Source organism: Primulina tabacum, chromosome 2 (genome assembly GCF_025594145.1).
Source record: "Primulina tabacum isolate GXHZ01 chromosome 2, ASM2559414v2, whole genome shotgun sequence".
Lineage (NCBI taxonomy): Eukaryota > Viridiplantae > Streptophyta > Magnoliopsida > Lamiales > Gesneriaceae > Primulina > Primulina tabacum.
In genome coordinates this window covers 18,488,396-18,560,484 of record NC_134551.1, presented here as the reverse complement: position 1 = coordinate 18,560,484, position 72,089 = coordinate 18,488,396, and the positions used below count along the sequence as shown (strand labels likewise).

The window sequence follows — 72,089 nt, the reverse complement described above, 5'->3', positions numbered from 1 at the left end:
GGTTGTCTAGGGTTTGGCTTGAGGTGGCTTGGGCGTGGCTCGAGTAACTTGGGAGATGGCTCGGGTGGTTTGATTATGTGTCAATTTCAAAAATTAAAGAACAAAAATTGAATCCATGGGTCTACAGGTGTGGCTCATGACTTGAAAGGGTAGAATTAATAACAAAAATGTTATGTTTAAAATTTGGGATCAAAATATTGAGTTTTAGATTTATCCGGAATTTTATCGCCGCACAAAACGCTAAATAAAAAATTAATTGAAAAGCCTAGTTTTAAGCTTCATAAAATTATGAAAAATTATATTTAAGCTTAAATAATTATTTAAGGTAAGTCCATGTCATTAAAAGTGAGAAAACAATAAATTCGAGAATTTTTACGTTCAGGAGAAAAACAATCTTTTTACACTTAAGAAAATACGAAAATGTTTGGCAGCGTCCCGAAGGATCATAATTCTTGTCAAATGATATTTTATGATTTAAAATGATGATTTGGATGATAATATGTATCTGTATGATTTATGATAAAAATGTGCAATTTTTACTGTCTAAAATACTATTTTTGGAAAGTTATGATATTTTATGATTTGTAAAGAAAACTGAAAAATATTTTGAGAGATGTGAATTGACTGTGACAAAAGATATGATTTATGATATATGACTTTATGGGGATGTCGTGAGGGCAAAAGGGCCAAGAGGGAACCCATTTACGGGAAAATGCCCCAGAGAGAACCCATTTTGTGGGAAAAGTCCCCCGAGGGAACCTGTCAATGGGAAAAGACCCCTGAAGAAACTCCGACGATCGTATTTCCATGGTGGAGCCTAGTGCACACCCCCATGAGCCATGTGGAGCTGAAGACTGATCAGTCGACCGAGGATAAAAGTTAATCACTTTCAGGGATCAAACTTCACCCAAAATGATATATGATTGAAAGCTTATGATTAAAATGATTTTATGATATATGATTCATAATGATGATTAAACTATTTTTTTAAATGATTTATTTATGTTCAAAGCTTATTTTAAATGATTTTTAAAGGATTCGTTTAATGCTTAAAGTTATTTTAAAATGATTTTACGATTTATGATTTAATTATACTAAAATGATTTTAAATGGTTTATTTATGTTCAAAAGATATTTTAAATAAAAATATGATTTTAATGCATGTGATTGTATATGTATTATTTGCTATCCATGTTTAGAACGTGCTGAGTCATTAGACTCACTAGGTTTGTATGATACATGATTTGATGATTTATGGGAGTTGTTGACGCTTGAGTGGATCGAGTGCAGCAGTACACACCCGAGGGCCTTTAAGTTTCCGCACTAGATAGATAGATTAATGATTTAAAAATAATGTTAATGATTTTTATTAGAGATATTTAATATGCTTTATTGTTAGTTGATCTATTGAAAGGCCGATTCAGGAAGTTTTGGTTAGGGGATGATTTAAGGATTTATTTTATGCACTTGAGATTTAAATTGTTAATTTATTTTGATTGTAAGAAATGTTAAATTATTTTATTTAGTTTAGTATTTTAGAATTTATGATTTAAGATTAGAAAAAAAATCGAGGTCGTTTAAAGAGTCAACCAGTCAATAGGTATTCGTCTTTAGTTCAACTGACTTCACACGAGATGAACTTATTTTTACACTTCATGACATGGTCAATGAGTATTCATTCGGCTTTCGTTTCCCAACTGGAAACTAAGAAAACTGATGAAGCTCTTGCTGATCCTAACTGGAAAAATGCCATGCAAGAAGAGCTAAATCAGTTTATCCATAACAATGTCTAGAATTTAGTTCCAAGACCAGTTTCTAAAACCATTATAGGTACAAAGTGGGTATACAGAAACAAACTGAAGGAAAATGGTTCAGTTGTGCGCAACAAAACGAGGCTTGTGGCACAAGGATATAGGCAAGAAGACGGAATAGATTACAATGAAACTTATGCACCAGTTACAAAACTGGAAGCAACCAGAATGTTCCTTCACCAGTTGCAAGACTGGAAGCAACCAGAATGTTACTTGATTATGCCTCATTCAAGAACTTTAAAGTCTACATGATGGACGTAAAGAGTACATTTCTGAACGGTCAGTTTCAGAAAGAAGTATATGTGAACAACCACCAGGTTTTGTTAATCACTCTCTTTCTTATCATGTTTATCATTTGAACAAAGCCTTATATGGTGTTAAACAAGCTCCAAGAGCTTGGTATGAAACTTTTTCAAAATTCCTAACTGATCATGATTTTACTATTAGATCAGTTGATAAGACTCTGTTCAAATTTTCAAAGAATGATCACATTTTACTTGTGCAAATAAATGTTGATTATATTATTTTTGGGTCAACTAACCCCAAATTATATGAGAAATTCGTCAAGTTAATGCAGGAAAAATTTGAGATGAGTATGATGGATGAACTGACATTTTTCCTCGGTCTGCAAGTGAAACAACTGGAAACTGGTACTTTTATCAATCAGACCAAGTATACGAAAGAATTGCTTAAGAAATTTGGCATGGAAACATGTTCCGCCGCAAGTACTCCCATGAGTTCATCAATCAAATTAGACAATGATCAAGGGGGAATATCAGTTGAGACGACACTTTACAGAGGTTTAATAGGTTCATTATTGTACCTAACTGCTAGTCGTCCTGATATTGTATTTGCTGTTTGTATGTATGCTATATTTCAGGCAGATCCCAAGAAATCACATTTTTCAGCTGCCAAAATCATCTTAAAATATCTTAAAGGCACACAAAATGTGGGCTTATGGTACGCTAAGTATTCTTCTTTCAATTTAGTTGGATATTCAGATGCAGATTATGCATGATGTAAGCTAGATCGTAAAAGCACCAGTGGATCATGTCAGTTTCTAGGAGATAGACTGATTTCATGGTTCACCAAGAAGCAAACATCCATAGCAACTTCCACAACTGAAAAGGAATATCTTGCTGCTGGAAGCTGCTGTGCACAACTAATCTTGATTTAGCAACAACTGAAAGACTATAGTCTACTCGTTTTAAAAGTGCGGAAATATTTTTTTAAATCATACGTAAACATAAACGTATAAAAATCTTAAAATCATCAACATATGAAAATATTCATCTCCTCTCAATCTCATAAATCGTAATGCGGAAAACATGTGGTTCTCGGGTCGTGTCACCGCACATCCCGCCTGCCTACTCAGTCTTCGGCATCTCCGGTCTCCTGATAAAAATGCTCATCTGCATCACACACGCCTAGTGAGTCTAAAGACTCAACACACCTGTACCAAAGATAACGATTACATATACGTAGCACGCAGCAGTGAAAAATAGCATAATGAACATACATTTCATGAGCTTAAAAACGTGAACATGAGCGTGTCGTGTAAATCGTAACGTGTCAAAACATGTCTCATCATGTTATCATATCGTATGCGTAATCGTGACCTGTCAAAACGTGGTAATAACATGTATCATCGTATCAGCATATACGTGTTAAAATCTTAATTTGAATTCCGTTAATTAGCTGTGACTTTCGTATCATCATGTCATCATGTCAGTCGATGAATCCATCTACGTGCAACCGTGGTACCCGGCGGCGGGGGACATCAGCGACACTCTCACCCGTCAACTGAGCCCGAGCCTATCATATCATCATATCATGTCAATGGAAATACGGGCTCCCTCTGGGGTCTTCTCCCGTAAACGAGCTCCCTCTGGGACCTTTTCCCCCACGATATCTCCAATCATATCATCGTGTCATCGTGTCAGTCACAACTAAATCACTTCTTTCAAAACGTGTCATCATATTCATCACTTAATAAAAGCATGCATATACATAATTTTTCCTTTAAACCAAGCATGCATCATAATTATCATAGTAGCGTAAAACTCGTAAACATGATGCATAATCATTTAAAATATCATAATTTGTGCTCAGGGCGCTGCCAGACACCAATATCTCACCCCGAGTGCAAAATGACCATTTTGCCACTAGAACCCAAAAATTATCATTTCACTCCTGAACCTCTAAAATTGACCCGAAGTATACCAAACTCTTTAAAACATCCCAAAACATTTTTAAAAGTATTCCTAGACGTAAACCCGAGCCAAAGTCAGAACTTACTCGACTCGTTTTAAAACTTGGACAGAAGTCCCGGTTTTAACCCAAAACGATTCAAAACTCTATCAAATTCTCCCCAACTTTTTACCACCACTTACAAACTCTAAAAGGTCCCTAATACTATAATGCCGCCCCAAAAATCTTCGGCTGCCACATCCCAAAATGGGACAAAACTCTCGGCCAACACCTAATCCATATTCCTTGCAACACATGGCCTCAATCTCATACCCCTTTCGGTCCCCTCAAACCCCACCACCTGTCCAACCTTTAAATCTCTTCTTTATGACCTTAAGGGACCTCCTAACTAAGCCAATCCAAAGAGAAATGCTGTTGTACGAGATCATACGTAAATCCCGATTGGCTAACGCAATTTCTCCCTATCAAACTACATCTCTAAGATCCGAACTCCTCCCTCGTTCAGGTGCCTATGGTCCACTCCTAACATCATACCAGACATGACAAGGGCTGAGATATAGCTGGGTTCGAACCCATGCACAGCCAAAGCCTCCCTACCTCGATCCACCAATCACCGAACCAACATATATTTCTCACCCTCTCGTCCATCCACGCTTCCAGCAGGTACCACCCGAACCCTTGACAGAAATGACCCTGAAACACTACACCAGCAGCCCCTTTACAACACAGATCACAGAAAACGTGAGTAGTGAACCCATGATGCATGTATTTGAACAAAAAACTGAAAACTCCCCTGTGCAAGGCTGGATCGAAAAACTCCTCATACATATACATACACACGATAGTATAAGACATAGATGATGCAGAAATAATGGTACAAATGCGTGCCTTATGATGTTGATGATCAAAAACGAGAAGATGAAAGCTTCATTTGCAAGAACAAGATATCACCGAAGATTTTCCTTGAAGAACAGCACTGAACTCGAGAGAGAGAGAGCAGCTGGGGGAGGAGGGTGTCGGCTGACACTTAGTTTTAGGTTTAGGTTTAGCTTAATGGGTATTTAGGTGTTAATTAAATAGATAAATAATAGATAATGGGTTTTAAAATAACAATTAAAGGTTTAAAAGCTAATTAAGCCCAACAAGCTTAAAATTAAGGCCCATTAAGTCCAAACGCACTCCCGAAAAATATTTCGTGTTGGAAAAATTTTGAAAATATTGGCCGAACCCTTAAAAAGTCCCCCGATTCGATAGAATTTGCGTACCGTATAAAAATAAAATCTTGCGGGTAAAAATACCCAAAAATTCCCATTTTTGAAAAATATACTTAAAAATGCTTTAACTTAATTTATAAAAATAAATCGTGTAATAAAATAATTTTCTTGAAAATTCTCCGGTGTTCGTTCTTCGTTCGAGCGTGAAATGTATCTAGAAACCCTAATGCATGAACTTTTAAAATTCCATGAAATAAATTCTATTATGCAATAATTATGCATGAACTTTAAATAAAACATGAATTAAACACATACTTATGAAATAAACATGCATTTAATACATTAAAACAATTTAATAAAAATACAAAAGAAATTTAATAAATTGCATACACGTGGTACACGTGGACCTTCAAATTTTCGGGGCATTACATACATATCAACTGAACAACAAGCAGCTGACATCTTCACCAAACCATTACCAGAGACTAAATTTTCTCATTTTCATTATATTCTTGGTTTAATTGATCTATCTTAATTATATCAATGATAATGTTGTTATGTCAGTTGTTGTTAATTTTTATTCAGTTAGTCAAATATCAGTTAATAAATATTTAGTTAGCCATTATTAGTTAGTTAACTGTTTGTCAACTGATATCAGTTCATGTGCAGATAAGGAAATAGCAATGAATCAAAACAACAATTTTATTGATAAAATCTTTCACATAATACACGATTCAGTTCCTTTTTCTACAGGCATCTAGCCAAAGGAACATCCAACTAGACAATGCTTTATAGGAAATTCTTCTGTAGTCTTCCGAGAAGACAATCTTCTCCCGTGCTCTCTGCTCCTGCATCAGCATCAACTCCAACAGACCCTCATCAGTAGCAAGATCTGAAGTGTGGATCACATTAATACATTTCTTATACTTTATCTCGGTTGCCCTCTGTTTATCAGTAGCAACCAACCCATCTCGCTGAATAGTTTGAAGTTCTTGTACTTTAGTCTAGGTGGACATGACTTTCTCGAGGACATAACTCTCCATAGCTTCCTTCTGTCTCTCCAGACGGTGAAGCATTGCTGGAGAAGGAGGGTTGTTGGAACTGCTTGCTCTGTCCATCTGTGTTTAATTGTCGTTGTTATCATCTAATGACATTGGTCTTATTTATAGACAGTTCTTTTTATTGCAGAAATAAGAAGAAGATGAAGAGACATCAGTTAACAGAATTCACTTAACTGATCTAGACTAAGTTTCTTCTACCCTTTTATTTAAATGCATATTTTGAGGGGGAATATCGACTTAAATGGTTAACTGATAAGACAATAGTAAGTTGGTCTTCACCTGAAATGACTCAGCTTTCAACTGATCACTCAGTTGCTGACCTAACTGATCTTCTCCAATAAGTTAACTAATTAATCGATAAATATTCCATAATAAGTGATGTGACTGATAGTTACCCATTTAATTGATGTCTTTCAATTAATAGTGTTTTAAAATGTAGGCCCCACGTAGCCTATTTAAATTCTACACACATTTTCATCACACGTACACATGATTTTATTCAATTTATCTTGAACTAACACGTGTCCAAAAATTTAACAGTCACATACATATGTACTTGTCCCCGCCTCATTTCAGTTTTTTTTACGCGCATCTCAGTCTACAGAGCAAAACAATACATAGAACTTTCTCTCTCGCAGATAACCAATCTTTCAGCAATGGCAAATCAAGTTCCGGCATACATGTTGAATGCAATGGCAATTGATTTTGATTCAGTCTTGTCTGTCCAGGACGAGGATATCAAGAATGTGTTTCTCAAACTGGAGGCCGCTGGACTGAAGACATTTCTGGGACTATCTTCCTAAGAAATTTATCCAAAAGAGATTTAGGATCTCTATGCCAATAGATTTATCTCTGCTGACGGCAACATCACTACCACTGTCAACAATCAGTTGCTGATAATCAAGGAAGACTCCTTCAGCAACATCTTTCAGCTGCCTACTGATGGACTGGAAAATATCTCTGAGGTGAAAACATCTGATGTCGAGGAGATGCAGACTCTCCTATCAGCTGATGGACGGAAAATCAAAGTTTCCGATCCGAAGAAAGAACTGAAGCCAGAAATCCAGTTACTGACTGAGATCGTGGCCAAAGGGCTACTCGCCAAAGCAGGATCTTTTGCTGCTCTCACAATGGAAAAATTTCAAGTCATGACTGCTATCATGGATGGAAAAAGACTGCAATGGAAATGTATCATCTTCAACCTTCTCAAAAACATGTTTCAGTTATCGAAATAATCGAAGGGATTTGCAGTTCCGCTCAGCTATTTGATGAAAGCAAGGGTTTGGTGGGTTACTCCTCTGAGAGGTCATCCAAGTTCAAGATTTTCAATGTCAAGAGTGTTCAGCTACCGAAGCTCAAGCTGGACATCTCTCTTGAACACTTCATTAAGGTGAAAAAGGAGACTGGGATGCATAAGGCTCCCAAATCAGTCAAGAAAGCCAAGAATACAATTCAGAATAAGACAATCAAACGCAAACTGATTGTCAATGAAACTGATTCTGAGAAGACTCACTCTCCTAAAATCGCCAAGAAGCCCAGAACTATCAAGACGAAACAAGCAATTGTTCTGAGCACCATCCCAACTGACAGGTTGATACAATCTGGAACTAAACATCCGATCAAGGCTACTCTTTTGAGAGCAATACCAGTTAAATCTTCAACTGGAAGATCAGTTACTTCCTCCTGCTGCTCAACACAAGAAGACTATCACCGAATCTGGTGATAAGAAGAAACTTGCTGGAGTTAAAGCTCCACTGATCACTATCTCTGGCCAAAATACATTTCCATTTTCCAGACCCAAAGAGGTAGTGTAGAGAAAGAATTGATACAACTGAATCAATACTGAGTATTCCTCATGTTCTGACCGACTCAAACGGAAAGGACAAGATGACAGAAGAGCCCAGAACTACAAACGCAATTTAAACTCATATTGACCTAATCTGGAAAGAGGTCAATGAATTTTCTGAGACTAAGCTAAATGCTTATGATGAATGAGTCAGGTTCAGGATTGAAGTGTTTGCCAGGAAACTACATAAGAAATCAGTTTTAAAGAAATTTATTGACCTGGAATCTATAGTCTTGAAAATGGTCAAAGCAGCCTCAATTATTCAGCTACACCAAAATTATGATCCCACCAGTCCAACTGCCTTTAATGACAAAGCAGTTCATGATCAACTGGACTTGGATCTTCTATCACTGCAGATGGAGATTAAACATTGGGAACTTGATCAAGAACTGACTATTCCAGCAGATTACCACAATATTTCATCAGAAGAGGAAGCTGAACAATCAGTTCAACCGCAAGAGCCATCTCAGGAACCAGTTGCTGAATCTTCTAAGCAAGTAACTGCTTCTTCTTCAAAGGATGTGCAACCGTCATCTTCTGCTCCTCAATCCTCAACTGCAGAACTTCAACTTTATACGGATGTTGAATTATCATTAGCGAACATCAACGAAGTTATTAAATCAATTGCAACTAATATTCAGCTGATTACTACAAAAGAAATTGAATGAAGAACCAGCCTCACATGCTATTTTTCAACCAACTGAAGAGCCAGTTCAGTCGACTGCCACGACTGAACAGGCAGTTATCACAGAAACTAAAGAGCCAGTTCAGTCATCTGCCTTGACTAAACAAGTCGTTCTAACAATAACTGAAGAGGCTCAGCTGCACTTGATACAATCTGAAGAGTTGCCAGCTGAAAAGCCAACCACAGTTTCAGTTGTTCAAAAAACTGAAGAACCAATTTCTGAATCAGCTGAGCAACCAACTGAAGAACCAACTATTGTTTCAGCTTATCAACCAACTACAGAGCCTTCAAGTTCCACTGCTGTTCCGAATCTCTCTTCTCCTCCATAGCTTCAGCAGGAAGCTATACTAGACGATATTTCAGAAATGGTTAGTCTTGAAACTGAAATAACTGACAGGGCCTTGTTGATCTTTAATCAAGAAAAAAGGAAGCAGGAACCAGAAACCTCTGGAGCCATGTCTCCTGGTATATCAATATTGAATCAATGTTCGAAGAAATTCAGGCCATTCAGACCAACATTGTCAATGTAATGACTTCCATTTCTGACATCAAGTCAACCCAATTTCTGCATACTATGAAGCTCGACTCTGTAAAGGAGCACACTATTGGAAGAATACATCAAATCACAAAGGATGTAACGTCTCTATTTTTCCAAATGAAAGAACTTATAAAAGACAGCATCAGCTGAAGAACACTTCCAAACTCAAGCCTTGTTCACAAGACGCCTTGATTTTTTGGAAAACACTGTCTCAAAAAAATGGATTTGCTGCAAGAAATTATGATGAATGGAGTATCAAACCTCTCCTTAGATCTTCGTATGTTATCCAAAAAGGTTGATGCGTTTGACAAAAAAGGGGAAGAAGAAGGAAAAGATCAGCAGGAGCAATCTACAAAGAGACCCAAGAAATAAAAGATATTTGGTAGATTTTGAAGATTATTTTAGTTAGTTAGAAGATTCATTTATTCTTTCATTCTTTGTACGAATCTGTACATTGAAAGAGTTGTCAATAAAATGTTATTTTATCTACAATGAGTTCCGTTGATCAGTTCATTTTTTCTAAGTTTTGTCAAACACCAAAAAGGGAATATTGTTGGAAACTGAATTTCGAAAGTTTGACAAACTAGATTGAACTAACTGATCAAGAAGACTGTTAGAAATTGATCTAAAATACGTAAACTATCGGTTAACCATAACTAAAGATTAGTACGCGGATTTTCAAAGGCAACTGGACTAGCAAACTGAACTACGCAGACAACTAACTGATCAGTTGGAACTAATCAGTTACTACAATCATTTGTGAGCTTATCAGCTACATCATATCAGCTGATCTTTCAGTTGTACACATTATCAGTTAAGGAAAAGGACGTTCAACCGATAACTATACGAAAGCTGACTGCAACAAGTAGTGGGATCACCGCATTTCAGAAAAGCTGCAGTATATGACTATTAGAAGAATGTTGACATGGAAAACAACGGATATAAGTTTCAAATCATATTCAATATTACCGTTGGAGGCAACGCCTATAAGTAGCAGAGAAAAGCAGCTGAGAAACAAATTGAATCAACCCGATCGATATACTATTCTATCAACTGAGCTGTTACTCTGCTGAAATCTCTGCAAATTTCAAAGCTCACGCTTATTGTATACATTCATAGCATTCAAGGCTATACTTTGAGCTTACAAGCACAAACTGTTATTATTATAATACTTGATCTTGAAGAGATCAGTTAAGCTAAATTATTTCAGTCCAATTGAGTACTGTAAACCGGTTCGTAACTAAGAGTTTTGGTTTGGCATTGTTAAGTCCAAAACTGAAGTGGGTCTGTACAACTCTGTGTATTGATCAAAGTATTTTAGTGAATATCCTATCTTTGTGATAGAAGGGGTGACGTAGGAGTGTTTGAAATCTCCGAACATCCATAAAATCTTGTGTCTTCTTATTTCAGTTTTATTCTATCTATCAGTCAGTTTATTTCTGCACTTTTATTGTTAACTTATTGTTATTGACTTACAAGATTCTTGAGTATCAGTTTATCACTAAACTGACTCATAAAAAGAGAAAAGGTTGTGAAAATTGTTAGTGTTTATTCAACACCCCTTCTAAACATTCTTTCACCGTTACCCGATCTTATCGAACTGAACTAAACAAATCATATACTGACAGTTGCCCGAACTAAATATTAGTGTGTATTTAAGGCAACTGAACTGATATAATTGAACTGCGCCCAAAACAAGTTTATAAGCGTCGGTATAAAGAACATACTCTCCTTACCCTGATGGCATAAACAACACTGGCGCTGAAATAAAGGCTTGCTTTAACTTGTAAAAACTATCTTGGCACTCGGATTCCCATACAAACTTTGCATTTTTCTTTGTCAAGGCGGTCATGGGTACCGCGATAGATGAGAATCCCTGAATAAACTTTTGGTAATAGCCAGCTAGTCCTAAGAAACTACGAATCTCTGTTACACTATTCGATACTGGCCATTCTTTTACTTCCTCTACTCTACTTGGATCAATCTCAACTCCATCTCTAGAATTGATGTTGCTTAAGAACCCCACTCTATACAGCCAAAACTCACACTTGCTAAATATTGCGAACAACTTTCTATCTTGCAGTACTTGCAGTACTCACACACAAGACTTCTAGCACCCCTCAAACACACGGCACACATGATTTTTCTAGGGGAAAATCATCGGTTTTTCTTAAGGAAAAACTGAGACAAGGGTTCTCATCGTCGTTCTTCGCATCGTCAATGTATTTTCGTGCGTAATATATGCAAAGGCACGTCATAATTATTTCTTTTATCGTCTATCACACCCTAATATGTGTTTGATTATTGTTTGCATGAAAAACGTGAATCTCTTTTCATTATTTTCGTTTTCATGCATAACCATGTGATTATTTTATTATTTTTGTCCCAAAACTTGTTTGATATTTGCACGAAGGGGCTGCCATGGTTAAGGGTTCAAGGAGGAAGGTTTTTACACAAGTTTAAGGGTCCTAGATTTGTTTCGAAGAGTCCTAGTCTGTTGCTACTAGGTTCGCGCAACACTTGTCTTGTGCAGGGGGCTTCGGAACAAGTTAGGGCTAAGTCCTAGGGGTCCAGTGGACTCATTAGGGTCCAGGGAAGGTCTGGTCAGGAGTTGACTCAAGGTGGCTCGGGCTGGGCTCGATGAAACCGAGAGCTGGCTCAAGGGTTTTGGTTTAGGGTTCAGTTTATAGGTTATGTGTGGCTAAGGGTGGGGTCGAATCATGGTTCAAGAGGATAATTTAAATATAAAAATTCTATGTTCAAAAAAGAAAATTTTATATTAAAGTTTGAAATAATTCGGGAATTAAACGCTCCGCGAATTAATAATTAAAGAATAATTAGAAAGCCTAGAATTTAAGTTAATTAAAAATATAAGAAATTTAATTTAATCTTAAATAATTATTTGGGATGGTCTAGAGTTAATGAAAATAAGAAAAAGTCAAAATCGAGAAATTTTACGTCTAGGGGTAAAACGGTCATTTTACACCTGAAATATAGTAAACCTCATGGCAGTGCCCTGAATGCTGTAATATATGTTAAAATGTTTATTTTAAGTGTTTATATAATTATATGATAGAAAATTAATGTTAAAAGATATGTTGCATGCTAGGTTTAAAAGAAAAATGATTTATGCATGTTTAAATTTTATAAAGTGATGAAAATATGAAATATTGAAGGAAATAAAGTAATTGTGACTAATACGATGATACGAATATGATGACACGATATTTAAGGCCAATGCTCAGTTGACAGGTGAGAGTGTCGCTGATTTTCCCGCCGCCCAGTACTATGGTAATACGTGGATGTCCCGCCGCACAGTACTGTGGTAAAACGTAGATGGATCCATCGATCTTCAGCTAATACGAAAGTAACAATTAACGATCTGTATTCAACGAAAGGAAAACGTATACGTATATGATGAAAATGAATATGTTTACGATGATATAGAAAATGTTTAAGTTTATGCATGATTATGAAATGTTATTTTAAGTAAAATTATTTTCACTGTTGTATGTGATTGTATACGTTTTATTTGTTATCAAGATTATAGTTTGCTGAGTCATTAGACTCTCTAGGTGTGATTGATGTAGGTGAGCATGATATTGATGTTAGTGGAGGTCTTGATGGTTGATCTTACTGGACTGAAGGTACACATAACCCGAGGACCAGCGTTAGTTTTTTCGCATTTATGATTTAAAGTTTATGTTAAATATTTTTACGACTGTTATTATGCTTTTGAGGGGTTTTTGATAGGTTGTTACGATTTTATGTTTTGAACTATTTCCTTTAGATGTTCAAATATGGTTGGATTTTTTATTTTAAAATAGTGCAAAGTTATTTTAAAAATATTTTAAGTATATATATATATATCGGCCGAATCTAGTAAGATAGGAAAAAAATTCTAGTACTTTTTAAGTAAAACGAGTAGTGGACGTTTCACTGTCACAACACTCGCCAAAAATGCTTGGCAGCCTCTCCTCAGGAGCTTCTTCGCAAAGATGCAAGAAATGACGTGCGACATCTGCTAATGTCTAGCTGCTTCAAAAATAAATAGCTTACCGCTGGGCGGTCGAAAAGATACTGACCTCCGTCGAAACTATATGGCAACTCCATTCGAAGAAAGACAGTCCATGTAGTGCCCAAAAATCAATACACGTAAAACCCATGCATCTATTTAATTAATTTTAAATGAGTTTTAGCCATGCATAATTTATGAAAATGCATTATTTTAAATTATTCATGTTTATGGTGATGCACGTTAAAATGTTTTTCAAGTTTCATAGTTTCAGGCGATTATTCGATGCGGGACCGAAGAAAAGAGACCGGTGACGAGTTTGGCAAATTTTAAATGCAGTATTTTATTTTTAAGTTGAGGATGGGGTGTTTTAAATAATTTATTAAGTTGTTAGTATCTTTAAAGCCTAATTTATGTATTTAGTGATTTAAGAATTTAAAACTTTTAAAATTAGCATGTTGTGTGTGTTATTTCAATTAAAGGAGAACGTTATAAAAATTAATGTGTATTTTACTTTAATTAGAGGAGAGTTAGTGTTTTAATTGATGACTAATTATTTAATTAAGCATAATTTACTCTCTAATTACTAAAACACGCACACACACATACTTTTACACACACCTGTACACGACTAAACACACACACTCACTTCACATTGAGATTTTTATTATTTTTGTGAGAGAAACCTAGGGTCCCTCGAGCTAGAGCAGCCGCCCCTTCCCTCTTCGAAATCCAGCAACTTTTCATGTGTTTTCTTTGAGGATTTTAGTGCCCCGTTCGTCCCGGATCAAGCCTCGCTCCATTCCCGCGTCGGTATCGCTGTTTCGGTAAAGTTTATCATCAAAAGGCACGTATAATCTCTCCTTTGCTGCATCGATCATGTCATATTATGTGTTGCATTGTTTTTATGCGTAAAATCATGTGTATGATGTTCGTAGTTTGAGCGATTAATTGATTGGATCGACTTTGAAGGAAAATTTTTAGATCTAAATCACGTTTTTACTGTTCTTCTTAAAACTGCGAATTTTCGGTCGAGATTTTGAGAAATCTTTCAACGCAAAAAACGTAGAGCTTTTCGATACCTTCGATTTGATATATGATTCGAAATTTTTAGACAAAAATGGAGTGAGTTATGATATTTTTCGTGGGACTGCTCAAACTGCGTTTTCAGAAATTTTATGATATTGAGGTGTTCTTGAAGTTTTTGTGTTGCAGGCTTCGTTGGAGATCGACGGGTGATTGTTGCTGCGTATAGATATATTGGTAATGATGGTTGGAGTATTTTTGAGGTTACGTTTCATGTCGTTAGGCACTTGAACTAGTAGGAAGTCGTAGGAAATCGATTTGATGTCAATTGCCATATTTTGTGTTGCATTGGGTAGTAGATTGGACGTCGTGTTTGAGGCGTTTGTACGAGTTTCGGTGCAATGCTATGGTGTCCTAAGAAGAGTCTTAAGGTGTTGAATCACATCCTTTAAGTGTCAAATTGGGTGAATAGACATTGCATAAGTTTTCTCGCAGGTGCAGAAAAATCGAGGACACACGGACCTGCACACGGACCATGACACGGGGTCCGTTCCTTTGTTTCCTCCTTAGTGCCAAGAAACCGAGAGTACACGGACCTTGACACGGACCCGGACCCGGGGTCCGTGCCCTTCCTTTTCTACACGACACATTTTACAGTATGTATACGGACCTGTACACGGACCCAGGTACGGGGTCCGTGCCTTCCCTTTTTCCTTCGCACACATCTTACCGAACCTACCCGGACCCGTACACGGACCCAGGCACGGGGTCCGTGTACTGCTTATGTTGGCAAAATATTGAGTTATGCTTTGAGGTTTGATGTCTTGGTTTAGTGCACTGATTGACATGGTCGAGTCATGGGAATTTTAGCATGCCCTAAGTCAAGCGATTGAGCTTAGGTATAGGCATGATGATTACGTCTAAGTCACGCAAGTTAAACTTTCGAGCTCATGTTAGCATGTTGCAGCAACGGCCCCAAACGAGATCCAACGAATCCCTCAACGCCAAGTAAGTATGATGACGTGCAAAAGAAAACATTTTAAAGTTTTGAGGTATGCTAATTGCTTTGTGACCAAATGTATGAATGGGTTTGGAAGTCGGTGAACGTGGCTGAGGACCTCTCCGCCCCGTTAAACTTATGAACGGGTTCAGATCGGGATTGGAAAGCGTTAAACTTATGAACAGGGACCAATCCACCCGTTAAACTTATGAACGGGGATCTTATGTATGCGGCAGTGGATACGTCCTTGTCAGCCCAGTACTGTGGTGTGTCTGATCAGGCCTTATTATGTTATGGGTCACTTACTTTGAAACATGCCTCTACGCAAAATTATGCTTTATACGCTCAAGTTTATGTTACGAGAATGTTTAATAAAAGCTCATGTTGATGGCACGTCTAAGTTAAGCTCACGATGTTCAAGTTTCAAGCATGTTAAATTCAAGTTCAAGTATGTATGTTCTATTTTTAAAGTTGCATGCGGTTTTATTATGTAGTACTCGCTATTTCCCAGTTTATACGTGTTGAGTCTTTAGACTCACTAGACTTGATCGATGCAGGTGAGTATGTTGATGAGGAGACAGGAGATGGCGACCAAGGGGCAGGCTTGGACTGAGTGGGAGGCTAACCCGAGGACCGCAATGTTTATGTTTTTATGCAAATGTTAATTTACTCTGATTTCATGTTTTGAGGGAAACACTTTGAGCAAACCTTTTGTGAGCAAATTTTATTGAAGTTATTTTGAGCAATCATGTCTTATGGGGGACTTAGTTGAGATATTTTATGGCAAACTTTGAAGGTTATGTTATGTTTAAGAAAATTTTAAATTTTTCCGCAAATTTTGAACGATAAAAGTACGGTACCCTACAGTTGGTATCAGAGCGGTGTTCCTGTAAAGGGTTATGCCTACTGCCTAGTCGCAAGAAGCTCTCGAAGTCACACCTCAAGTCTGTAAGTTCTAATTTTTGCATTATGTATGTAGTAAGCATTGAATCATGAATGCAGCATATCCATGTTTTGAGTTTAGATTTCGTGCGTCCTATGTCATTGATATCATGTTCATGCATAGTGGGTTTACGTGTTGGGTAATTGATGGGACAGAATGCCTCCTAGATGTGTGGTTGACCGAGAAGCAAGGGATGAGGATCGAGAGACCCGAAATGAGGAGAGAGCCAATCCTCCACCGCCAGATATGCAAGCGTAGATGCTGGCAGGAATGACTCAATTCTTCGCACAATTTGCGAGGAACCAGACTGCTGTAGGCCCCAAGGAGAGGCCTAGACCAGAGGACAGTATATGAGAGGTTCAGGAAGATGAGTCCGAAGGAGTTTTCGGGTACTACTGACCCGATGGTAGCTGAGGGATGGATCAAGTCCATCGAGGTAATATTTGACTTTATGGAGCTGACTGACGCTGACAGGGTTAGATGTGCTACATTCTTGCCATCAGGGCATGCTAGATTATGGTGGGAGAGTGCATCAGTGGTAGTAAACTTGCAGACTCTGTCGTGGAACGGATTCAAAGAGGTGTTCTACGCCAAGTACTTCACTGAAGAAGTACGCTCTCGTCTGACCAGGGAATTTATGACGCTGAGACAGGGAGACAGTAGTGTGGCAGATTTTGTCAGAAGGTTTGAGAGGGGGTGTTACTTCGTACCCCTCATTGCGATTGATGCCCAAGCAAAGCTGAGGCATTTCATGGATGGACTGCGGCCGATCTTGCGCCGTGATGTGAGGGTAGCTAGCCCTACTACTTATGCAGTCGCCGTATCTAGAGCGCTGGCGGCAGAGCAAGACCAACGAGATATTGAGGCTGACAGGCAGGGCAAGAGGCTCTATAAGGCTCCGCAGTACCAGCAGCAGCAGCATCAGCGACCCCAGCATAGGAGGCCTCCCCAGAGGCCGCCAGGGAAGAAGCAGTATCATGGACCGCCGCAGGGCAAGGGTCCAATCTAGCAGCAGGGAGTTCCTCAGAAGCCAGAATACCCCGTGTGCCCAAAGTGCAATCGTCAGCATAGGGGCCAGTGTTTGTACGGATCAGGCAAATGCTTCAAATACAGATCCAGTGACCACATTGTGAAGGAGTGCTCGCAGTGGAAGCAGCCAACCCAGGGCAGGGTATTCGCCATGCACGCACAGGAGGCGGATCCAGACACCACTTTACTGACTGGAAACATTTTTATTAAGAGATTATCCACAACTGCACTGATAGACTCAGGAGCCACTCACTCCTTCATATCGGAGACTTTTGCTAATCATTTGGACCTCAAGTCCATTGACCTAGACGTGAACTTTTCAGTGACAGTCCCATCAGGGGAAGAGCTGTTAGCTACCAGTGTGGTCAGAGATATCGATCTAGAACTGCATGGCCACCTAGTATATGCAGATTTAATCCTATTGCCGATGCCAGAATTCGACATCATATTGGGAATGGACTGGCTGACTAAGAACAGAGTTCTTATCGACTTTCAGAAGAGATCAGTGTTAGTCAGACCATTGGGCATGGAGCAGTTTCTTTTTGAGCCAGCCAGATGGAGGAGTTTCCCGCGCGTGATCTCTTGCATGCAGGCATGGAGACTCATTTCGAAGAGGTGTCAGGCCTTCTTGGCCAGCATTATCTCAGCACCGGACGTGCCCACTCCTTCTGTATCAGGGGTGCCAGTAGTCAGAGATTTCCCAGACTGTCTTTCCAAACGACGTCGCAGGCCTTCCACCAGATAGAAAGGTGGAGTTTGCAATCGATCTCATGCCAGGCACAGTGCCAATCTCTAAGGCACCGTACAGATTAGCTCCGGCAGAGATGTTAGAACTTAAGCAACAGATTCAGGAGCTCTTAGACAAGGAGTTTATCCGCCCTAGTTTCTCACCGTGGGACGCACCAGTGCTCTTTGTGAAAAAGAAAGACGGAAGCATGAGACTGTGCATCGATTACCATGAGATGAACAAGGTAACGATCAAGAATAAGTACCAGTTGCCTAGAATCGAAGACTTGTTTGATCAGTTGCAGGGAGCTACCGTGTTCTCCAAGATAGATCTTCGATCAGGGTATGATCAGCTAAAGTGAAGGATGCAGATGTCCACAAGATAGCTTTCAGGACCAGATATGGGCATTGCGAGTTCTTGGTGATGCCATTTGGATTGACAAATGCTCCAGCAATTTTCATGGATCTCATGAACCGAGTATTTCAGCCGTTCCTCGATCAATTCGTCATAGTATTAATTGACGACATCCTTATATACTTGAAGAGCCATGAGGAGCACAGCCAGCACTTGAGGACAGTTTTACAGATTTTGCAGAGTCGCAAGTTATTTGCGAAGTTCAGTAAGTGCGAGTTTTGGTTGCAGAAAGTAGCATTTTTAGGGCATATAGTGTCTAGCAGTGGCATTGAAGTGGATCCAGCAAAAGTAGCAGCCGTTAAGGATTGGGTTGAACCGAAGAATGCATCAGAAATCCGCATTTTTTTGGGTTTAGCCGGTTACCTATCGTAAGTTCATTCGGGGATTTTCGTCCATAGCAGTGCCACTCACTTCACTAACAAAGAAAAATGCCAAATTTGTGTGGAGTGATGAATGTCAGAAGAGCTTCGATACGTTGAAGCAAGCTCTTATTTCTGTGCCGGTGCTAGCCATGCCATCAGGGCAAGGTGATTTCGTATTATATACCGATGCATCTAAGCTCGGGTTAGGCGTAGTATTGATGCAGTAGGGTCGGGTTATAGCTTATGCTTCCAGGCAGTTGAAAGTGCACGAGAAGAACTACCCGATGCATGATCTTGAGTTAGCCGCCGTTGTCTTCGCACTGAAAATTCGGAGACACTACCTATACGGCGAGAAATGTCAGATTTTCACCGATCATAAGAGTCTCAAATATTTCTTCACGCAGAAAGAGCTGAATATGAGACAGAGACGGTGCTTAGAGCTGGTGAAGGATTACGACTGCGAAATTAGCTACCATCCGGGAAAGGCTAATGTTGTCGCAGACGGATTGAGCAGGAAGGTGGCAGTTGTAGCGCAGTTGTCAGTGCAGAGACCTCTTCAGTCTGAGATTCAGAAGTTTGGTCTAGAGATTTATCGTGAGGGCAGAGCTCCTAGGCTGTCTAATCTGACAGTCAAATCTGATTTGCTAGACCGCATCCGGGCAGGACAATCTTCAGATGAGCAGCTACAGAAATGGAGACTGAAAGATGAGGCCAAGGGCAGTGTTCTTTATACAGTGTCAGATGGGATTGTGAGATACAGAGGTAGAATGTGGGTGCCTAGTGGTGAATCGATCAGACAGGATATTTTGATAGAGGCACACGCATCTCCATATTCTATCCATCCAGGAGGTACCAAGATGTATAAGGATCTCCAGATTTTGTATTGGTGGCCAGGGATGAAGAGAGACATCCGCCGAATTGTGTCAGAATGACTCACTTGTCAGCAGGTGAAGGCAGAGCATCAGAGGCCAGCAGGATGCTTAAGCCACTCCCGATCCCAGAGTGGAAATGGGAGAATATTACTATGGATTTTTTGGTTGGGTTGCCTAGATCAGTCAGAGGTTTTAATGCTATTTGGGTTATAGTGGACCGACTCACCAAGTCAGCGCATTTCTTGCCAGTGAAGACGACTTTCTCCATGACGCAGTATGCGGAGCTTTATATCAGGGAGATAGTCCAGTCTGCATGGATTCCCAGTTTCAATTGTGTCCGACAGAGACCCGAGATTCACATCGTCCTTCTGGAAGAGCTTACATGCAGCCATGGGGACAAAGTTGCTGTTCAGTACAGCTTTTCACCCGCAGACGATGGCCAGTCTGAGCGAGTGATTCAGATTTTAGAGGACTTGTTGCGAGCATGTATGATTGATTTTCAGGGAACTTGGGAGTCTAAGATACCTCTAGAGGAATTTACATACAACAACAGCTTCCAATCATCAATAGGTATGGCTCCTTACGAGGCCTTATATGGAAGAGAGTGCAGATCACCAGTTCATTGGGACGAGGTCGGAGAAAGAGCGGAACTTGGACCAGAAATAGTTCAGCAGACTCTAGACGTGGTGGTCAAGATTCGTGATAGAATGAAGACCGCCCAGAGTCGTCAGAAGAGTTATGCTGATAAGAGGAGGAGAGATCTCGAATTTGCCGTTGGTGATCACGTTTTCGTCAAGATAGAACCTATGAAGGGGGTGATGAGATTCGGGAAAAGAGGCAAGTTGAGTCCGAGGTTCATTGGACCGTTTGAAATTTTGGACAGAGTTGGGACACTAGCCTATCGTGTTGCCCTTCCGCCAAATCTGGCCGGGGTACACAATGTGTTCCATGTCTCTATGCTGAGGAAGTATCTAGCCAATCCTTCGCATATTCTGAGTTATGAGCCGTTGCAGCTTGCTCCAGACCTGTCGTATGAGGAGCGACCGATTCAAATTCTAGACAGGCAGGAGCGCAGACTCCGGAACAAGGTGACTAAGCTAGTCAAAATCCAGTAGCTAAACCAATCAGTGGAGGAGGCCACTTGGGAGACAGAATCGGATATGAGGAGTCGCTACCCGGAGTTGTTCGGTAAGATTTAATTTCGAGGACGAAATTTTTATAAGTGGGGGAGGAACTGTAGTGCCCAAGAATCAATACACGTAAAACCCATGCATCTATTTAATTAATTTTAAATGAGTTTTAGCCATGCATAATTTATGAAAATGCATTATTTTAAATTATTCATGTTTATGGTGATGCACGTTAAAATGTTTTTCAAGTTTCATGTTTCAGACGATTATTCGATGCGGGACCGAAGAAAAGAGACCGGTGACGAGTTTGGCAAATTTTAAATGCGGTATTTTATTTTTAAGTTGAGGATGGGGTGTTTTAAATAATTTATTAAGTTGTTAGTATCTTTAAAGCCTAATTTATGTATTTAGTGATTTAAGAATTTAAAACTTTTAAAATTAGCATGTTGTGTGTGTTATTTCAATTAAAGGAGAACGTTATAAAAATTAATGTGTATTTTACTTTAATTAGAGGAGAGTTAGTGTTTTAATTGATGACTAATTATTTAGTTAAGCATAATTTACTCCCTAATTACTAAAACACGCGCACACACACACTTTTACACACACCTGTACACGACTAAACACACACACTCACTTCACATTGAGATTTTTATTATTTTTGTGAGAGAAACCTAGGGTCCCTCAAGCTAGAGCAGCCGCCCCTTCCCTCTTCGAAATCCAGCAACTTTTCATGTGTTTTCTTTGAGGATTTTAGTGCCCCGTTCGTCCCGGATCAAGCCTCGCTCCATTCCCGCGTCGGTATCGCTGTTTCGGTAAAGTTTATCATCAAAAGGCACGTATAATCTCTCCTTTGCTGCATCGATCATGTCATATTATGTGTTGCGTTGTTTTTATGCGTAAAATCATGTGTATGATGTTCGTAGTTTGAGCGATTAATTGATTGGATCGACTTTGAAGGAAAATTTTTAGATCTAAATCACGTTTTTACTGTTCTTCTTAAAACTGCGAATTTTCGGTCGAGATTTTGAAAAATCTTTCAACGCAAAAAACGTAGAGCTTTTCGATACCTTCGATTTGATATATGATTCGAAATTTTTAGACAAAAATGGAGTGAGTTATGATATTTTTCGTGGGACTTCTCAAACTGCGTTTTCAGAAATTTTATGATATTGAGGTGTTCTTGAAGTTTTTGTGTTGCAGGCTTCGTTGGAGATCGACGGGTGATTGTTGCTGCGTATAGATATATTGGTAATGATGTTTGGAGTATTTTTGAGGTTATGTTTCATGTCGTTAGGCACTTGAACTAGTGGGAAGTCGTAGGAAATCGATTTGATGTCAATTGCCATATTTTGTGTTGCATTGGGTAGTAGAGTGGACGTCGTGTTTGAGGCGTTTGTACGAGTTTTGGTGCAATGTTATGGTGTCCTAAGAAGAATCTTAAGGTGTTGAATCACATCCTTTAAGTGTCAAATTGGGTGAATAGACATTGCATAAGTTTTCTCGCAGGTGCAGAAAAATCGAGGACACACGGACCTGCACACGGACCATGACACGGGGTCCGTTCCTTTGTTTCCTCCTTAGTGCCAAGAAACCGAGAGTACTCGGACCTTGACAAGGACCCGGACCCGGGGTCCGTGCCCTTCCTTTTCTTCACGGCACATTTTACAGTATGTATACGGACCTGTACACGGACCGAGGCACGGGGTCCGTGCCTTCCCTTTTTCCTTCGCACACATCTTACCGAACCTACCCGGACCCGTACACGGACCCAGGCACAGGGTCCGTGTACTGCTTATGTTGGGAAAAATATTGATGTATGCTTTGAGGTTTGATGTCTTGGTTTAGTGCACTGATTGACATGGTCGAGTCATGGGAATTTAGCATGCCCTAAGTAAGCGATGGAGCTTAGGTATAGGCATGATGATTACGTCTAAGTCACGCAAGTTAAACTTTTGAGCTCATGTTAGCATGTTGCAGCAACGGCCCCAAACGAGATTCAACGAATCCCTCAACGCCAAGTAAGTATGATGACGTGCAAAAGAAAACATTTTAAAGTTTTGAGGTATGCTAATTGCTTTGTGACCAAATGTATGAATGGGTTTGGAAGTCGGTGAACGTGGCCGAGGACCTCTCCGCCCCGTTAAACTTATGAACGGGTTCAGATCGGGATTGGAAAGCGTTAAACTTATGAACAGGGACCAATCCACCTATTAAACTTATGAACGGGGATCTTATGTATGCTGCAGTGGATACGTCCCTGTCAGCCCAGTACTGTGGTGTGTATGATCAGGCCTTATTATGTTATGGGTCACTTACTTTGAAACATGCCTCTACGCAAAATTATGCTTTATACGCTCAAGTTTATGTTACGAGAATGTTTAAGAAAAGCTCATGTTGATGGCACGTCTAAGTTAAGCTCACGATGTTCAAGTTTCAAGCATGTTAAATTCAAGTTCAAGTATGTATGTTCTATTTTTAAAGTTGCATGCGGTTTTATTATGTAGTACTCGCTATTTCTCGGTTTATACGTGTTGAGTCTTTAGAATCACTAGACTTGATCGATGCAGGTGAGTATGTTGATGAGGAGACAGGAGGTGGCGACCAAGGGGCAGGCTTGGACTGAGCGGGAGACTAACCCGAGGACCGCAATGTTTATGTTTTTATGCAAATGTTAATTTACTCTGATTTCATGTTTTGAGGGAAACACTTTGAGCAAACCTTTTGTGAGCAAATTTTATTGAAGTTATTTTGTGCAACCATGTCTTATGGGGGACTTGGTTGAGATATTTTATGGCAAACTTTGAAGGTTATGTTATGTTTAAGAAAATTTTAAATTTTTCCGCAAATTTTGAACGGTAAAAGTACGGTACCCTACAGTCCATACCCAGAATAATATCAAACTTCGACAACGGTAGCACGATCAAATCTGCGTGCACCGTATTTTTCTGTAACCGAAGCTCCAATCTCTTCACTATCTGTGAAGTAAACATCTGATCTCCCGACGAAATCGAAACTCTAAATCCCAAATCTATAGCCTCTGGTATGATTTCTAGTCGTTTGACAAATGACTCGGATATAAATGACTGTGTAGTTCCGGAATCTAGCAGTGCATACGTGGCTACACCTAAAATATATATCATTCATGCGACAACACATACCATCAAATCTGATTGTATTGAAACTTAAGAAATTTTCAATCATTGATTAATCAAAAATGTTCAAAAATATCCAATTTAGTTCTAGAAAAGCTTCGAAAATTAAAAAATTTGCCCTTATAATTTTCGAAAATTGCAATTCCACCCCTAAAGTTTCGAATTCTATATATTTTAGCCCTTCAGTGTTTTGATAATTGCCTTCAAGCCCCCAAAAATTTTGAATTTAATCAAATTAGGCTCTAAAATTCTCGAAATTTATCACTTTGATCCCCAAAATCTCGGAAATGCGAAAAACAGCCCCTACACTTTCAAATTTTTGCAATTAAGTCCCTGTAATTCCGATTACTGCATTTTGATCCTTAAAGCTCTTAATTAAATCAATTCAACCCTTAAATCCACCTATTAGAACATTCAATCTATATTATTTTAAGTTCTCAATCCCAAAAATAATTCCAACAAACGACATAATATTCCATTCAATCAAGACGACAAAAAAAATTTTAAACATAAGGGTTACTGGTGATCAGTGTCGAGTCTGGCTCAGCCTTTGCCTCCTCGGCATACATCACATAGGCCCTGTCAGTAGTGGGGCCCATATTCCTAGGGCAATCAGTTGCTTTGTGGCCCTCCTCTTTGCAAATGAAACACTTGAAGATTCTCCACGTACACCTACCGTAGTGGAACCGGTTGCATTGCTTGCAAAGCTGTCTCTCCTCCGGCTTAGGAGCCCTTGGAGCCTGCGGTGGCCTCTGCTGTCCGGGCCTCTTGAATTGACCTTGGGGCCTCTGCTGTCCCTGATGCCTTGGTGGCCCTATGAACTGTTTCTTCTGTGGTTGCAAACTCTGCTGGACCTTATGACTCTTCCGCTGCATCTCGGCGTCAATATTTCTCAAGGCATGTTCCGCCTGAAAAGCACAAGTGGTGGCAACATCATAGGTCGCCGACCTCATCAGCATAATGTCACGGTGAATTGTGGGTGTGAGGCCATCCATAAAGTGTCTCAGCTTCTCCGTTGCATCCCTCACAATAAGGGGCACAAAGTGACAGTCCTTATCAAACCTCTGGATAAATTCTATCACAGATAGATCTCCATGTCAGTGACTCATGAAATCCCTCGTCAGGCGTCCCCTGACATCCGCTAGAAAGTATTTGTTGTAGAATATGTCTTTGAATTGACCCCAAGTAAGTGTAGCCAAATCCACCTCGTGAGATGCTCCCTCCCACCATATGGATGCATCATCCCTCAGCATGTAGGATGTGCATCTGACCCTATCATCGTCCCTCATCTCTAAGTACTGAAAGTGTAGCTCCAATGACCATATCCAACCCTCCGCTACAAAAGGGTTATTAGTACCCCGAAACTCCTTTGGGTGAGCTGTCTGAACTGCTCATAGATGTCAGTCTGGGGTCTGGGAACCTGCTGCGCCTGCTCCATCAGTCTCACAACACCCTCAAGGACTCGAATAGCTGCGTCTCCTGGCGGTGGTAGTGGTGGTGGAAGGCCTCTATCGCCTCTAGAAGTATCATCCTAGCTATCAGTGCTAGGGGCGCGTATGGGAGGCATAGTATCTAGTATAGTCCAAATTCTAAACGTAACCCATAATGCAATTTAATGTAGTTTTCAAAACATTTAATTCTCAAATCATGTAAACACCTAAACATGTGCTGCAATTCACTGAAAAACATATATCATGTAAATATGCAGGTGATAGCATTAAACTATTTAAAACATTTAAAACATGAAAACTTAAAAACTTGAGGCTTGACGACTGAGCGGCTGAAGCAGGCGGTGGCACAATCCTTTACAGGACCGTTGCTCTGATACCAACTGAAACATCTACTACCAACATACTACTAAAGTTTTTTTTAAAAAAGCTCATTTCGAAAATATATTCAAACACATGCATGCAATAAAAGCTGTCAATCATACATTTTAAAATAAAAGTATTCAAATACTAGTAAAACTACTGCAGTTAAAAAGAATATCTCAACATCAAGCCCTGGACTGTTATTTAAAATAATTCAAATATGCGACATGCAAAGCCCTGTCATCCAACAAAATGTAAAAGTGAAAGTGTATAAAAATATACATATTTACTCTTAATTCATAAACATAATGTGCGGAAAATATGGCCCTCGGGTTAGCGTGCGCACATCCAGCCCCACCTACTCAGTCTTCGGCGCCTCCAGTCTCCAAATCAATATGGTGACCTGCATTATTCACACCTAATGAGTCTAAAGACTCAACACGCCTGAATCGTGATAGCAAGTACATATACAACATACTGTAATTAAAATTTATTTCATGATTTCAAAAGCATGAGCATAAACATGACATGTTGATAAGGCCAAATCTTACAAATATTTTAGGGATTTGATTTTATAATATTTGCACTTATCTAGAATTTTTATCCCTAATTATGTGGTTATTTGAATTAATAATTGTAAATTTGAATAAAAATGAAAAGTGTTTAAATTGGGAGATAAGATAAATTTATTAGACTTCAAAGGAAACAAAATATTAAAAGAAAGAAAATAAAATGTATTCCTTGATGATATTGAAATTTTGGAAAAATCTATGTAAATCTTGATAAAATCTTATTTATACTTTTTTACTTGACATGAGTTTAAAAAGATTTGAAAGATGATGCCCGTTGAGTGGATAAAAAGAGGCGTGAGAGAGGAAAAAAAAGGAGGCGCAAATAGAAAAATAAAAGCAGCGTAGAAGAAGTGAGAGGAGGAGAGAGACGTGAACAGTGAGAGAAAAGAAGAGAGAGGTATAGGAAAGAGAAAAAAGGAAAGAGAACGGAAGTGAACATAAGGGAGTAGAAAGAGGAGGGCGGAGACGTGGAAGAAGTGAACAACAGAGAAGGAAGAGAATAGAGGACTACGTGGAAGAAGTGAACAGAAGGCTACAATGAAGACATCAACAGGGAGGAAGACAGAGATAGAAGCATGAGGAGGATAAAAAGAGGCGTGAGAGAGGAAAAAAGAGAGGCGCAAATAGAAAAACAAAAGCAACGCAGAAGAAGTGAGAGGGGGAGAGACGTGAACAGTGAGAGAAAAGAAGAGAGAGGTAGAGGAAGAGAAGAAAGGAAATATAACAGAAGTGAACAGAAGGGAGCAGAAAGAGGAGGGCAGAGACGTGGAAGAAGTGAACAACAGATAAGGAAGAGAACAAAGGACTACGTGGAAGAAGTGAACAAAAAGCTAAAATGAAGACATCAACAGGGAGGAAAACAGAGACAGAAGCATGAGGAATTTCTCAACACACGCCACAAATCACGGAGAATTGCTTTCACTCATTTTTTATTTTGTTTTTTTTATTAACTTAAATATGTGTTTTCTCTTTTGTTTTGAATTCTTGGAATAATTTTAATTAGATTAAGACCACGATAAGGCCAAATAATACTTTGTTTGATATTTGGTTTATTTTCAATATATTATTTTTTTATTTTAATTATTGATTGATGTTAGTTTAATATTTCTTGTTAATAGTCTGATCAACTATTTACATATATGTTGATTAATCACGAATCGAAATATGATTGATTAAATATAGCAACAAAGACGTCATCAACACATGGTTAAACTGACTAAAAATAGTATTCGATTTCAGTGTGCGGTTTTAGGTGAAAACTGAAATTCCACTAAGATTTAATGCATTTAGATCTAACTAAATTCAATTAGAAATAATTGGACTGTTAGATTTAAATAGATTTATTAACTCAAAGAATCGTTTAATAAATAAATTTGGAGATTTCACCGTGATGGTCAAGAATTAAATAACTAATTAAATTTTAACATGTATCAACATAGTAGAGTTTGGTACCGTAGTGTGTCTTAGTTATTTATTTGAATTTGAATCTCTCCTTGATATTTGAATCCCTCGTTTTTAATTGCAATTATTTTATTCAAAAGTTTAGATTAATAATCCATATATAATCTTTTTATTTATGTTGTCTAGCTTAAGTTAAGTGATATAAATTCTAGTAATTAAATATTAGTCCATGTGGGGTCGATATTTGGACTCATCATCCATTTACTAAAACGTGACATAGTCCGCTTGTTAGATTTATTCCCAACCGAAATCGTCGGTCACATGTCAAAGCATAAACATGTCCATATAACATCATATCAACATATACATGTTCAATTTTTGTTATTTAAATTCCGTTCATTAGTTGTGACTTTCATATTAGTTCTAGTCGATGGATCCATCTACGTATAACTGTGGTACCCAGCGGCGGGGACATCAGCGATAGTATTACCCATCCACCGAGCATTGGCCTTACATGTTCGTGTCCGTGTTCGTGTTCGTATTAGTCACAACCAACTCCCATCTTTCAAAACATATCATCATATTCATCACTTATAAAATCATGCATATACATAAATTTTCTTAAAATCAAGCATGCAACGTATTTTCTATTAGCATAAAAATTCATGTTCATAATATCATATACATTTAAAACATGTCAATTTGTGATCAAGGCGCTGGCAGGATTGCTAACTCAACCCAGGTGCAAAATGAATTTTGCCCCTGGGAACTACTAATTGACCATTTTACCCCTGGACATCAAATTTTGACCTAAAGCCAACCAAACACCTCAAAACATAAATATATAAAATTCCTAGACGTAACCTCGAGTCCATGCATTAATTTCTATAATTCGTTTTAAAACTTGGACCGAGAACCCGGTTGTAACTCATACTCAACCAAACTTAAACCATAATTCGAAGACTCCTAATCAAACTCCATATGACCTAATTTAACTGCCAATAACCTCAGTCATAACGACATATCAACACCCAAACGAGTCATAAGAGATGAAACCACTACCCCACCCATATTGGGCTTGCGCCTAGGCGCTGACACTGTTGCGTTGCGGTGCTTGGTTAGCGCCTAGGCGCCCGGCATCAGCGCTGCAGCGCTACCAGCCCCGAAGATCTGGCGCTGCGGCGCCTAAAGGGCAGCGCCACGGCGTTAGCACTGCGCAACAAAATCCCAAACAACATTTGAAGCCAACCTCTACCCCAAGTTCAACTAGACTGGACCAGGCTCGAACCAAACCACCCTAAGATGTAACTGGACTCTCCTGGAATGACCTAACCCCAGGCCACAGCCCCATGCACGTGTGAACGTGCAAGTTCTCCCGAACCCCACCAAAATCTACTGTGACTATCCCCTTCGATCTATTCCTAGCCCGCAACTATCTGTGCTCGAGCCATCCTAAGCCATGTCCCGAACCCACCAGAGTCTAGTCCACAGCCTGGAACAACCCTTGCACCACTGCACACGAGCCATCGTCCGAACTAGCCAATAAGTGCACTAAACAACCCAACCGATCCGCCCCCTTACCTAGACTCGATCCCGATCTGATCTTGGCGTCTAATAACCTCCAAAACCTGCTGCAAATCGTCTCTCACACGACAAAGCCCGGCAGCCCCTTAGAACATATAAAAAACGTGAGTTACTTAAAAAGTGTAGGCATATTTCATGTCAAAATCGATTAAAACGTACACAACATGATACGAGTAAGATTTTCTCATGCAAAAACATACAACCCAACATATATTGATGTGAATAATCAGAAAAACGAGATATAGGCGTGCCTTAGCAGTTTTTACGCTCGAAAACCTTGATACCAACGCATAGAACGTGCACCAGAGAGACGGGGAGGGACTTCTTTGAAAAACCTAGAGAGAAATTCGAAAGTGGCTGTTGGAATAATTTCGAAAAAGCTGTTGGAGAGTGATGGAGGGGGCGTTCGAGTGGTTAGGAGGTAGGTTTAGGGTTAAGTGTAGGGTTTATATATATTAATAAGTGCTAATGGGTCTTAATTTAAAATAATGAGGTCTAAAAAGGCTTTTAGGCTCATTATGCAATAAAATAGTCCCATCGAGCCCAAAACACTCCGGAAAAATATTTTGTTTAGGTATATTTTTGAAAATATTGTTCGAAACCCTCAAAAAGTCTCCCGACTTGATAAAATTTACGTATCGGTTTAAAATATGACTCGATGACTAAAAATACCCTAGCAAGGCCTTTATGCATGAAACTTTAATAAACCATGCACTTATCACGTATTAAATGCATAAAAACAATTAAACACATATTTTAGTAAAAACCGTAAATTGCATGCAGTCAGGTTACATAGTTCGAATTTTCAAAACCTTACAACGTCTTTGTCCCTTCTCTAATCTTCCACCAATCTTAATCGATGCCTTCTGCAATCATACCAAGAGATTTCAAGTCTTAATTTGGTTGCGGTGGCTTATGGGTTTTGGGTGGCGGTTGCGGTGGCTTATGGGTTTTGGGTGGCGGTTGCGGGAATTGCTGCTACTTTTCTTCCAGATGGTGTCCTCGTTCACGGATGTTTCGACCTCCAGTAAACGTCAAAAATTTGAACATATAAATATCGATTTATCATTCTTACACTAGCAAGAAAAAATTAAGTCTTTTGATGGGACGATGACTCAGCTCATCTTGCTTGATCCATCCATGAGTTAAACTGCATCTATTATGATTTGACATTTTATTCTATGAAAATGTATGTCTTCCAAGGAATAAAAGCAACTTTGTGGATTAATGGATCATGTTTGGCAGGGAGCTTGAAATCAAGGAAGTATGAGGTTCTCGTACCCAGGAATTTCCAGCACAAGGTATGCTGACTTTTTTCAATCTACATCAATGGGTGCTGACCTAAAATATTCTTTTTCTGTTTAAGCTTTTTATATTGGGATTGATTTAAATTGCTACATGTTATTTTGGTAACAATAAATTTAGGATTGTTTGAGGCTCGAGCTCGAGCTTGGTTCGTTTAAGATTGTTTGAGGCTCGAGCTCGAGCTTGATCGAGCTTTTATTATCAGGCTTGAGCTTGGTTTGTTTTGAAATTACCAAGCTCGGGAAAAGCTCGAGCTCGGCTCGTTAAAAGCTCGTTTAGCATGTTAATCAAGCCAGGCTCGAGCTTGATTCATTAATAGCTCGTTTAGCATGATTAACAAGCCTAGCTTGAGCTCGGCTCGTTTTCGAGCTCGTAAAGCATAAAATTGAGCTCGAGCTTGAGTTTGATTCGAGCTTGTTAAAAATTAAATATATCTATAAACTAATTTTAAATCAGACATAAAAATATATATTCATTCATAAATAACCAAAACGACACAAATAAGAGATAAAAAAAAACATAAATCAATATATTATTGAACATTCCAAAATAATACATCTAGAATATTCATCATACACTGATATCACCATATAAATAACAATGAAATAATTTCACCCCTTTAATACTTCAACTAAGTCTGGTGAGAAAGTAGGGAGGACGTCAAAGAATCCATTAAAATCAGGTATCCTGCAAAGTTCATAATAACATTAGTACTAATATTTTTATTTGTCTTGTGTTTAATTCCTTTCATTAACATTAGTACTTATATTTTTATTTGTCAACTCAACAAATGAGTCAAACTCAAGCTTACGAGCCACCTAAACGAGCCGAGCTCGAGCTCGCGAGCCTATTATCAAACATGTTTGCGAGCTCACGAGCCGAATAACTTTAGGCTTGAGCTTGGTTTGATTACTTTTTCGAGCTCAAAATCGAGCTTGAGCTTGACTTGATATGATTAACAAACGAACTCAAACGAACTTTTTATCGAACCGAGCTTCGAATAGCTCGCAAACGGTTTGGTTCATTTACATCCCTAAATAAATTATACATTTGTCACGGAGTATCTAGTCATGAAAAAATATATATATGGATTCGATATACTGAGAATGTGTAGTCTTAAGAGCCGAAAGTAATCTTTAATATGAAAGTTTGAGGTTCTATTAATTTGCAGTTACTATTATTGTTTATTGAAACCTTATTTATAGGCTTGGATTAAAGATTTGGGAAAATCTGGTGGATTCTTGAAATTGGAAGGATTGATCTTAAGAAGAAAGAATATTGAGCTTGCAGACTATCCAGAGACAGGAGCAAACAACAATCATGATCCGAAGCCTCCCGGAAGGATATAATCGTCTTTTCACCAGGTCCGTTTCGACTAGTATAACTAAAAGGTCAGTCGATTTGAGCAAACATTTGCGAACATAGTAGCCATCACTCCAGAATACGAAATCTAACAAAGAGATTGATAAAAGTACCTTGATTTGCTCATGCGTTCCAAAGTTTGGTGCGAGAACAAAAATGACGGAAAAAAATTCATAAAAAGTGATCTATCGTACTTTTCAATTTGACAACAAAAAATAAAAAGGAATTACATAAAACAATATAAAATTAAAATCATACTCCTGGCCCTATAAACCCGTCGAACCGGAAGATTTACACTGTAAACAAATGTATTTGCTAATGCTGAGGTAGAGCTGGTCTTTTTTCCAACATGTCGTAATGAAGAACAAAATTTTCCTGCAAATGTTTATACAGTCAATTGTGTATTCAACTACAACAAGTAATTACTAATGGCACTTATAAATGACTTGGGGATTTCTTTGATAAATGGATCGATTCATATCAAAAGGGTACACCATGTTGAAAAATGATGCACTAGATAATCCCGATTGGTTTGGGCTGAGGCTTGTATGAGTTACATTAATAAACAAGATACTCTTTCAGTTTCAGTAACTGACTAAACAGAAGATTGTAACAGGAACAGAATCTCAAACCTTGCGAATTGTCTCCCACGTGTTTGGATCAAAACAAATATAAGAGCCCCTTTCACATGTGTTTGTCTTCACAAGAGGCTCCATATTAGTAACCCTCATGTACCAACAACGGTGCTCCCTGTGGTAGAACCAGCTTCTGTTATATCTGATTGCCAACATTAAAAGCAGAAGAATTAAAAAGTATAAAAAATTAAATAAATAAAAGTTGCTAATTGCCAACATTAAAAGCAGAAGAAACAAGTAAGCAAACAAGAAATTGGTAAATCATTGCATATAACATACAACTCATTAGCGGCATATAGTTGGGCTTCGTCCTTTGGCATACTGCATAAAATCCACAATAGATAACAAATGTCATATTTTATGTTACTGATAAAGAGATCAATTTGGAGAACGAAAAGACTTGCCTATAAAAAATATAGAACAATGTGTCTAATTGGCACTTCGAGAAGTACACTTGCTGCAGCCAACCAAAAAAATTTTCAGCAAGGCGGAAATGATAGAAGTAAAGCGGGTAGAAAATAGGATATTAGGAAAACTCACACTAAGAGGTGGCGGTTGTTTAGTATAGTAACATTGTGGCACAATGAACTCCGGATCTCCCTTGGCAGGCTCATCTGACCATGGGGAAGCAAACGTCTTGTAGAGATTTTCAGTGGAATTCAAGTTCAATCCTAGTGTAGTCAGGTCAATTCCAAGAGCAAGAGATGTCAAATCAGGGTCACTCATCCTTATGACATTTAACAGACCGTGCAAACCATAAAGGTCAGGAGCTGTCTGTGCAGCCTGCATTTGTTTCATTCCCTGTTCCCTATATTGTTGACTAACGGGAGGAATCTGCTGAAGTCGAAATAGAGATTGATTCTGATGCTGCTGATACTGCTGTAAAAGTTGGTCGTATGAACCAATGCCGGACACTGAACTGGGAGAATTCAGAGGTCTCAATCCTAAGCCTTGGGGTCCACCACTCTAGATCATGTAAAACGACGCATCATAATACATTTTATTGTACGAAAACATTAGCTGTAACAAAATAGCAAGAAAGGAGACAACAATGTCATCTACAAACCTTCCTTCACAATCCACAAATTATTAACTGATTGTTTGATATATCTGATAAAACAACTAATAGATAAGAGACTCGTTACAAAATGCAATTTAATAAGCAAGCTGAAAAGGTAGAACGCAAAAAACTTCCATGCAGATATCCATATATATGTCTCCTGTTATTTCTATGCTCCAAAGAAAAAGTACTGGGAAAAAGACTACAAAATGAGCTACATTGCTTGAGCAAATATTAATATCTCACACTTGGAAAACACAGTTTAATAAATTATTGTGCTGGTTTATGTTTACGGTTGAATGTCAACTTAAGAGCCAGTGAGACAACCTGCGCATGATAGTTGGAATTCGATGACGGGAAAATCTCTAAACTATGTAAATGGAGTAGATCCTGGTTATTCACATTTGAAAAAGGTCCACCAGTGACGCTGGCTGAAGGAGTATGTTGTTGCTGCTGCTGTGGCCGATGAGATGAAAATGTTGGCCCAAAATTGAAACCAGCGGATCGCCCCATCTGCATTTTGAAATGGATTGAGGAAGACTGAAGATGATTGTTAATCTAAATACACATCTATTAGCGAATTTCTCACAGAAAAATGTTGAGGTTGCATCATAGATACAGAACTATCATGAAGTTGTTCTTTCTGGTGCAGGTCCATTGAATAATCAGCATTGCCACCTGTGTAAAATCTAAAAAAATATTAACAAAATTGCTAAAATCGATCCAGAAGTTTTTTCAGGCATCCACACCGAAGTTTTAAAGGCTATACTATACTAATAGAAAAGGCCGACGACAGGTTATTAGTGAGAATCTTTTTTTCTACAAGTAGCATAATATTGAGTATCAAAAGACGATGATACCCTCACTGTCCATCTGTTCTATCTTGAAAAAAAAAAATAGGAGGGCGTCCATTATAACTGTGTCAACGGATAACCATTTCAAATGGCCAATATAAAGAATCATAGCGCCATTGAGATTAAATGAACAAAAAACATGACAAAAGATACCCCGAACAAACTATATCTGAAACATCTAAATTAAAAGTTAATGGGTATGCTCAATAAGGATGACCAATTCAATGATGCAGATGAACAGAGCAGAACACAGCGTGTGAAATGTTGATTGTCGAACAAATTGAAGAGCACAACTGCTGAAACTTTAAGACATATTTGTGCGAGAGTATTAGATTACACTCAACCCATCTAGCAAATCATACTATATAAAAGTGTGCAGAGGATATATTGGCCAAAATGTTGAATTTGAAAATCACGACAAGATGTACATTGCTTCCAATTACCAAAAAATTTTTAAAAAGAAACACCAGCAATGACAAGCAACAATCAAAGCCTCGTCAAAAGTTTTCTACAAGATCAACATATTCTAATTCAAAGACATTTCCATATATATGTTGTTTTATAAAGCCAATTCTTGTTTAAGCAAAAGAGAAAAATATAAACTTCGAGAACGTGAAAAGAAAAAATGTTAAATGATACACATTTGTAACTGGGTAAACGAATTTCAAGTTCTTCATCTCTGACTAAATGAGTTAAAGACCAATTGCAGAAGAATAAACAAACTAAAAACCCAACGACAATATAAAAGTTTCATCTCTTCTCAGTTCTCATTGCCTATTCTTCTTACTTGTCTAACTTGTTTGAGGACAACTACGCATGAAATGGATCAACTTTTCTTTGATAAGATTGACGTAAACATATGTAGGCACCTTTAAATCCAGGCAACGCTGGAAAATCTTCATTTTGAATGCTGAACTCTTGATTTTGTTGAACAATAGGGCCAAGGCCTTGTTTCCGTAGGGGACCTGAAAGATGGGATTATATTGCTTACAGCAGAAACACATCAGCAAAAAAAAGTTTTACATAAAATAAATCTATCTACTCAGTTACCAAGTTGTCCTTGAGGACCTCCAGAAGAACTAGGGTGACTAGTCAGTTGAGGGAAATCATTGATATCAAAAGAGGCACCATCATGGGTATTCACATCATTTAAGATACCCATACTATTTAGATTATTGACAGCTTGAACGAGGTTTTGAGATAAGGGACCACCAGCACTAGGATAGGAATTTCCTAACATGGATAGTACCTGTGGGGAACCTGAACACCCAAACTGTCAGAATTGCAGTCCTTAAGCAAGTAACATTATACTCCCACCTAAAATAAACATAATCAAGATTGATTTATTCAAAGATATACATTATAAGTTATGCACGTGAAATTTTTATCTTATGTACACAAAATGTCGCAGAGCATGAGGAACTGTTGAAAGAAAACAACATATATATACATTAAAAGTTATGCAGCAACAAGCGATTTCTGCTGTTACTAAAACTATAACTGATAGTAATATTGAATTCAAATATTTTAAGTCGTACAACCGCTCAAACGACATGTTTCGACATTGGGCCAATTACACAAGACATGAAGAACAATCGTTGATTAAAACACATACCCTCACAGATAACTATTCCACTTTCCAAGTCCTGATAATAAAAAATGGAACGAATATGACTCCAAGTGCATGTTGCGATGTAAAAATTATAATTGATGACATGATACAATTTAAATATTTTGAACTTAATAGGAGCTCTAACACCACATTTCAATCATAGTGCCATGTCAGGGGCTATGCATGACAATAATGACATTTTTTACTTGTCAAAAAATTGAATACTAAAGGGTGAATTCAGTTTGTGGTATAGATGTTGGATTACTAAGTATTCACTTTATATCTTGTATTAGGTTGACTGTAGCTCACCAAGCTTGCATTGCGGACACAATTTGTTGATAAATTGTCACATTATCGACATGGGAACTCTTGTCAAAAATTACATAGTCTTCTTGATAAGCCATGTTGTTTGCCTTAATATCCCTTTACTAAAAGTATAGCAACACAAGCTCCACTAAGCCATATAAATTTACCAACACAACAGTTGAAACCAGCCCTCCTCTATCTACACCATCACCATCGTAGTCGAAGGTTGATTGGCAATGCAAAATGATGAAGAGGAAATGAAAGGTGGTTCAAAACTCTAATGGTTTCCAAGTGGATCATGGAGCACAGTATGGTCACAGGTCATAATGGTGGCTAGTGGCAACAATTCCGGTGACTGGCAAATGGCAATAATATATGGCTCCTCCGCAAACATGATCAACCAAAAATTCATTAATTGTGAAGTAGTCGTTTGAAAAGGGTGATACAACTTTGTCGAGGGTGTAGAAAAGGAAGTAGAAAAAGATGAAAGAAGAAAGAGAAAAAAGACAAAAAATTAGAAATATGGTTGCAAGACTGTCTTTTAGCAAACACTTCATTACAATTTCATTTTTTGCAAAACATAAATTTTATGAAAACGGACTCTAATCACACAAGTCCAATGCACGGTTAATTGGGACGCAAGGTGCACTAAAACGTTAAGGTATCTTGGGGCCTGAGGAGCAAGGAGATGCGCACGATTTATCGAAGTAAAGCAAATTTGGCATAAATTAAAAAATTCCACATATGTAGTGATTACTATAATATTACATATATTAAATATATTTCACAAACATATCAAACTATATAAATAAAAAATCCATTAATAAATAATGTTGCGTAAATAACAACTAAAGAAAAATATCAATCATCCCGAATTCATTAATGTCTCGCTAAGGAATAGAACTTCAGTAAGGGTTGACGGCTGCCTGATTGGAATCGGTAGAAAGCGAGAAATCAAACCTGTTTTTTTGCACTTAGTATTTCTTACTCAGTGTAATAGTGTAATTATAGTCTGAAGTTTAAGGCAGACTGTGGGAGATCAAGAGTCTACATGTAACATGCCAATAAATGCACGCAAGATATTCTGGTTATTAAATAGTTAAGGGCTTTAGTAATTGGGCCTCAAAATTGATTAGGCTTGGCCTTATTAGTTGTGTAACGCCTTATACATCCATAAGGCGCGCTTTTCTAGGCCTCACATAGGCCTTGCGCCTTAGCCTTTAAGCGCTTGTCTTAAGCCATGTGTTTGGAAGGTTACACAGGCGAATGAGGTTCGTGTGGGCTGTGCTTAACACCTAGGTGTAGCCAGGCGCTCGTTTTTAAAGATATGGTCCAATGAACAACTTAAACCGATAATTTCACATGGATTGTAATCCAAAATACTAATGTCTTTGAGTTAATTAATGAATAAATTATACTTCTACTATTCATGTCACAGTATTGAATCAAAATTTGTGAGTTGATTAATGAATAAATGATACTTCTACTATTCATGTCACAATATTGAAGCAAAATTAGGATCCAATAACCAAGCCAATCAAATGTCAGATTTAATTAAACATGTGAATTCTTTTTAACTTACACTGAATGGCTAGGGTAACATGGTCTTAAAACATTAAAAACCATAAACTGATAATTTCACATGGATTGTGACAAATTTAAATGAGTTGAAGCAGAAACCAATAATGTTATCCAAAAGGCATTCTAATGCACATCTCAAACAATAAGGCACTAGTTACAGCAGAGAGTTATGATCGGATTGAAAATGCATTGTGAAGTACCTTGCTGAAGCACACCACCCATTAATCTATTTTGTCCCTGCACATTTAGATTTCCAGAACCGCTGTTGGCAGTTAAATTTAGGCGAGAAGTAAGCCCAGGAACAGAGAGTCCTCCAGCTGAGCTAATATTTCTGCCCATGTTTCCGCCACCAATTATGTTCCCCATGGAGTTTGTAATCCGTTGCCCTGCATTTCCCAGAGCAGGAGACACTCCCAAACCTATAACAGCAGTTCGATTACCAATTGCAGCAGAGGTTGGGAGAATCCCAGGGATAGAACCTCCAACTCCGTTGGTGCTGCTACTATACCCCTGGTTGCCAACAACACTTATACCACCTCTATTTGGCAGCCCCGAATGGCCATGCACACTATTATGAGAAATCTGTAGATCAAAGACAACAAACAAGGAGTTCATCACAAGCCGTGTGTGTATAATTCGGTAAATAATCACATAATAGGCACGTGTCAGATGGCTCAAAATACCAATAAAATTTTCTAACTCTCTTTCTGCATGACATAATGATTTTTTTAACTCTCTCTCCTTTGAATATATTCTCAACTCCCTACTCACATCCTTTAGCATCAAGAATTCATATGCATAATGTAAAAGTAAAACCTCACCTGTGAAAGGGCAACCGGAAGGTTATTTGAAACAAACCGTTGACCAGAAAGGTTGCCAGCAGCTTGTTGCACCCCGGTTGAAGGAATGTTATTCAAGACTGTATTTCGTGATCCAAGTGAACCAGGTAAGTTAGGAACATTGAAGTTTCCATGAATGTTGTGCAATCCCTGAATATTTCCTGTAAAAGAGGGTTCGCTGCTATAGGAGAATTTTGAGAGTATAAAGAAGTGATCGTTGCAGCAAACAGCATACCACTGCTATGAAAAACAGGAGAGCCACCACCAGACTGTGTAGAGAAAGATGGAGAAAAAGAGCGTCCTGTGCTGTCGGAGAGATTTGAAGATGACCCATTAAGTGTCTGCAGTTACAGAGTAAAAGAATTTATAAATAATTGACTACATGATTGTGAGACCTCAACACAAAAAATTTTATGTAATAAACAACCCTCATCCATTTAAAGGTAAGTTTTTATATGATCAGTACAGTATTTACCCCCACTACTTAGCATAGGAAAAAGAGGATTCAACTAAACTGGAACCGTTGTCTCAGGATTCATATTGATTACAGCGCAACCAAGAAGTACAAGATAGTTGAGGGATTTGGGAGAGTCAAAAGCATCCAAAGCGTTTTACAGTTGCAGTACATGGGGTTGATCCTTTGATTCAGGTAAATAAGTAAAAAAACATGAGCGTTAAAATCTTCATTCCCATTCCCCCACAAAGTACAACCAATGTATCTCAAAAAATGCTGCAGGGAGATAATCCCACCACCACATAAAAATCTCGAGCTGACATTAAAAAATATTATATCACTACCGTAGGAACTAATGACCTATGTAGACATGTCATAAATCCATGCAAATTAAATGCCACGGTACTTGTTGTGTATCCCAGTATGTCACAGAAAGCAATACAAGAGATTCTCTCATAAGTCATATCTGAATATGCAAGTCCTTTCAGCAAATAGATATATAATCCATTCAAAATGTAAAACAGAGGTTTCAGAAACAAAAAGATACCAACACAGCAAAGATGCTTTTAGGGAACAGACTGCTAGACTATAGTTGAAACTTGAACTCGTATCATAAGTGCTACAAAGTGCTCATTCATTCTTGCACATCTACAGCTTATTATCACCCATGAAACTCACTTATCATCGCACAAACAGAAAAATAAACATATTGCAGTTGGCACCATATTTCTCAACCATAATATATGAGCATACATCTTTTATGTTATCTTTAGAAAAATTGTTATTTGAAAACCAAACTCAGAGTGAAAAATTTTAGTCATCGCTTAAAAGTATATTGAGACATGCTATAGAAAAATCAATGAAGGGAAAAGAGCATCAATAAATCATAGGTGCATATTCACGTTATCAATTCATCAAGATGGCATCATTATGTAAAGATCATACATTTACTAGATTGATTAACCTTCAATCAAATCACAACAAAATCAGATTGTTCAATCGAAATCATCAATATCAAATAGATCATGGAGAAGAATAATCACATTTAAAGATACCAGCGGTAGTGTTCAAAGTAAAAGAACACAAAAAAAATAAAAAAATATATATTCACGTTTCTAAAGATTATCATCTGGTATCAACAAATACATATCTGTTGTGGATGAAGGATCATTACGTTAGGTAACCCCGACATTTTGAGACAGTCAAGAGGTCATGAAGATAATTTTCCCTTGCTAAGAAGCAGCTTTCTTTTTTCCTTTTAAGTAAGAAAGATTTCCAAATGTGATTCGAGCCCGATTCCTCTTAATTCACTGGACAGAGAGAGAGAGAGAGAGAGAGAGAGAGAGTAATTGAAGCAACCATCAAAACAAGGAGCTGCAATTAAATCTATCATTGCAGAAAAAACAGATAAAAGCTAGAAGGTGAGATAGAATTTCAGAAATTGAATCAGAAAGAAAGACTCATAATATCATGAACAGAGCGGAGTAGAGATGAACCCCTGGGAGTTCTAGAGATCCTAGGCACAGTTGAACATAAACAATCAATTTACAACAAAAACAGGTTCAAGAAAATTAAATTGGCATATAACATATGAAAAATAAAATAACATATAATAGAGAACACCAACACCTTTAAATATAATATGGATAAAACGTTATATCTATCCACAAAGTATCCCTTTCTTGTCCTTTATTGGCATTCTTTGTTTATAAATGCAAAGGAAACGACAAGAATGCACAAGAAAACAAGTCCTATAATAACTGCTTCACTTAAGTCACAGAATTTTCACAAGTGATGAGATTCAGATCCTCGGTTTTCCTTAAGGATGCATTTGGAATCTTGGATTGAGGTATTTGAAACATGGATTTCAAGTACATGAATTCAAATCCATTTGATGAATATATAATCATATTAGGTAAAAAATAATAATTTCAAGTCCACCTTATATTAATTTAGGCAAATGTAATAGTAATTGAGATAGATATGAAATGCACCTAAAATAGGAGTCATTTCGAATCTAACATTCAAATCCATTCTTAAATCAAATTCCTCCATTCATATTAAATCCATCCATCCAAACATAACCTAAACAAGTTGATAAATTCATAAATCTACAGAAGATGAGCTCTAGAGAAGTCAATAGATTAAGACCCAACTGAAAAGGGACAATAGAGATCCTAGTTCACTAATTCCCCAAAAGATCCAACCAATAATTATCCTACGAGCTGCCGAGCTTCCATTCTAATATAACTCTAACTGTGCCGCCCTGATAAGATAGTAAAATGATGGTCCAAAAATAATCGACCAGAACAGTTATGTGCCCAATGTATCACAATCAAAAAATACCATGGCCAAAAATACTCCATTATAAGAAGAAACACAGAAAATGTTTGTAATGCTGGAAAAATGGAGAATCTGAAAACGCAGCTCCGTGAAGACAACACAAAATTAAACTTCACATCCATGGAGACTCTCATTTTGCCAACTGCAAAGTAATCAGTAACAGTATCAACAAAATTTCGAGAACTAAAACAAAGAAGTCGATTTTCAATCTTAAAAAACCATCACTTATGGTAAATAAAAAGCCAAATTCAATCTGGAGAACAAACCATGTGCATGAAAACAAAGGAAAAAATCACCCGAATCTCAAGAACAAGCCTAGGTACAGCAAAAAAAATGGCATTATTCGTTAAGAACAGAAACCATGTATGCAACAATCCACTGGCCAAAAATAAGAATAATAAACGATAAATTGAAACCTAGATAACAACGTATTCCCGAAGCTCAACAAGTCCACCTAGAAAACACAAGAACAAGTAAATAAACATAATCAAAGCATAAAAAAGAGGAAGTAAACACTGACCTCGAATAGAATATAACTCAAAACGATCTGCTAATTGCGATAGGTCTGAAAAATTGAAGTGAGAGAGAATATGGGGAAAACAGAAACACAAATGAAATGGATTGCTATTACGAACGAGGCCAAACCCCTAAAGCACACAAGTGACTAAAACACGAGGAATAAAAGCGCAACTTTTGCGTCAAAAAATAAAACACACATTTAGTTATTATTTTTAACTAGGCATATTTGTAATTTATATTTTATAAAATGATTTCAAATAAATATTATAGAAAGTAAATTGTATATTTTTTATTTAGCTAAAATTTTGATTTATATATAAATATTTTTCTCATTAATAATTTTGAAAAAATATTCAAATAAATATGTTTGTGATTTAAAAAAGTTGATATTTTATTTACGTAAAAATTTATTGAATATGATATTTTAACAAATGTTTAACTAAAAATTAATTTAAATTTTCAATATATATTTAAAATGCGAAACCCATCGAGACAAATACCAATCAAACCCCCACATAATGTGTCACATGCTTTTAACGTAACAAATCAGATTATTAAAAACGACATAGAAGGGTTTTTTTTATTAATTTAAAAATAAAAAATTATTTCAAAAATACTTCAAAATAAAATAAATTTGAAAAATACTTAAACCGTTGTCGACAACAACGGACGCTGATGTTGCCTGTGAGGTGGAGCGTCTGTGCAAATAGGACGATAAAATAGAATAACATTGGCTTTGCAAATAGGATTAAGATGATTCTTGGACCTTTAGAAATTTGATTTTAATATCTACGATATTGGTTGCAAGCATGAGATAAAAATCTTGTCACAATTTGATTCAAATTAAGCAACAAATAAAGTTATCAAATGAGTGATAGTTTTACCATACTCTAGCATTTTAACTATATCTCTCAAATTACTTGGTCAAATTGTAAAAAAAAAAAAACCCACAATTCAAACAACTCAATTATGTACATGTTTTATTTTATGTGGAAAAACAAAATCGGATGGGAAGATTTTCAAAAATGATGTGTATGATGACATAATTTCTTGAAACACCAATGAAGACTTATGTGTACAAAATAATATTTGATTTGTGGTTGTCTCTCCAAATTTGGCTATAAATAGGTGATGCGAACACGGGTGGTCAAGCTCCAAGGAAAGCATGGGATCCGTTAGAGTTTCCAGAGGGACCAATCACGAGGGGATGTCTGAAGAGGTTCAAAGAAGCATTGAATGGGCTTATGAGCTATCAAGGAGGGTTTGCGTGCAAGGAGCAAAGTGCCGAAGGGTTCTTGATGCATGGGAATGAGTTCGGGAACCAAAGGAATATTATTCAAGCATATTTTGAAAGACCGAGGCTACACGGACCTGTACATGGGGTCCGTGTACATCACACCCAAGAATGAAGAAATCCCGAGTCTACACGGACCCGAGCACGGACCTATACACGGGGTCTGTGTCCTATGTTTTCCGCAAAGGCCGATTCTACACGGACCCCCTTCCGGACCTCTACACGAGGTCCGTGTCCCTTCGCAGATTTGGTGCAGATTTTCCTTTTTTAGAGTTTTGATTTGTTTGGTAATTAGATATGGACATCTTTTTTGATATGTAAAGGGATATGAACGAAAAATTAACACAATTCAGATATTATTATTGTGTTTATCAAACTTTGAGAATTTTCTCTCAAGCTTTTTCAAGGCTTTTTGCTTTGTAATCAAATCAAACTTATCAAAGTTTTTAACTTTGTGGCGTTTATCGATCGACTTGTGTGGATTGTCATTGACTTGTTCTTTGAAGGTTCGTTCTAGTTTCGATTGTATTCATCGTGATTCTTTATTACTAAATCTCATAGTTTAGGGGTGAAAATCACGCCATACTTGATTCAAAAGATCGGGACTATACAACACGATCCTTGTCCGTATAGAAATGAGTGTGCGATTCGATTTTAATCGTGTTTGCTTTTCATTCGCACGAGGGTTCACATCATTTGGTACGAGAGCTTAGGTTCATTGAATTCAAGTAAGTATCTTGTTCTTCAATTGTCAGATCTGTTTATTTCTTCGTTCGTTTCCAGATCTGTTTTGGTTTATCGTTCTTCGTCTTTTCGTGAATATGTGATTCTCGAAAAAGGTTTGATTTTTATTTTTTTTCTTGGTGATTTTCGAGATATAATCAGCCAAAAAAAAAGTACAAAAAAATCGAAAATTCACCATTATTTCTTTTGAGTATTTCGCTCTATTTCTTTTGTAGAGTCATATTCAATTGCCTCTCACAGTAAAAAAAAAAGAAAAAATAAATTATTTATCTTCAAATTGTTTGTCTACGCAGTCTAAGTGAGTCTATCACAATTGTTTACAAGTTGGACTTGATTGTTTGATATACAAATACAAAGCTTGAGCAAACTTTCGAGAATACTATCAAATTTGAGTGAAAAACACTTGAGTGCGAGTGCATTTTCTTTGGAGTGAACGCATTTGGGTGAGGAATATTTTGTTTTCTACTAACATTTTCTTGCAGGTACAAATTTGAAATTAAATGGAGAGGGAGGTAGGAGATAGTTCGAAACAAGGATTATCTAAGGTTCAAATGGAGGCGTTGTTTGGGCATTTTAGTAGGATGATGAGGAACGAATTAGAGCCCTTACATGAGAGGTTGGATAAGCTTGAAGTGAGTACTAGTGGGAGTAAGAATAAGCCTAAAGATGTGGGTAGAGGAGGAGGAGAAGAGGAAGATTATGATTTGGGAGGAGATGAGGAGAGCCAAAATGAAAATTGGGGTAGGAATGGAAGAGGTAGAGGATTTGGTAGAGGAAGAAGAGAAGCTGTACGGAGAATAGGGAGGATGGTTACATGGGTAATATTAAGATGAAAATTCCTTTGTTCCATGGGAAATCTGACACCGGAGGCGTACTTAGAGTGGGAAAAGAGGGTAGAGTTTGTGTTTGAATGTCACCACTACTCCGAACAAAAGAAGGTTAGGTTGGCGGTGGTGGAATTCCTAGACTATGCTTTCATTTGGTGGGATCAATTAGAGACCACTAGAAGGAGGTATAATGAGAGGCCCACTGAAACTTGGGATAAGATGAAGAGGGTCATGAGGAAGAGGTTTGTGCCCAATCACTATTATAGAGAGATATTTAAGAGGCTACAAACCTTGAGGCAAGGGTTGAAGAGTGTGGAGGACTAATATAAGGAGATGGAAGTAGTCATGATTAGGGCAAATATTGAGGAAGATAGTGAGGCGACGATGGCTCGTTTTCTTTGTGGTTTGAACAGGGAAATACAGGATCAAGTGGAGCTTAGGCACTATTTGGATCTAGATGAGATGGTGCAAATGGCCATAAAAGTGGAACAACAACTCAAGAGGAGAGGAGTTGGCCGCACTAATCAAGCTGGGGGTTCATCATCTTCTTGGCGATCAAATGTGGTGAAACGTGAGGAGAATAAGGTGGTGACCAAGCCCAAGGTTGAGACCAAACAAGAGGCGCCTAAACAAGGAGTGCAAGGTAAATCTGAAACTCCTCTTACTCGATCTAGAGATACTAGATGTTTTAGGTGTCAAGGGTTGGTCATATTGCTAGTGAATGTCCTAATAAAAGGGTGATGATTTTAAATGACTATGGTGAGTATGAATCGCATAGTGAGGGTGATGATGATGATGAGATGTCTGCATTAGAGGATCCTGATGAGGGATATGAGGCGGTTGTAGGTGAAGCACTAGTGACTAGGCGAATCATTAGTGCCCAAGTCAAGGAGGAGGAGAATAACCAAAGGGAAAACTTGTTCCACACTAGGTGTTTTGTAAATCAAAAGGTTTGCAATATAATCATAGATGGGAGGAGTTGTACCAATGTGGCTAGTAGTGAGATGATCGAAAAATTGGGTTTACCTACATTAAAGCATCCTCAACCATATAGGCTTCAATGGTTAAATGATTGTGCGGAGGTGAAGGTGAAAAAACAAGTGTTGGTGTCTTTTTCTATTGGGAAGTATGTGATGTAGTGCCAATGCATGCTTGCCATATCTTGTTGGGTTGGCCGTGGCAATATGATAGGCGAGTGACACATGATGGGTTAAAGAATAAGTATTCATTTGTATTGAAGAAAGAATCTATTGTATTACTTCTCTTGTCCCCAATGCAAGTGTTGGAGGACCAATTGAAAAAAAAGAAGAGAGATGAGGCTGAAAAAAAGAGTGAACTAAAAAGTGAGGTGGCCTATGAAAATAAAAATTAGATGGCTGAAAAAAAGAGTGATAAAAAGAGTGAGGTAGCCATACAAAAGAAAAAAGAGAGAAAAGAAAATTAGGGAAAAGAAAATGAGAGGAAAGAGGCCAAAAAAAAAACATATATGGCCCAAAAAGGTGAGTTGAAATATTTAATGCACACACATGAACCATTTGTGTTGATTCTTTACAAGGAGATTCTCCTTAACACATGTGATATAGCCGGGTCCCTTCCGAGCAGTGTTCTTTCACTTTTGCAGGAGTTTGAAGATGTGTTTCCGGAGGAGTTACCTCAAGGCTTACCACCATTGATGGGAATTGAGCACCAGATTGATTTTGTACCCGGGAGTGCATTGCCAAATTGTCTAGCTTATAGGAGCAATCCGGAGGAGACTAAAGAGCTTAAACGACAGGTAAGTGAGTTGTTAGATAGGGGTTTAGTGTGTGAGTCCATGTCACCCTGTGCTGTACCTGTGTTATTAGTTCCTAAGAATGATGACTCATGGAGTATGTGTGTATATTATAGGGCAATTAATAATATAACCATCAAGTATATGCATCCTATACCTAGGTTAGATTATATGTTAGATGAATTGCATGGTGCTTGTATCTTTAGCAAAATTAATTTGAAGAGTGGTTATCACCAAATTAGGATGAGGGAAGGTGATGAGTGGAAAACTGCATTTAAAATCAAATATGGGTTATATAAGTGGATGGTCATGCCTTTTGGCTTAACTAACGCTCCTAGCACCTTTATGAGGTTAATGAACCATGTCTTGCGTGCATACATAGGAAAATTTGTTGTTGTTTACTTTGATGATATCCGAGTATATAGCAAAGACTTGGATGAGCATGTTGGTAACTTGAAACTTGTGCTAATCACACTAAGAGCTGAAAATCTATATGCTAACCTAAAGAAATGTGATTTTTGTACAAGCAAACTTGTCTTTCTTGGTTTTGTGGTAAGCTCACAGGGGATACAAGTGGATGAAGACAAGGTAAGTGCTATTCGAGATTGCCATCGCCTACTCCTGTTGGACAAGTCCGAAGTTTTCATGGACTTGCAAGCTTCTATAGGAGGTTTGTTAAGGATTTTAGCACACTGGCAGCACCGATGACGGCGGTACTCAAGAAGAACGTTCCATTCCATTGGGGCGAGGAGCAAGAGAAGTCCTTTAATATTATCAAGCAAAAATTAATTAATGCTCCTTTACTTGTTTTACCTGATTTTGCTAATACTTTTGAAATTGAATATGATGCTTCATGTGTAGGTATTGGTGGAGTGTTGATGCAAGGAGGGCGGCGGTGGCGTACTTTAGTGAGAAGCTCAATGGAGCAGCGCTGAACTATCCCACGTATGACAAGGAGTTCTACGCGCTCGTGAGGACCCTAGAGACATGGCAGCAGTACTTGAGGCCTAAGGAATTTGTGATTCATACGGATCATGAGTCTCTAAAGCACCTTAAGGGGTCAATAAAAGCTGAACAAGCGGCATGCCAAGTGGGTGGCATTCATAGAGACATTCCCCTACTTAATCAAGTACAAACAATGTAAGGAAAATGTAGTGGCCGATGCACTATCACGGAGGTACGTACTAATCTCTACCTTGGAGTCAAAAGTTTTGGGGTTTGAGGATGTAAAAGAGTTGTATGTGCTAGATGAGGACTTCAAGGGTGTATTTGAAACAATTATGCATGGTCCACATGAAAAATTTTATTTGCATCATGGTTTCTTGTTTAAAGAAGATATGTTGTGCATCCCTAGATCATTCATTCGTGAATTACTTGTTAGAGAGGCGCATGGGGATGGTTTAATGGGACATTTTGGTGTGGCTAAGACTTTAAGTGCATTGCATGAACATTTCTATTGGCCACATATGAAGCGTGATGTTGAGCGTGTGTGTGAAAAGTGCATAACTTGTAGACAAGCTAAGTGTAGAACACAACTACATGGATTGTATACACCACTTCCTGTCCCTAGTGAACCTTGGGTTGATATTTCTATGTACTTTGTGTAACACCTCTGACCGATTTTATTAAATAACACAGCGGAAAATTAAAAATTTACTTAGAGGGAAGAAGGATTTAAAATTCTCTTACCATAAAACATTTACAATCAAAAGTATAAACATGATCAATCAAGTGTTGTATCAAAATACAAAATATTATTTTTGATCATGTCAAAATGCTAGCAAAATAGCTTTCTTCCTTCCCTCTTCTATGCATATGACCTCGGCTCCAATCAACGTCCTGGCCCGTCCCTCGTATCTGCATCACATGAATAACTGGAATGAGTATAAAACTCAGCAAGTGAAACTCTTACATAACAATCTGTACATATCATACTCTGTAAAACATGGCTTTGAAATCATTAAATACCATCAACTCTGAAACATGAATAACATGGTATAGCATAACAATAACGATGGTATTTTTCTTTTCTCTGGTGGATTGATATTTCAGTAGTATCTCTGTCTCTGTACCTATATCCCATCGATATAAATCGATTACTGTGTTGAGATATAAGCCTATGGTCGTTGATCAACTCATTGCATGCAATCTCTAACTATCTCTTTATCAATCCAATAAATCATTTGAACTCTCTCTTTGACATTAAATCAAACACTTTGCATACTCTTCTCTTTTGTATTCCCTTTTTCACAATTGAGACATATAAAGCCTCTCATATACAACATGGTATATCTATACATAATATGAATCAAATGGAAGGGAATAACATGTTAAAACATTGGAACACAATACATATATTATCATGTGTGCACAATGAATGAATTCCACTTACTACACTTGCAAACCTTGATTCTAAACTCTTGGTTGAATTCCTACAACAATAAACCATATAATGAACCATCAACATCTCAATAATCAAACAACCATACCAATAAATCCATAAAACCAACACCATCAACAAACCCATGATTTCTCCCCAACACCAAAATCCAAGAATAACTAAACCAAAAGCTTACCTTAGCTCCTTGAACCCAGAAGAACCTTGTTCTCACTTCAATAATCCAACAATAAACTTGAATCAAAGGTACCAAATGAAGAAATTGAGAACCCTAGGTCACCTTGGAGCTAAGAACCGAGAATAGAGGAGAAGAAATGAGAGAAATGAGGACAACTCTTGTATTTATAACACTTAAATCTCGAAAACACGCTTTCACTGTTCATACACCGCGGGTGCGCTGCTGATCTTACCGCGGGTGCGCTGAGCGTACTGGACAACCACCGAAAATCTGAAAACGTCGACCGCAGGTGCGCTACAAAACTGACCGCGGGTGCGGTGCCGCCTCTGCCAATCCACCGCGGGTGCGGTCACCCCACTGTCCAAATACCGCGGGGGCGGTAGCTATCTGACCGCAGGTGCGGTCACCTCTGTAGCCAACAACAAACTCTATGCAATAAAATCGAGTCGCAAAGTCGTTTCTCCTCATAATTCGGCAACACTCTCAACAAGAAAGTTGCAACTCTATAACTTATCTAACCACCCCAATTGGCCTCATACCAATTGGCTCAACATACTAATTACCATGAATTAAATCGCAACAACGCTACAATACAACTACACAACATCTAATAACCAACAATACTATGAATCATAATCGAAACTCTTAACATCTAAACTATACTTAAACTTAACCAAATAGTCAAAATCATACGAAATCTTAAATCGTACCGTTCACCAGGCTTGGCTATTACACTTTGTGTTGGGTTTACCTAGGACTAAGAAGGGGAGGGATTCAATATTTGTTGTTGTTGATACATTTTCTAAAATGACACATTTTATTGATTGTCAAAAAACTGATGATGCATCTAACATTGCGGATCTGTTCTTTAGAGAAGTCGTTAGGTTGCATGGCATACCTAGGACTATTGTTTCTGACCGTAATGTTAAGTTTTTGAGTTACTTTTGGAAAACGTTGTGGGCTAAACTTGTCACAAAATTGTTGTTTTCTACTACATATCATCCTCAAACGGATGGACAAACTGAAGTTGTTAATAGAACTTTAGGAACACTTTTGCGTGCCATTCTTAAAAAGAATTTAAAGAATTGGGAAGATTGTTTGCCATTTGTTGAGTTTGCTTACAATCGTTGCATGCATTCTACTACAAATTATTCGCCATTTGAAATTGTTTATGGTTTTAATCCTTTGACTCCGTTGGATTTGATGTCTTTACCTGTGAGTGAAAGGTTAAACATGAATGGCAAAAAGAAGGCTGAATTTGTTAGGAGTTTGCATGAAAAGGCCAAGGCCAACATTGAGAAGAAAAATGAGCAATATGCCAAGCAAGCCAACAAGGGTAAGAAGAAGGTGGTCTTTGAGAAGGGTGATTGGGTGTGGCTACACTTGAGGAAGGAAAGGTTCCCTGAGAAGCGACGTTCAAAGCTATTACCTAGGGGCGATGGATCATTTCAAGTTCTTGAAAGGATCAATGACAACGCCTAAAAACTTGATCTACCAGGTGAGTATAACATCAGTTCTACTTTTAATGTTAGTGATCTTTTTTTGTTTCATGTAGGTGATGAACGAGATTTGAGGACAAATCATTTTCAAGAAGGGGAGGATGATTGTGTTGATTGTGCGAATGAAAAGCAAACACGATTAAAATGAGGACAAATTCTTTGTTTGTCCCTTCACAGATTTGGTGCAGATTTTCCTTCTTTAGAGTTTTGATTTGTTTGTGGCGTTTGTCGATCGACTTGTGCGGATTGTCATTGATTTGTTCTTTGAAGGTTCGTTCTAGTTTCGATTGTATTCATCGTGATTCTTTATTACTAAACCTCATAGTTTAGGGGTGAAAATTACACCATACTTGATTCAAAAGATCGGGACAACACAACACGGTCTTTGTCCGTATTTGAATTGAGGGCGCGATTCGAAGCTTTTCATTCGCACGAGGGTTCACATCAATAGGGGTGCATTGTAATGTATTGAGATATCCCTCATTTTATGAACAAACCTTTGAGTTTATAATATTTAGCTCTTTGTTTCTACTTTATTTCTTCATTTAAATATATTTAGCATGTTAATTTCATATTCAAAGTTTTACAATTTGAATAATGAGTAGCTAACTTCCCAAAGTTGAGATGAAAATGTGAAAGTCTTAGTATGGTAATAAGGTTATTAAAAGGTAATAATCTATGTTTAATCATTATTTATTGTTTATGTTATATTTATTTCTTTACGCATTATTAACTACTTATAAGCGAAAATTTTGATTTATTGTTGCTATATGTTACATTAAATTTTTGGAACCAATTAAATGTCAGTTTGGTATTACCAACCATTTAAAGTGGATGCCTTGATTTATTATATATGAATATATCATAATATTAATTTCTTGGTACCATTTAAATCCATTAAAGTGGAAACCTTGATTTAGTGTTTACAAAAATATATATAGCACAATAAATAATTGAGAACATTTATAAGCTTTTGTATAGAGTATATACTTATAAGATAATAATATATAACATAATATAAATATGATTATTTAATATATTGGAACCATTTTATTAAGTGGATTTAAAAAATGATCACTAATGTTAACTTTATTAAAATACCAAAGAGTGGATCATCTAATCTCAACTACTTGAATTAAAATTTGAACAATTAAAAATTATCAATTAAATATTCAAACAATTAAAAGAAAAAAACAAAACAAAAGGACATTGTAGTGGACTTGTAATTACCTTAACTTCTATGTGGATACGATATTCGAACTCACAGAATTATACTACTTGTATACAATCTGCTCTTGATAGTGCAATAATTAAAGTCGCATCAAGTTTTGGGCGCCGCTGCTGGGGAAGTATAATTTAATTTCAAATATATTTAATTTTGTATATAGTTTATTTTTATTTCTTTGAATTTTTATTGATTTTGTGTGTTTTCCTTCTTTTTCTTTTGCATTTGCATGAGCACTTGGTCACGTACACTTAGTGGTCGACTCATTCGAAATAACCCTTTATTTTCACAAAACATGGCGGAAGAACCCATCCAAGAAAATGAAGATGAAATTCAATCTCAACATTATCATAATAGACGAAAAACACTTAGAGATCACATGAATCCTACACGCACTAGTGCACCTTCATTTCTAGTTTTTCCTCCGGATACATCTCATTTCAATTTTAAGCCTGGTATTATCCAACTTTTACCAACTTTCATGGCTTAGATTCTGAAAATCCATACATGCATTTATGAGAGTTTGAAGATATAATGGCTCGAAAATTCATGTTAGAAAATTTGCAGAAAAATTTAAAATTTTCTTTTTAAAATAATCAAAATTGCCTCATACACAAAATCAACTGATAAATCAAGTTTAAATGTTCAAAATAGCAGCGGAAGAAATTATTACTCGCCAAAATAACAAGTTAAAGTATCCAACAACTGATAAAATGTTTGAGCATAAAAAAATGGCAAGTGCTGTAAATGAGGTCCTTGGGTGCCACTACAGCCGACCCAAGCTAGCTCACTGGTCCCCGCCCTCGGCCCCGACATCATCAGTACCTACAACAATCAAGCCTAGTGAGTCTAAAGACTCAGCATGCATATATCGTAAATAACGAGTAAATAATATAGTAAAATTTGCATGGGAGTAAAAATATCATGTCATGAGGCATAAAGTGAAAATAACTTGTCATGGCAATTATAATACGTGCATCACTGAACTGAGAAATCATAAATGAAAATGGTTGCTCTTTGGAGCCATGTCATGAAATAACTTGTAATAATTTTCTGGTGAGATTATGGTCTACGCAAGTGGTCCCTGAACTGAATTGAACTGAACTGACCGGTAACTGGCGACCGGACCGGTAACTTGCGACCGGGTTTAATAATGTTTGTCTGATCAGACTAATGCCACAGTATACTGGGTGATACAACTTAACTTACCGGTAACTGGCGATCGGGACCGATAACTGGCGACCAGGGTGAAGTAATAATCCCATGATATTACAGTGACCACAAGCAATATCGCATAAATCTCAAAATGAATATTTTTGCACGTACTATAATTAAATAACATAATTAAATACCGTTGTAATAATTTTACCGATTGGATTGGATCGCTCCCAGGCTCGCTGCGACCTAGATATGCCATGAAAAATATGCAATAGATTTATTTGACCACACTATGCAATTAAATCCGAAAATGCGACAATGATGCCCAACGACTTCGTATTTAATCATGACTCCGAACGAACCCAAACCAACACTGAACCATCGTATAGTCATGAATAAAATACGCTTAAAATGATGAATTAATGCTCCTAAAATGGTGAGGGCCGAAATCTAGGTGAATGGAGGCCAAAACATGAAACGCTCTTTCGAGAGTCAATTTGGCACATCGCACCGTAAATTCTCGTACGACCTCTAAAATGATCCGAATCACAAACGGCCAAAAACATAACCTTCCTAACTCGATGAGGCACTGTCCAGTCCTAGTCCATAGGCTAAAATCCAACCGAGAACTCGAAACATGCCTGCGAACAACAGCACGCTTGCTGTCAAAATTACAGTAGATGTGCATTCGCTTCAATTGTGTCGTTTTCGAGACTACCGGCCATTGGGGCTTGAATCACCGACCAGAGGCTCTTACCAACATCCCAAGGAATGATTTGAACCATGGCTAAGGGCCCTAGGCCAGCAACAATTCGCATCACACCAGCAACAACCGAAAAGTCCTACCCGAGCACCAATTCTGCACGTCGGGGCATTGCTTTTGTTTTGCTGTCACGGATCGTTCCAGTGGCCATTTAATTGACCATGATGCGATCTAGACATTTAGGGGTATGGTGTAAACCTGTGGCTAAGGGCCATAGGCCAACCAAGATCCACGCCATTCCACCAAATTCTAACCATGCTAGCTGTAAAATGAGGAAAACCGAAAGGGGCTGGGGCTGTTCTTGTGTTTTATTTTAAAAACCGATTCACCATGGACCAAGCCTCCAAAATGGAGACTTAGTCACGTCTTAGACATGCTAGGGAGATGTTCTAACCATGGCTATAGCCTTTATGACAGCCAAGATCAGATCCACATCCCTTGACAGCACACAACAGATTTCGAAACTCAATATGGCAAAGATGGTGAGTTGCTGTCATCTTCGGTTTCTACCATGCATGGGGCTTGTTTGAATGGACCAACATGGTCTTAATGCATCCTAGTACAAGTATAGATGTAGCTTAGTGAGCCTGGAGTCGAACCATCCACCTGAAACATCAAAACAAGAGAACCCGTGAAGCTTGTCATGGAAATCGAAAGTCTGCATGTTTGTTTTCTGAAAATTCTTGGTGTGTTTCGGTTTTTGTCATGGAAATGATGATCATGTAATGAAAAAAAATGATAATAGGACTTGATTGAAGAGTCAAGGAAGAACATATGCATGCCTGGTTCGTTTTGAGAGAAAAACGAATTAATAAGACGACTCGGCGCGGAGGAGGTGGAGTGATCTTGCTACCTTGCTTCTTCACTCGGTTTTCTTTCTTGTTCTAGCTAGCACCTCTCGATTTTTCCTCTCAAAATGACTCTGAATTCTCTCAGATTTTGGGTGGGGAGGGGGAGAAGTGATGGTTAGGAGAGTGAGGGAAGGGTTGCAATATATGGGGGATGCAAGACTAAGTCTACTCTTTTTTTAAAAAAATTTGAATTTTGGTTGATAACAAATATTTGTTGGAGTGTTTGTTGGAGTGCATGACCGATTTTACAAGCTAGGCTAGGTTAGGATATTGCTTATTAATTAATTAAGGGTGAAAGATTATCATGTTAAGGAGTGACAATGAATGGGTCAAAGGGTGAGTTGGCATAGAATTGTCTAGTCATTTAAGGGGTGGCCGAATTAAGAAATTAAATGGAAGGAAAATATTGCTTAATTAGTAAATTTTTTTTTAAACCTTTAAAGCCTTACCTACCCTTTAAATAATTTAATGAATTAACCCCTTAATTATGGAATTTAAATGAAATTATTTCCTACTCACCTCAAGTTACTTAAATAATTCCCTAAACCTCCTTATTAACTTAAATTAACTTACTTGATGGCTAAAATAAAATTCTGGGAATGTTTTCTGAACCTTAAATTTTATCTCTAAACTCCAACTCCAGTCCGGCCTCACTGAATTAACTGAAATGATAGAAATCTAAACTGCTACGGAAAATAATTAAATTTAAATACTCATGCAATAAAATTATTTTAATTTAAATACTAGAATTATGCATGGCTTATACGTAGTCTAAGTTACGAGTTCTACAATCCTTCCCCCCCTTAAAAGAAATTTCGTCCTCGAAATTAAAACTCACCGAATAACTCGGGGTAGCGACTCCTCATCTCCGGCTCAGACTCCCACGTAGCTTCCTCCTCTGAATGGTTGAGCCATTTGACTTTCACTCGCCTAACCAGCTTGTTCCGAAGCTTCTTCTCCTGTCTGTCTAAGATCTGCACTGGTCTCTCCTCATAAGATAGGTTCGGAGTAAGCTGCAACGGCTCAAAGTTCAAGACATGCGAAGGATTCGCCATATACTTCTTTAGCATAGAGACTAGGAACACATTGTGTACTCCGGCCAGATTCGGCGGGAGAGCCACACGATAAGCTAGCGTCCCAACTCTTTCGAGGATCTCAAATGGTCCAATGAATCTCGGACTGAGCTTCCCTTTCTTCCCAAATCTCATGACACCCTTCATAGGTGCCACCTTCACAAAGACATGGTCGCCAACGGCAAACTCTATGTCTCTCCTCCTCTGATCCGCATAACTCTTCTGTCGACTCTGAGCAGTCCTCATCCTATCACGGATCTTGACTACTACATCGGCAGTCTGCTGAATAATATCTGGACCCAACTCTGCTCTCTCTCCTACTTCATCCCAATGAACAGGAGATCTGCACTTGCGACCATACAAAGCTTCATACGGAGCCATTCCTATAGATGACTGAAAGCTGTTGTTATAGGTGAACTCAACCAATGGCAAGTTCGACTCCCAACTCCCTGAGAAATCAATGATGCAAGCACGGAGAAGATCCTCCAAAATCTAAATGACTCGCTCTGACTGCCCATCTGTCTGCGGATGGAAAGCTGTGCTAAACAGCAACTTCGTCCCTATAGTCGAATGCAAACTCTTCCAAAACGAGGAAGTAAATCTGAGATCTCTGTCAGATACGATAGAAACTGGAATACCATGAAGTCGGACTATCTCTCGGATATACAACTCCGCATACTGAATCATGGTGAAAGTCGTCTTAATAAGCAAGAAGTGCGCTGATTTGGTAAGACGATATACAATCACCCAGATAGCATTCGATCCTCTGGCTGACTTCGGCAATCCGGTCACAAAGTCCATGGTAACATTCTCCCACTTCCACTCGGGAATAGGAAGAGGCTTGAGCAAACCTGCTGGTCTCTGATGCTCGGCCTTCACTAACTGGCACGTCAGACACTCGGATACAAACTGTCTGATGTCTTTCTTCATCCCAGGCCACCAATACAACAACTGTAGATCTTTGTACATCTTCGTACTCCCAGGGTGAATGGAGTACGGTGACATGTGGGCCTCTGACAGAATATCTGCTCAAATAAAATCATTGCTAGGAACCCATATCCTGTCTCGGTATCTCACAATACCATCACTAACTGAATACAAGACACTGCCCTTGGCCTCATCCCTCTGCTTCCACTTTGCTAACTGCTCATCTGCTGACTGACCACTGCGAATACGGTCCAGAAGGGAAGACTGAATGGTCAAGGTAGACAGACGGGGAACTCTACCTCGAGGATAAGTCTCAAGATCAAACCTTTGCATCTCAAACTGAAGAGGTTTCGAAACTGTCAAATGGGCCATCGCTGCAATTTTCCTGCTCAATGCATCCGCAACTACATTAGCTTTACCCGGGTGGTAGCTAATATCACAATCATTGTCCTTCACAAGCTCCAACCAACGCCTCTGACGCATATTCAGCTTCTTCTGCGTAAAGAAATACTTGAGGCTTTTGTGGTCGGTAAAGATCTGGCACTTCTCTCCATACAGATAGTGCCTCCAAATCTTCAAGGAAAAAACTACTACGGCCAATTCTAGATCATGGGTAGGGTAATTCTTCTCATGAGTCTTCAACTGTCTAGAAGCATAAGCTATCACCTTCCCATGCTGCATCAATACTGCGCCAAGATCGAGCTTCGAAGCATCGGTATATAGAACAAACTCACCGGGCCCCGACGGCATGGCCAATACTGGTGCTGAGATAAGAGCTTGCTTCAAAGTATCGAAGCTCTTCTGACACTCCTCGCTCCACTCAAATTTAGCCTTCTTCTTGGTCAATGATGTGAGTGGAACGGCAATAGAGGAGAATCCCTTAATGAATTTCCGATAATATCCTGCTAGCCTAAGAAAACTGTGGATCTCTGATGCATTCTGTGGCACAACCCAATCTCTGACTGCTGCAACTTTCGCTGGGTCTACCTCAATACCACTGCTAGAAATAATGTGGCCTAAGAACGCCACCTTCTCTAACCAAAATTCGCACTTACCGAACTTTGCGAATAACTTGTGCTTCTGCAGGATCTGCAACACTGTGGTCAGATGTCTGCTGTGATCCTCCTGATTCTTAGAGTAGACGAGAATGTCGTCTATTAACACCATCACAAACTGGTCGAGGTACGGCTGAAATACGCGATTCATGAGATCCATGAAGATCGCTGGCGCATTCGTCAAACCGAACGGCATCACAAGGAACTCGTAGTGACCATAACGAGTCCTGAAAGCTGTCTTCGAAACTTCGGCGTCTCTCACCCTCAACTGGTGATAACCTGAACGCAGATCAATCTTAGAGAAAATCGAAGCTCCCTACAACTGGTCAAACAGATCCTCAATCCTCGGAAGTGGGTATTTATTCTTCACTGTAACCCTGTTCAACTCCCGATAGTCAATACAAAGTCTCATCGTGCCATCTTTCTTCTTAACAAACAAGACTGGCGCGCCCAAAGGTGAGAAACTAGGGCGAATGAACTCCTTGTCAAGAAGTTCCTGAATCTGCTTCTTAAGCTCTGCCATCTCTGTCGGTGCAAGTTGGTACGGTGCTTTTGAGATCGGAGCCGTACCTGGCATAAGCTCGATAGAAAACTCCAGCTCTCTCTCAGGTGGCATACCAGAGACGTCCTCAGGAAAAACGTCTAAGAAGTCTCTAACAATCGGAACATCTGAAGCTGACTGACTGGGTGCCTCGGGGACAGATATAAAAGTTGCTAAAAATGCCCGACACTTCTATGCATGAGCTTCCTAGCCTGGACATAAGGAATAATGCGCGGTAAAGGAAAGTACTTGTCCGGCTCAAATAAGAACTGCGTCATTCCAGGCGGTTGGACTAGAATAGATCTCCGTTGAAAGTCGATCAAAACTCTGTTCCGCAATAGCCAGTCCATCCCCAGAATGATGTCAAACTCTGGCATCGGCAATAAGATAAGATCCGCATAAACAAGATTTCCATGCAGCTCAAGGTCTATGTCTCGGATCACATTGGTGGCTGTTATCTCCTCTCCAGAAGGCAATGATACTGAATAGGCTACATCTAGCCCGATGGTCTTAAATTTGAGAAAGTTCGCAAAGACCTCTGAAATAAATGAGTAGGTAGCCCCTGAATCTATCAGGGCTTTGGTAGCTGAGCCAGCTATGAAAATTCTCCCTGAAAGTTCGGAACACTAAGCTGAACCCAAATAATCACAAGAGCTAAGCTTATAGACATGAAAAGGTCACAGTTCTCCTAACTAAATCCCCAAAATAATACTGAGTAGAGTATGCAATCCTATCGCAATTCTAAGTTCAAAATCTTAATCCCGATTCCCAAAACATTGGAATGCAAATGTAAACTTAAAGCTGTAAGGTACCTGTCATCAGCATGGTATCGGGGTTCGTCTCCGCAGCATGGAGAGCAAAAACTCTGCCTTGGGTAGGCAGATTCTTCCGGGGGCACTGCTGCAGCACGTGGTCTTTGCTGCCACACTTATAACATTTCCCTGAGCCATACATGCATGCTCCAGGATGGCGGTGTGAGCACTTAGGACAGACTGGGTGCTCAAAGGTCCTCGGAACGGCACGTCCCTGCTGCTGCTGCTGCTGCTGAGGTCCTCCTCTGTTCCTGGGCGGGCCGTGATGCGGCCTCTTATGCTGATGCTGCTGAGGAGGAGAAGGGCGGTGTGGTACCTGAACTGGTCGCTTTCCCAAGCGATCCCTCTCTATATCAATCACATCTTGCTCTGCAGCCAGAACTCTAGAAACAGCAACCTCAAAGGTAGTAGGACCAGCAACCCTAACATTGCGGCGTAAGATCGGCCGCAGTCCGTCAAGAAAATGCCTCAGCTTGGCACTGGCATCGTTCGCAATCAAGGGCACAAAGTGACAGCCCCTCTCAAATTTACGGATGAACTCGGTAACAGTCATCTCCCCTTGCCTCAGGGTCATGAACTCCCTGGTCAAACGCGAACGCACCTCGTCCGTAAAATACTTGGAGTAAAACACCTCCGTGAAGCGCACCCAAGACAGTGTAGCCAAGTTTAGGGCTACTGAAGATCCTTCCCACCATAAGCGGGCATCTCCTCGGAACAGATATGAGGCACAACAAACTCGATCTACATCTCCAAGCTCCATAAACTCGAAGATAACCTCGAGGGACTTGATCCAGCCGTCGGCAATCATGGGGTCTGATGTCCCTGAAAACTCCTTCGGACGCATCTTCATGAATCTCTCATATACAGCCTCGGGCCCTGTCGGCCTGGTCGCCACAGCATGGTTCCCCGCAAACTGTGCGAAGAACTGAGTCATCCCAGCCAGCATATGGGCATTCATGTCCGGTGGAGGTGGAGGTGGTAAATCTCTCTCCTGTCTCTGCTCCTCCCTGTCCTCTTGGCGAGGCTCCTCATTTCTAGTGCGCTCGAGAATGCGTCTAGGGGGCATACTGTTCCATACATAACCCATACGTAACCAACATGCATAATTCCATAATTTATTTAAATTTAAATACTGAATAATAAAATAAATCTGGACGTAAAATAATTCATGAAAACATGCTATCAAATAATTCATGCTTTGAATAAAATGCGTAAATGTAAAACTTACAGACCGAAGACGTGACTTCATGAGCTTCTTGTGGTCAGTAGTAGTACAACCCTTTACAGAACCATTGCTCTATTACCAGCAATAATGGCCCAAAAATTCATGTTTGAAAAAATTTGCGGAAAAATTTTAAATTTTTTTTTTAAAATAATCAAAATTGCCTCATACACAAAATCAACTGATAAATCAAGTTTAAATGTTCAAAATAGAAGCGGAAGAAATTATTACTCGCCAAAATAACAAGTTAAAGTATCCAACAACTGATAAAATGTTTGAGCATAAAAAAATGGCAAGTGTTGTAAATGAGGTCCTCAGGTGCCACTACTGCCGACCCAAGCTAGCTCACTGGTCCCCGCCCTCGGCCCCGACATCATCAGTACCTACAACAATCAAGCCTAGTGAGTCTAAAGACTCAGCATGCATATATCGTAAATAACGAGTAAATAATATAGTAAAATTTGCATGGGAGTAAAAATATCATGTCATGAGGCATAAAGTGAAAATAACTTGTCATGAGCAATTATAATACGTGCATCACTGAACTGGGAAATCATAAATGAAAATGGTTTCTCCTTGGAGCCCTGTCATGAAATAACTTGTAATAATTTTTTGGTGAGATTATGGTCTACGCAAGTGGTCCCTGAACTGAACTGAACTAATCGGTAACTGGCGACCGGACCGGTAACTGGCGACCGGACCGGTAACTGGCGACCGGGTTTAATAATGTTTGTTTGATCAGACTAATGCCACAGTATACTGGGTGGTACAACTGAACTGACCGGTAACTGGCAACCGGGACCGGTAACTGGCGACCGGGTGAAGTAATAATCCCATGATAGTACAGTGGCCACAAGCAATATCGCATAAATCTCAAAATGAATATTTTTGCACGTACTATAATTAAATAACATAATTAAATACCTTGTAATAATTTTACCGATTGGATTGGATCGCTCCCAGGCTCGCTGCGACCTAGATATGCCATGAAAAATATGCAATAGATTTATTTGACCACACTATGCAATTAAATCCGAAAATGCGACAATGATGCCCATCGACTTCGTATTTAATCATGACTCCGAACCAACTCGAACCAACACTGAACCATCATATAGTCATGATTAAAATACGCTTAAAATGATGAATTAATGCTCCTAAAGTGGTGAGGGCCGAAATCTAGGTGAATGGAGGCCAAAACATGAAACGCTCTTTCGAGAGTCAATTTGGCACATCGCACCGTAAATTCTCGTACGACCTCTAAAATGATCCGAATCACGAACGGCCAAAAACATAACCTTCCTAACTCAATGAGGCACTGTTCAGTCCTAGGCCATAGGCTAAAAGCCAACTGAGAACTCGAAACACGCCTGCGAACAACAGCACGCTTGCTGTCAAAATTACAGTAGCTGTGCATTCGCTTCACTTGTGTCCTTTTCGAGACTACCAGCTATTGGGGCTTGAATCACCGACCAGAGGCTCTTAAAAACATCCCAAGGAATGATTTGAACCATGGCTAAGGGCCCTAGGCCAGCAACAATTCGCATCACACCAGCAACAACCGAAAAGTCCTACCCGAGCACCAATTCTGCACGTCGGGGCATTGCTTTTGTTTTGCTGTCACGGATCGTTCCAGTGGCCATTTAATTGACCATGATGCGATCTAGACATCTAGGGGTATGGTGTAAACCATGGCTAAGGGCCATAGGCCAACCAAGATCCACGCCATTCCACCAAATTCTAACCATGCTAGCTGTAAAATGAGGAAAACCGAAAGGGGCTGGGGCTGTTCTTGCGTTTTATTTTAAAAACCGATTCACCATGGACCAAGCCTCCAAAAGGGCGACTTAGTCACGTCTTAGACATGCTAGAGAGATGTTCTAACCATGGCTATAGCCTTTATGACAGCCAAGATCAGATCCACATCCCTTGACAGCACACAACAGATTTCGAAACTCAATATGGCAAAGATGGTGAGTTGCTGTCATCTTCGGTTTCTACCATGCATGGGGCTTGTTTGAATGGACCAACATGGTCTTAATGCATCCTAGTACATGTCTAGATGTAGCTTAGTGAGCCTGGAGTCGAACCATCCACCTAAAACATCAAAACAAGAGAACCCGTGAAGCTTGTCATGGAAATCGAAAATCTGCTTGTTTGTTTTCTGAAAATTCTTGGTGTGTTTCGGTTTTTGTCATGGAAATGATGATCATGTAATGAAAAAAAAAATGATAATAGGACTTGATTGAAGATTCAAGGAAGAATATATGCATGCCTGGTTCGTTTTGAAAGAAAAACGAATGAATAAGACGGCTCGGCGCGAAGGAGGTTGAGTGATCTTGCTACCTTGCTTCTTCACTCGGTTTTCTCTCTTGTTCTAGCTAGCACCTCTCGATTTTTCCTCTCAAAATGACTCTGAATTCTCTCAGATTTTGGGTGGGGAGGGGGAGAAGTGATGGTTAGGAGAGTGAGGGAAGGGTTGCAATATATGGGGGATGCAAGACTAAGTCTACTCTTTTTTTTTAAAAATTTTGAATTTTGTTTGATAACAAATATTTGTTGGAGTGTTTGTTGGGGTGCATGACCGATTTTACAAGCTAGGCTAGGTTAGGATATTGCTTATTAATTAATTAATTAAGGGTGAAAAGATTATCATGTTAAGGAGTGACAAGGAATGGGTCAAAGGGTGAGTTGGCATAGAATTGTCTAGTCATTTAAGGGGTGGCCGAATTAAGCAATTAAATGGAAGGGAAATATTGCTTAATTAGTAAATTTTTTTTTAAACCTTTAAAGCCTTACCTACCCTTTAAATAATTTAATGAATTAACCCCTTAATTATGGAACTTAAATGAAATTATTTCCTACTCACCTCAAGTTACTTAAATAATTCCCTAAACCTCCTTATTAACTTAAATTAACTTACTTGATGGCTAAAATAAAATTCTGGAAATGTTTTCTGAACCTTAAATTTTATCTCTAAACTCCAACTCCAGTCCGGCCTCACTGAATTAACTGAAATGATAGAAATTTAAACTGCTACGGAAAATAATTAAATTTAAATACTCATGCAATAAAATCATTTTAATTTAAATACTAGAATTATGCATGGCTTATACCTAGTCTAAGTTACGGGTTCTACAGAAGAAGTGTGCAACACATATAATTATCTAAATTGTAGCATGAGTACCATTCAAATTAATCTTTTTCTTTTTTAAAAAAAGATAAAGCTAAAACTTGGCTACAAAATCTTAGATCGAGATCCATTCAACTTGGGATGAATTGCAACAATAATTTTTGAAAAACTTTTTTCTATCTCATATAACAAATTCTCTCAAAAGGAAAATCATCATTTTCCCTCGGAATAAGGAGAAATTTTTTATCAGTGTTGAGATAGATATAAATAATTGTTTAATCTTTGTCCACATCATGGTTTTGAAATTTGGAGAGTTGTTTCTCAATTTTACTAAGGCTTAACACCTAAAGATAGGCAAATGGTTGAATTTATGTGTAATGGAATATTTGAAGATAAAGATCCAAACGAGGCAATTGAGTATCTTGATTCACTAACTGAAATTAATGCTCAAAATTTGGACACTATAGGTACAATCGAACCATCAAACAAGATTCAATCTCCCACATCTAGTGGGCGTATGTACACCTTCAAGGATGAACATGATCTTTAAGCCAGATTTACCTCTTTGGCAAGAAAAGTTGAGGCACTTGAATTGAAAAATAATGGTCAATTAAAATTTGTTCAAAAAATTGCGTGTCACATCTGTGATACAAGTGATCATTCTACAAAAGATTGTCTCACTTTGCCATCTTTTAAAGAATGTCTCCATGAACAAGCTAATGTTTTGAACAATTTCAAAAGGTCAAATATTGAACCATTTTCTCAAAGTTACAATCCATGTTGGCGAAATCATCCAAATTTTAGTTGGAAGAATGATAATGCTGCACAATTTTCACAACCACATTTCCAAAATCAACAAAATTTTCAAATTTATGCACCTTATGTTCCTCCACCTAAAAAGAATTTGGAAGATACATTGAATTTTACCATTGCAAAGCAAGAGTTTATCAATACTCAAAATTCTCAAACCATGACAGATTTGAAAGATACTCTTACTAAATTTGCATCCGCACTTAATTTTCTTCACAACCACAGCCTAATCCCAAGGATCATCATTCACAAACTGGAACTTCTGGAACTCAACCGATGGATCAGGTAAAATCTGTTATTACCCTTCGCAGTGGTAAGGTTGTGAAAAATCCATTTTTGAACCTTGTGAAGATGATGATAAATCAACTCCAAAGGGTAAGGAAGTGGAACCCATAACTTGCGAAAAAGAGGTTCAACAGACAGTGTCACCACTATTCCCTCATGCATTGAAAAATACAAAAAAATAAAATTTGAATTATGATATATATGATATTTTTAAACAAGTAAAAGTTAATATTTCTTTATTAGATGCAATAAAGCAGGTACCATCATATGCCAAATTTTTGAAAGACTTGTGCACTGTGGAAAAAAAATTGAACGTGAAAAAGAAAGCATTTTTAGCTGAACAAGTAAGTGCAATCATTCAAAATAATAATACTTTGAAAAACAAAGACCGTGGTTGTCCTACTATTTCATGTATTATTGGAGAACAAAAGATTAAAAAAGCCTTGCTTGATCTTGGAGCCAGTATGAATTTACTTCCATATTCAGTTTATCAAGAACTCAATCTAGGCGATTTAAAACCTACTTCGGTAACACTTTTACTTGCCAATAGATCTGTTAAAGTGCCAAGAAGGTATGGTAGAAGACGTGCTGGTTCAAGTTGATAACTTTTTATATCATGTAGATTTCATAGTTTTAGATACACAACCTATTGAAGCTTGTAATGCAACTCCTGTAATTTTGGGTCGTCCATTTTTAGCAACTTCTAATGCTGTAATAAATTTCATGAATGGAATAATGAAGTTGTCATTTGGTAACATGACCTTGGAGCCTAATGTTTTTAATCTTTTTAAGCAACCACATGACAAAGGAGATGAAAGTGAAGATGAAAATCTTATTGAAACTCTTGTGGAAGAAAATATTCAAGAAGAGAGTACTCGTGACCAATTAGATATTTGTTCAATCCATACTGTTAAATAAAATACTGAAATTAATCTTTATGATTCTATCAGGTATCACTCGTTACTAGGATCAGAGAAAGAATTTGAGGTAAAATTTGAGAACAAAGATGAACCACCCATATTGGAGCTGAAATCCTTGCCAGAAGAATTAAAGTATGCATTCTTTGGAGATGATGAAACATATCTGGTGGTAATTTCTTCCAAACTAGCAAGTGATCAAGAAGGTAAATTAATTGATATGCTTAAAAGACATAAAAATACAATTGGTTGGACACTAAAATATCTAAAAGGCATTAATCTACTAATTTGCACTCACAAAATTCACTTAGAAAAAAATGCTAAAACATCTCGACAACCACAAAGGAGATTAGAACCACATATGAAAGATGTTGTGAAAACTGAAGTTCTCAAACTACTCGATGTTGGATTTATCTACCCTATTTTTGGGTAGTAAGTGGGTAAGCCCAACACAAGTAGTTCCAAAAAAATCTTGCATCACAGTGATAAAATCGAAAATGTGAATTGTTAACAAGTCGAGTCCCATCTAGTTGGCGGATGTGTATTGATTATAGAAAATTAAATGACGCCATTAGAAAAGATCATTTTCCATTACCATTTTTGGATCAATTTTAGAAAGAGTAGCAGGTCATCCCTACTACTGTTTTCTTCATGGATATTCAGGCTATTATCAAATTTCCATTGCACTCGAAGATCAAGATAAAACTACATTCACATGTCTTTTTGGAACATTTACATTCAGAAGGATGTCATTTCATTTATGCAATGCCCCAACAACATTTCAAAGATGTATGCTTGGCATTTTTAGTGACATGGTTGAAAATTGTTTGGAGATTTTCATGGATGATTTAACTGTTTTTGGGAATACATTTGATAATTGTCTTAAAAATTTGGAAAAAGTTTTAAAAAGATGTGTGGAAAATGGTCTTATTTTAAATTGGAAAAAATGTCATTACATGATTACTTCTGATATTTTTTTGGGACATGTTGTGTCATCTTATGGAATTGAAGTTGATAAAGTAAAAGTTGAAGTCATTGCCAATTTACCTCCTCCAAAAACCGTTAAAGAAATTCGTTCATTTTTGAGACATGCTGGATTTTATAGGAGGTTTATAAAGGACTTTAGTTTAATCACTAAACCCATTTGTAACATCTTAACAAAAGACACTGCATTTGAGTGGACTCAAGAATGTCAAAATGCTTTCGACAAAATCATTCGACATTTAACATCAGCTCCTATCATGTAACCTTCTGATTGGTCTTTACCATATGAAATCATGTGTGACGCAAGTGATTATGCAGTCGGTGTAGTATTGGGTCAAAGAAGAACCGGTAAGCCTTATGTGATATATTATGCAAGTAGAACTTTAAACAATGCTCAAATGAATTATTCTACAACTGAAAATGAACTACTTGATGTAATATTTGCATTAGATAAATTTCGTTCTTATTTGAATGGATCAACGACTATTGTGTTTAGTTATCATTCTGCTATCAGATATTTATTGACTAAACAGGATGCAAAGCCACAACTGATACGATGGATTTTGTTGCTCCGAGAATTTGACATTGTAATCAAAGATAAAAAAGGAACCGAGAATGTTGTAGCTGATCATTTATCGAGACTTGTAACATGATCATCTTGTGAAATGATACCAATTGATGATAATTTTCCTGACGAACATATATTTTCAGTCACTACTACCCCTTGGTTTGCTAACATAGTAATTTTTCTCGTGACAGGATAAATGCCACCACAATGGAGTTCCCAAGATAAAAGAAAATTTTTGAATGAAGTAAAAAACTTTTATTGGGATGATCTGTATCTGTTCAAGTATTGTCCAGATCAAATTTTTCGACGTTGCGTACCCAACAATGAGGTAAGTAGTGTGATTAAATTTTGTCATTCAGAAGCATGCAGATGACATTTTTCTTCAAAGAAAACGACTACAAAAATCTTGCAGTGTGGATTTTATTGGCCCACTCTATTTAAAGACACCCACAAAATCTGCAAGATCTGTAAAAATTGTAAAAATTGGGTGCGATTTCAAAAAGAAACACGATGCCTTTGAATCATATCATTGAAATTGAAATATTTGATTGTTGGAGAATTGATTTTATGGGACCTTTTTCACTGTTGTTTGGATATTTTAATATTTTAGTTACAGTTGATTATGTTTCCAAATAGATAGAGGCAATTCTATGTCGAACAAATGATCTTAAAATCGTCATAAAATTTTTAAAAGAAAATATTTTTAGTAGATTTGGAATTCCTCGAACCATGATAAATGATGGGGGAATTTACTTTATTAATAAACCATTTGCTTCATTAATGAAAAAATATTGTATTACTCACAAAGGAACTACTCCTTATCATCCTCAAACAAATGAAAAAGTTGAATTAGCTAATAGGGAGATAAAGCAAATTTTTGAAAAAAAAATGTTAATCCAAATAGAAAGATTGGTCTCTGCAACTTAATGATGCACTTTGGGCATATCAAACAGCTTTTAAAAATCATTGAATATGTCTCCTTATAGGTTGGTTTATGAAAAACATTGTAATTTGCCTGTTGAATTGGAACATAAAGCTTGTTGGGCGATCAAAACTTTTAATTCAAGCATGGATGATGCCAACAAATTGCGCAAATTGCAACTTAATGAACTTGATGAACTCAGAAATGACACGTATGAGAATTCAAAGATTTATGAAGCTAAAATAAAATCATTTCATGATAGGACGATTCTTAGAAAATCATTTGAGATTGGTAAAACAGTTTTTCTTTATAATTCTCGACTTCACATATTCCCAGGAAAATTACGATCAAGATAGACATGCCCATATTGTAAAACATTTGTATCCTTATGAAGCTGTGGACATTGAAAATCTTAAAAATGATGATGTTTTTAAAGTAAATGGACAAAGGTTTAAACCATTTTCAGAAAATGAAACACTAATAGAATTTTCTTGATTTACTTCGCATATTCAATGAAGTCATAGGTAGATAATTTCCGAAGTAGACCCATGTGAAATAATAAGGTACCATTTTACTTCGCATTATAACCGAGGTCGTATCCAAGAAATTAGCGAAGTCTTTGGCCGGTTCAACCGGTCCGGAATTAGACCGATGAAGTAAAACGTCTTTTACTTCATCAATTTTGTAAAATGCATCTTTTACTTCATCAATTTTGTAAAATACATAAGTAATAGCTTATATATAACTTCATAGTTTACATTGATTAACGAAGTAAATGTTCTGTATAACTTCGCAGGTTTTGTATTTTTGTGAAATAATTGATGCGAACGACTTCGTTGTTATGGAAATATGATGAAGTAAATATATTCTATAACTTCGTCATAATTTTTATTTGTTGAAGTATTTGGTATTTTGTTACTTCACCATTTACAGTTATTGACGAAGTAGTCGATTTAAAAGACTTCATTTTTTTATTATTATAGTGAAGTAATTAATAAAAAACAACTTCACAATTATTGAGTTGTGGTGAAGTGAATTCTTTCTTTAACTTTGACACAACACTACAAGAAAAACGCTAAACATCTGTTGTCGTAGATCATTTAAAATTATTGTAACTGAGGGTGTTGTTGAAAGTGCGTTCTACGACAACGGTTTTAAACTGTTGTCGTTAGCTATCATATTGCGACGGTTTTTTTTAGAAAAACCATCGCTACTTAGCGACGATAAAAAAACCGTCGTTACTTAGCGATGGTTTTACCCATCTCTAATTAGCGACGGTTTATGATATGATTGATGTCGCTCATTAGCTTTGATTTATCTTAAACCATCGCTAAAATTAGCGACGGTAATGATATGGTTTCCGTCGCTCAGTAGCGACGATTTATCTTAAACCATCGTTAAAATTAGCGACGGCTTTTGACTAATCCGTCGCTAATTAGCAACTGTTTTTGACTAAATCCGTCGCTATTTTTAACGTAAAATAAAAAAATTACTTTTATAATTCAATAAATCTACCAAAAAAAACTTACAATCTGACTAAGCTAATAATATTCATGATCTTAACTCACTTATTACAAAGAATTGAAATGAAAAAACTTATCTTATTTCAAAATTAGGATCGTCTAAGAGAGAAAAATTTATCGTGTGAAGAAAATGGACCGAAAACGAGGATATTTATAGACAATTTGCGACGTTTTTTGGTTAAACCATCGCTAATAGCGGCGGTATAAACAACTGTCGCTATTAGCGACAGTTTAAGCTAAATCCATCGCTATTAGCAACGGTTGTTTAATAAACTGTCGCTATGAGCGAAGGTTTTAAATTCAAAAATTGCAACGGTTTTATTAATAAAACCATCGCTAAATATAGTGACGGTTTTTGTTAAAACCATCGCTAATTTAAAAATGCGACGGTTTTTATAAAATCATCGCTAAATATAGTCACAGTTTATGTAGAGCCCAAAATTAGTACACATAAAACCCATGCATTTATTTAAACTGTTAAATCATTTATTTAAATTTAAAATGATTTTTAGCGATGTATGATTTATTTAAATGCATTATTTTAAATTATTATGTTTATGTGATGCACGTTAAAATATTTCTCGAGTTTCACGTTTCAGGCGATTACTCTATACGGGATCGAGGAAAAGAGACCGCTGACGATTTTTGGCAATTTTAAAAATAAAATATTTTATTTTAAGTTGAGTTTGGGGTATTTTAAATAAATTATTAAGTTTTTAGCATTTATAAATCCTAATTTAATTATTAGGTGGATTTATGATCCTTTTTAAATCCTTACAGGTTTCCACTTGTACATTGTTTTTTTTTTAATTAAGAGATTTTTATTAGAGGTTAGTAGGGAGTTAAGACTTAAACTATTTTGTTAGTGAGGTAATTAATCAAATTTTTCCCTTAATTCCTAACTAAACTCACGCACACACCCACTAACACACACACACACACTATTTCCCTTGCACTTTCATTTTTATTTTTTAGAGGAAAACCTAGGGTTCTAGTTTTCTCTCCAGCTGCCCCCTCCCCCCTTCAATCTCCAACAAATTTTCGTTGGTTTTGTTGCAAGGAAATCAAGCCACAATCGTCCTGGATCAAGCCTCGCTCCGTTTCCACTTCGGTATCACTGTATCGTGAGTTTTTCATATCAAAGGCACGTATATTCTATTTTTCCTGCATCGATCATGTCATAGTATGTGTTATATTGTTTTTATGCATAAAAATACATTTGTGATGTGTAAAGTTTGAGCAATCAAGTTTGGATCACTTTTGAAACCATTCTTGGGATCTCAAATCTCGTTTTTCTGATCTTTTAAATACTGCGATTTTTTGATCGAGATTTTGAGAAAAATTTCAACGTAAGAAACATAGAAATTTTTGATACCTTCGATTTGATATAAAATTAAAATATTTGGATGAAAATTGAGTGAGATATGATCATTTTCGTGGGACTGCTCAAACTGCGTTTTCTGAAAAATTATGTTATTGATGTTTTCTTGAAATTTTTGATTTGCAGGATACGTTGGGCATCGCCGGGCTAATATTACTGCGTTTAGACATTATGTGGAATGTGTTTAGAGGATATGTGATGTTTTGTTTCGTGTCATTAGGCACACAATTGAATTAAGAGTCGTAGGAAAAAAGTGGTGTCGAATTTCGGGTTGTGTTGTTGGTTGTCGCTCTTGGGAACATTTTGGATGGTTTGCACGGGTTGAGTCCGTACTTAGTGCCCTATAATGGGTCCCGAGGTGTCGGTTCACGGTTGGATTGATCGAATTAGAGAGATGAAGCCACAAGTACATGAATTTCCGTTGGTTTTCGCTCACAGTTAGTACACGGACCAGGGCACGGGGTCCGTGCCCTTGTTTTTTACTTGGTGTGTTTTTCTCGTAGGTACACGGACGTCTACCTGGACCGGACCCTGACACGGGGTCCGTGCCTTTGTTCTTCCAAAGTGTCAATTTCCAGTAGCTACACGGACCTAGGCACGGGGTTCGTGCTTTCCCTTTTCTTCACGGCACAGTTTACAGTACCTACACGGACCCAGAGCCTGACCTGGGCACGGAGTCCGTGTACTTCACCTTTTTGGGAAATTTTATTGAATGCTTTGAAGTTCTATGTCTTAGTTTAGCGCGATGATTAAATAAAGTTGAACCTCGGGAATTTTTAAGTCCTAAGAAAGATGATTGAGCTTGGGTGTAAGCACGGTTATTACGTCTAAGTTACACCAGTTAAGTATTCGAATTCATGATAATATGTGCAGCAGTGGCCCAAGCGAGATCCAACGAATCCCTCAACGCCAAGTAAGTATGTTTGACGTGCAAAGAAAATATTTCAAGTT

General features: G+C 37.9%; 2 protein-coding genes and 1 non-coding gene across 5 annotated transcripts; 2 read left to right on the top strand and 1 right to left on the bottom strand.

Moving 5' to 3' along the window:
* The first annotated feature begins 30,214 nt into the window (after nucleotides 1–30,214).
* On the top strand, nucleotides 30,215–32,090 carry LOC142530861 (uncharacterized). Its single transcript, XM_075636742.1, has 3 exons — nucleotides 30,215–30,434; nucleotides 30,653–30,708; nucleotides 31,918–32,090. Exons 1-3 carry the CDS (start codon nucleotides 30,323–30,325, stop codon nucleotides 32,059–32,061), a joined length of 312 nt encoding a protein of 103 aa, XP_075492857.1. The 5' UTR covers nucleotides 30,215–30,322; the 3' UTR covers nucleotides 32,062–32,090.
* Nucleotides 32,091–32,192: 102 nt separating this feature from the next.
* On the bottom strand, nucleotides 32,193–42,421 carry LOC142530845 (putative NOT transcription complex subunit VIP2). 3 transcript variants are annotated; one of them, XM_075636721.1, is made up of 15 exons: nucleotides 42,279–42,408; nucleotides 41,762–41,900; nucleotides 40,590–40,725; nucleotides 39,197–39,302; nucleotides 38,944–39,122; nucleotides 38,323–38,704; nucleotides 35,674–35,883; nucleotides 35,493–35,588; nucleotides 34,359–34,447; nucleotides 34,097–34,282; nucleotides 33,250–33,675; nucleotides 33,114–33,166; nucleotides 32,989–33,030; nucleotides 32,707–32,851; nucleotides 32,193–32,449 (listed from the first exon to the last, which is right to left on the bottom strand). In XM_075636721.1, the coding sequence occupies exons 3-15, from the start codon at nucleotides 40,605–40,607 to the stop codon at nucleotides 32,390–32,392; spliced, it is 1,992 nt and encodes a 663-aa protein (XP_075492836.1). In that variant the 5' UTR covers nucleotides 40,608–40,725; nucleotides 41,762–41,900; nucleotides 42,279–42,408; the 3' UTR covers nucleotides 32,193–32,389. The 3 variants fall into 3 exon arrangements, with proteins under 3 accessions (XP_075492836.1, XP_075492827.1, XP_075492845.1); XM_075636712.1 differs by lacking the exon at nucleotides 41,762–41,900 and having other exon boundaries at nucleotides 42,279–42,421; XM_075636730.1 differs by lacking the exons at nucleotides 41,762–41,900; nucleotides 42,279–42,408 and adding an exon at nucleotides 42,175–42,197.
* Nucleotides 39,197–39,277, top strand: LOC142538180 (small nucleolar RNA snoR35). Its single transcript, XR_012818717.1, has one exon. It is a non-coding gene; the product is annotated as a small nucleolar RNA snoR35 (small nucleolar RNA).
* Nucleotides 42,422–72,089: the final 29,668 nt, after the last annotated feature.

Excerpts from the sequence above, each read along its gene's own strand:
- LOC142530861 (XM_075636742.1), top strand. The coding sequence starts at position 30,323 with ATGGGTTTTGGGTGGCGGTTGCGGTGGCTTATGGGTTTTGGGTGGCGG. Across the intron at positions 30,435-30,652 it reads CACGGATGTTTCGACCTCCA|GGAGCTTGAAATCAAGGAAG; the intron begins GTAAACGTCAAA and ends CATGTTTGGCAG. Across the intron at positions 30,709-31,917 it reads CCAGGAATTTCCAGCACAAG|GCTTGGATTAAAGATTTGGG; the intron begins GTATGCTGACTT and ends CCTTATTTATAG.
- LOC142530845 (XM_075636712.1), bottom strand. Across the intron at positions 33,167-33,249 it reads AACAACCGCCACCTCTTAGT|CAAGTGTACTTCTCGAAGTG; the intron begins GTGAGTTTTCCT and ends GGTTGGCTGCAG. Across the intron at positions 33,031-33,113 it reads TTGTTCTATATTTTTTATAG|TATGCCAAAGGACGAAGCCC; the intron begins GCAAGTCTTTTC and ends GATTTTATGCAG.